Below are 72,089 nucleotides of genomic sequence, written 5' to 3' on the forward strand. Positions count from 1 at the left end.
TTAGACTTAACAAATAAAGAACACAGAAATCAAACAATCATATAATGCACCACAATCATAGAAAACACACTCACAAACAAATATGTGCAAACAAGTATGATGCATATCTGTCTTATAGCTAATGAGCTCATTTGTTGGTTATATAGCCAAACCCGATATGTCCAGTAGCTAATCCGGACACTGTCTCTCTGTTGCGCATTAATACCATTAGAGGGAATACGTGCCTTGTCACCATTAGAAGAATTATGTGCCTTGTCACCATTAGAGGGATTATGTGCCCTGTCACCATTAAAGGGAATAGGTGCCCTGTCACCCTTACAACAAGAGAAAAAACACAGACATACTTGTCATCAATCAATCTCAACCATGTCTCATTTATCATATTCGTTCTATTTCATAATCAAACTCATTTTTCATCATTTTTCTTTCTCATCTCTTTCCCAAAGCAAGTGGACAACACCACTGCCTCATACTCGAAGTCTCAACTATTAACCAAATTCAATTTTATTTTTAAATCCATTTCTCAATATCATTCTCGTATTCCTCGAGCTAACTTCAAAACCGTTTCCGAATTTAAACTCTTTTCAAAAGACAAAGAAAAACCATTTATTAGTTAAATTCCTTGACAAAGCCTTTAGACTTTATGGAAGCGACAACCAATCTCATTTCAAAACCAAATCATTTAAACTCAAACATAATTCATTCTTTTATTAAATAAATCAAAATCAATTAAAACAATTCTTCAATCCAAATTAACTAAAAATAAAACTTCTCAAAATTCTTCTAAACATTTCAGCAGCACCTTCCCTAAAACTCAAACCTTGCCACCCTTCTTGGGTCCCATCCAGACCATTTCCAACAACAAAATCATTTTCAATAAATCAAAACGATTTTCAATTTCAAAATATTTATAAAATCAAACCAATTAAAAATCAAACTGCTTACAAAGTCAAACCATTTTCATATCTTAAATCATATCTGATTCTTAGAATCATTTTCGATAAATCAAACAAACTAATTCCAATATTCTCAAGTCATCTTATCATAATCCAGAAACCAAATTCAAGAAACCAGTCCAACAACGACCAACTCAACAAACTAAAACAACAAATCAAAATAACCAGCTTCCTCAATAATTCAATAAACTAATAAGATAAACAATCACATCCATCCAAATAGTTCAATTCAATTTATAAGACTCACGTAATAATAAAAATATATTTTTTATACTATTATCGACTTATAACAACTCTTGAAAGTAAAATGAATTTAAAAAAATGCCCCTACCTCGATCGCGACTTAACTACGCGACAAAGCCCTTAAAACTCTGATTTCGCAGCAACGACGTCAAATCCGACTATACCCGTAGTAGTCACAGCCTCTAAATACAGCACGCAACAACCATAGCTCAACTCTAACAGATCAACGTCACATAAAACTTAATAATCTATAACAGAACAGTGACAAAGAGGAGTTTTCAGAGCAAAAAGGCTTACTGAACCACTAGGAAGGAAGGACAAGGATAGTAGCACCTCCGGCGGTGCTTCTCGGTGACCATGGCGCCATTCTCCAGCAGCCAGGCGCGGCGGTGCGGCCTTTTCCTCATTCGGCGGGTATCCCTACTCACTGTTCGCGTTCTGCTTGTCCGTGAAGGCAACTCTCCTCGTGGCTCCCTTATCGACAACATGACAGCTTTTAGCGGTGCACAACAGCTCGCCAGCGGCGATTCACGGTGAGGGAGATGGCGAAATGGCGAGGCGACAAGGAAATCTCACCATGTTCGGGCTTTCTATCTCTCCTAAACTCTGCGCGTCTCTCTCTCTTCCCTTCGTCGGCGACGCGACGGGCGCGATGGTAAAATAATTCTTGCCTTTATTTTTCAAACTTGTTCATTACATAATCTACCAAAAATAATAGTGTTGATAGAATCGTAGTTAGTATCCCTTAGGTATGAAAAATAATAAACAGAAGAAGTTCTATGTCTGAGGTACGAATTTTCTAGATGATAAATAATTGTAACAATTCACTATTAATCTTTATACATATATATATATATATATATATATATATATATATATATATATATATATATATGTACACTAATTATACACGGTAATAATTAACAAATATTTTCAATAGAGATACTTGCTACAATTAGGTAAAATTTATGCCATTGTATTTTATTAACCTTTATGATTAATTCAATAGAGATACTTACTCAATATATATGTTATTGACATTAATTATATGCCAATTATGGTAGATACTAATAATATCTAATAGTATCGTATTTAATTTACTAAATAATTTTTATACTTTATTAAGTCTTTTAATTTTCAAATTTTGTGTTAGCTTGAACTATAACATAAATTCATGTGGATTTATTTTTGGCCAAAATATCAAAAGAGTCGCATAAGAAGAGGATAAGGTTAAAAAACAAATTTGACAAAATCTAAAAAAATATCTTATTATCTAAACAATTTTGCAACTAAGATGAATTCATAGTTGAGTTGGAATTAAGTTGTCACTTAATGTATACTAAAAAAATAAAAAATATTGTTACATTAATTGGGAACTAATAACAAACAAGGTTTCTTAACAAATGGCACACATAGTTAGAAAGCCCACCAAAATAGGCATCTAACATTGAAAATTCAACAAAATTGGCATTAGATTCTGCTATAAAAGCAGTAGACATACAAAAATTTCATGTCAATAGAAATTCACCTTCCATTGTTTTTTCAAATATCAAAAATTGAATCTCCAACAAGGTACTTGTCTTTTTGACATGTTATGTGAATTTCAACTTCATATGTCTTATTCGAGCTCCACATGGTTTAATATTTTCTTTGTCTTCCTTAACATGGTTTCCTAGTTTATAAACATATGATTGATATTTCCAAAGATTAACATATAAACATATGATTGATGATCATATAAATATGACGATTTGCAGGAAAACATGAAGTTTATACCTGAAGTGTTATTACTATCATTAACAATTATACTGTTGCAATCAAGCATCATATTTGCACGACAATATGAGAATTCAAATCATATCAAGACGGCTACTTTTTATAGTGAGCAATTTGTATTGGAACCAGGAAAGGTTACGATAACAGATTTATTCGATATTGAGTTTCCAAGAGGACACATCGGAATCAAGAATTTTCAAGCCGAGTTAGTTGATGAACATCGGAATTCTTTGCCATTATATGAAGCTTACCTGCACCATTATTTTGTTTTAAGATATTTTGAAAATGTCACCATGTCACGTCAGGCTAATCAAAGTCAGCCCATATACGGTAAGTATTTTAGAAGAAACGATGGAGTATGCCAGGGTAGTGTTAATTCATATTCCTGGGGGCTTGGAGTTGATGCACGAAAAACTAGCTTAGAACTACCAGATCCATTTAGAATAGAAGTAGGTACGCACCCTGAGAATGTCCCAAAGGAGTATAATGAAGAGAAATGGTTATTCGATATCATGGTTATTGACACACGTGGTACAGAAGACAAAAACGGTTGCACCGAATGCAGATGTGACCATTATAATGTCAAAAGTGAAGACTTTGTAAGCAAAACCGGTATTGATGGAAAACCAATGTCTGGTGATTATAAAGGAGGAATTTTTTGTTGTGAAAAGACTTCTCAATGCAAATTACAAAAAGGATATAATAACAAACAACCGAGAAAAGCTTCCCTTAAATATACAGTAACATGGGTAGATTGGGATCAATACCAAGTGCCTATTAAGTTTTACATACTTGATGTTACAGATCAAGTGACATATAATGGCTCCGAACCAATTCATAATTGTATGGTAAGTGACAAGTATATTTCATTTCAATTGAATGCTAAAATGCATGATTCGTGTATTTCACATGGTGACATAATTTATCATAGCTAATTAGATTAGCCAAAAATTACTTTTTATAAAATGAAGTGAGTATTAATCTCTTTTTAGTTATATAATAAATGATCGATAACAACTTTTTAATTTGTTGCAGGTAGAGTATTCTATCACTCCACAAAATACTGACATTGGGCATTATCATATTAAAAAGACAAAGATCCCAATGAAAAAGGGTGGTAATCTAATCTACTCTATAGTTCATGTGCATCCAGGAATCGTTAATGCAACTTTATATGGGGAGGTAATTATCAATATTTCATATCTAGTCTTTACAACTACGTATAAATTATTTTGTTAGCTGATCATTCTATATTTGTTTATTAAGTAATATTATTTCTTAATTTTTCATCTTCTTAAGAAGTAAAATATTTTAAAATATCTTTGTCCTTATTTTTTCCTTTTCTTCAGAATGGAAAGGTATTATGTGCGGTTCAACCAACATACGGCACAGGAGAAGAGCCAGGAAATGAAAAAGGCTATGTTGTTGGAATGTCTGGTTGTTATCCAAAACCAGGCTCTATCAAGATTCAGGATGGCGAAATATTAACGGTTGAATTCATACATGAAAATAAATATAATACTGGACTTATGGGACATTTCTACGTGTATTTGGCAGAAGAATTATCATAGTTGTCAGAACCGAACCGATGATCGAACCGATCAGGTTACTGGGTCACTGGGTTACTGGGTTAACTGGTGGGTCACTGGTCGAATCGGTTAACCCGGTATAATTAAATAATTATATAAATTTTAATGATTTTTCTTTATTATAAGTACTTTTATTTTGTTTTTATAAAAATAATTATCATTTTTAAATTTTAATATTTTATCAATTAGTTTATATTTATTGTATTATTATATTATTATAGGTGAAAACTCACATGCAGTTGTTTTCATGTGAAGTTGATATTTAAAAATAGTTAGATGATTTGACAAGTTTGACTAAATATCATCTAACGATTTTCAACTATCAACTTCATATGAAGACAACTGCATGTGAGTCTTTACCTATTATTATATACTATAAGTATTTATTGAAAAATAATATTAATAGATATCATATAATCATGAATAAAATAAATTGTGATTAATAAATTTTTTGTTTATCTTTTTAATTTATATATATTTAATTAATTTTATAGTTAAATAAAATATAATTGATTTAAAAATGAGTGACTTTAAAATTAAAATAAATTGAATATAAGTAAAATAAAAGATTGCTATATGTATTATAATTTGTATATATATTGGTAACAAGCATTGCCAGCTTGGTGGTAAGAGTGTCCTTGCTGTCGAAACCCATGTCAAGCATTTTGAAAAAAAAATTTAGAAATCACAAGCCTTGACACTTGGCAGCGCTGGAGCATATGGAGAATGGTGGACTTTGTCAACCCCGTAAAATTAGCAAATAATTAGTCAATAAATTAAATATTAATAAAAAATAAAAAAAACGTGAATTTTATAGTTTAATAAGATAGAACGAATTAAAATAAGAATTTTGACACTAATTTTAAAAAAATTGGCCCAAAATTGGGCTAAACGAGCCAAACTGGTCAAATCGATCCCAAATCGAGCCCGTGGGCCCAACCAACTCATTAAATAAAATGAGTTGAAGCTCATTCTCCTCCCCATTCATGCAAACACGCTGGGTTTCAGCAAGAAAGGGGGGAGGAACACTTCCCATTTACAAACCCTCACTCAAACCTTTGATTCCAAATAACTTCTCGCTCCGAGCTCCGATCGCCGCACCGTTTAAGTTCTTAGGAATGCCAGAGGCAATTCTAGAATGCCAACACTCAGATTATAAAACTTAAAGGACTAAAATAGAAACCAAGAATCAGGGTGATTCTCTAAAGCTTTCTAAACTTAACCAATTCCTTAAATCTAACTAAAACTTAACTAGAATCCTAAATCTCACCGCCTTCCCTCCACTCCTCCATCCCCGTTGAAATTATAAAGACAAACAAACAAACAATGGCAAACACAGGGAGAATACAAGTAATACAGATAGCAAATATAACAAATAGCATATTATAATCACTTAGAAAATCCCAATTAATGCACAAGTAAGCAATTTTTTAGGACTTTAATACTCCTTTTTATCTATTTAGAAAATATATATTCTCTTTTTCTCAAGGATTAAAATAACATACACTTCAATTTATTTTGCTAAAAATACCTATTAATAACGTAAGACCCCGAATTTTCTGAAATTAAATAATAAATTATTTGTAATTTATTATGTGTATTTATGATTGTATTTTCAAAAAGTTATTTTTACAAAAAGTAATTAAATCAAAGTTATGAAACTTCGTGTTTAAAATTATCTAGGACTCATATAATTTTCATAATAATTGGGTATTTTTTTTTATTTAAATTTTAAAGTTTTAGTAGTTGAAAAATAATGAGGATTTGTTAATTTAATTTGAATAATTGATATTTAAAGTTTAATACTTTAATTTTATGAACTAAAAGAAAATTAATTAGATTATCTCTAATTTTTAATTTAAAATAGCTATTTGAAACTAATTAGTGAGTTTATAAATAAATAGTATTCTTGAATAATAATTATATTAAATTATATTTGGTTTCTAATTACAACTCTACCCGCTAATTTTATTAAAATACCTAAATTAACCCTCATCTCTTTACCCTTTTAATTTAATCCCTAACCCTAATTTTATGGATTTGGATTCTCTAAAGTTTGAATTTCACTTTAGAGAGTAAAGTGTGATCTTCTACCCTTGAATAATTTCTCTTTCATATTTATTATTGGTCCCACTTAAAAAATCAATGGTGAGAGATCACACTTTACTTTCTAAAGTGAAATTCAAACTTTAGAAGATCCAAATCCTAATTTTATTATAACACACACACACACACACTCCCTCACCATCTCTCACTCAGCCGTCACACACACGCAGAGAAGATGAATGGGAAGAAGAAGAAAGGAAGGAGAAGAGGAAAAGGGATGGCACCAACGGGGCTAGAAGCTGCCGTCGCTGTTAATGTTGAGAGAGGGAGAGGGAGAGTGAGTGAGATAGAGAGAGAGAGAGAGAGAGAGAGAGAGAGAGAGAAAGAGCAGACAAAAATGCGAGCTAGAGGAGAGGAAGTCACCGTCGCAGTGCACACCGTCGCTGGAGATCACCGCCCTCCTCTCTGATGTCGTCATCGTCGAAGGAACGACCGCGGAGAGAGACATCGCCGTGGTAGCTGGAAATTATAGAGAATGAAGAGATAGAACGAGAGAGCTACACGAGAGAAGGAACTCGCAGAAAGAAAGGGAAATGTGTGGAGCTTGTCCCCGATTCTACCAGAACTGTCGCCGCCACAAAAATTGCGAACCGGGGAGGATGAAGAGATCGTTCCTCCTGTCGCTGCTGCAATTGTCAGCGCCGCCGCTGCTGTTTCCAAAAAAGGCCACTGGAACTGGGATGGTCGCCGCTGCTGAAGCTTCCATCATTAGGAGGGGTTGTCGCTATTATCGTTGCCGTTGCCAGAGCTGTTGTTGCACCTTCTTTATTTGTCTTTGTGGTGAGATTGAACTTGTTTTACCTCTTTTCACCACAATAATTTGTTCTAATTTTGCTTAATATCCATTCTGCATTAATTCCAAATTATGTCAGATACGTTGTTGTTGGTGTGATTATTGTGGTTGCTTGAAAATCATCGAGATTGTTGCCTCTGCTGTCATTTAAGAATAAAAGGAGATTTGTCACGTTTAATTTCTGATTTTCGACTAATTGAGGTAGGAGATGTTTGTTTACAAATTCGGAATGCTTTGAAAGTTTAAATGTGCATTTAAGTTGATGAGCAATTTATGGATTGCTTATCTTTTTCAAAGTTTGATTAATTAAGCTTTGATAATTTATTATTATTTTTCGTAATCAAATAAAATTGATAATAGATTAAAAAGCGATTAAATACTCTAAAAAAAATTAATTAGTAACCATGCTTGAAGTCTTTTAGTGGGTGGACTAGGATTTGCACAAATTGTTTATTGCCATAATATGTGAAAATTTAATAACTTAATGATATACTAAGATAAAAAAAATAAATACATTGATATTAAAAATTTGATTTGTATATGTTGAGAAATTGTTTGGTATTGGAACGGTTGAAAAGGGTTTGAGAGATGTTAGATTTGGATGGAATTTATAAAGGGTGCAAAAATTCGAGAATTAGGGGAGGTACTACCAAAATTTTTAAAAGAATTTGAATAAAAATTGAATAGTAAGAATGACGAGAATCATTGTTGTTTCCATAAAGACTAGAGACTTTGTCTTGGTGTTTTAATTTGATTAATTCTAATTAAAGAGTTATGTTTTGAGTATTTTTAGCGAATTTAAAGTAATGGGATTGATTATTTAAGGTTAAACAAAAATGAGTTTTATGGTTGTGTTAATTTGTGAAATGGATTTGTAATTTAACTTATTTGATTTGATTAACAATGAGTAAAATAAGTAATTAAAGCTAACTTCAAAAAGGTTTAGATATAAAAAGTTAATTATTTATCAACCAAAGGATTTGAAAATAGGAAGAGTGAGTTTGAGGTTTTAAATGAAATTATATATAAGAATTGAGAAAAAAGAGAGTTACTTAAAGAATATGATTACAAAATTGTGATTTCAAAAAATAATGAGGTTAGTATCAAGTACCTTTAACTATATCCTAAGTTGAACTTAAGGATTATGAAAGCTTGGTTTGTTAGCCCATAAAGTAAATAATTAAAGAACGATGTGATGAGATTGAATGGGCAGATCATGTGTTTGAGTTAGATTAGGATTGTTATAAACGATTATGTTGTATGAGTTAGTTGCAACCTTGACCTTGAGTCTAGGATATCTCATTAGACGCCCCATACCCGCAAACTGGATGTAATGGCCTAAGCCTAACCCGGTGGATATTAAAGTGTGTGGAGTAGGAAGTAGAGTTGTGATATTAGTTATGAGATTAATAAAAAAAAATGAGACTCGATTAAAGGCTTACAATGAAAGGTGACACTAATATGAGAATTATAATGAAAACTTTGATTAAGTTGAAATATATGTAAGAGATTATGATTGATGATGATAATTATGCTATTGATAACAAGATTGGTAATAATGTTGAATTTGATTATGATGGTTTTGATTGATGATAACTATTAATTGGAAAGGACGTAGGTTTTGTCCCTCTTGTGTGATTTTCACTGTGATATGACTATTAATTTGGCAAGGACGTGGGTTTTGTCTCATTTTCATCACTAATGAGACACTTGCACCTGGCAAGGATAGTGGTTTTATCCTGCTTGCTCAGTGTTGTGGCGAAGATGTGGGAATAGTGTCATAGTCCTGCTCACGGATTGACAATGATGTTAAATGTCCTAGTGATAGAGGGGATTATGATGAATTATAACTTATGAAATTGGTTAAGATTGCAATTATGATTGAATATGATTATAAATGTGATATGATAACTGAATTGGTAAGGACGTGGATTTTGTCCCGCTTGCGTTGTTGATGAGGCACCTGCACCTGGCAAGGATAGTTATTTTGTCCTGCTCGCTCAGTGTTGGGGTGTGGATGTGGGGATGGTGGTTTTGTCTTGCCTACATTATCTCTAATTGCAAGATGGAAAGGCACTCTCCTTTGTTTTATATGGCAGAATCTCACAAGGGAAGGTGGTAGGACACTCTTCCTCAATTTATTTCCCCTGGTGATACCTCTAGGAGGTGGTAAGGCACACTCCCTCGATTATATTCTTTCTGGGAATGTGCAACAGAGAGATGATGTCCAGGTTAGCTACCGCATGTGTTGGGTTTAGCAGTATAACCGACATGTGAGCTCACGGCCAGTAAAACAGGCATGCATCATATGCATTTGTTTAAATTATTTGGTGTGTATTTTATTATTGTGTTGTGCTTATATATTTTATCTTATTACATGCTATGTGTTATGTGCTTTCTATGTGTTTATTTCTGTATTTTGATTGCTGGTATACGAAGGAGAAGAAGGTTGAGGCGGATTGACTTTAAGATTTTTTCTTACTAATTTTGTGTTGAATGTATAAGAAAGTGAGATTGTGGTTTATTGGGCAGAAAACACTTAGGTGAGTCTTTAAACCCTAAAGAAAATATTTAAAGATTTATTTTGATTTTCCAAAATATATATGACTAAAAAATATTTGAATATACAATTGTATATAAGTGAGTGAAAAATGGTTTTCTTGAAAATAAAGAAATAAAGAACACGAGCTTTTATAAAGATAGACTTTCTTGGGATATGTGTTGACTAGGTGTATTTGTTTCTATTACTTTTGTGTCATTCTCTTCTCCTACGGAGGACTGTGTAGTTTGGTTCTCACCCCCTACATCCAATATGTTTTTCCTCGCCCTTATTATTTTACATCTTGTAAAGAGAGATAGGAACTGTAACTATATAATATATGTTTGTATGCTATTTGTACAAATTGTTATTGTAAATAAAAAGTGCGGTCATGAATTGTGATGTATTTATGTATATTTGTATGATTTGTTTTTAAAAGGAAATAAAGCGTATAAAAAAATACATACCGATTTTTCAAAGAAAAGTTAATAAGAATTGCAGGTAAAGTATCCTACTTATTATAGTTACATATAGAATTCGTCATAATATCCACGCTATCAGAGTGGCGCAGCTGAAAGTATGACATTCTGGTGAGGAGAGTGTTACATTGAATAGTCAGATTTGTGTTTGAATAGGGACAAATTGAGTCTAAGAAGAGAGGGGCACGTATCCCCACTAGACTTTTAAAATGTTATTACTAATTATATATAAATAAATATATTTATCTCTATTGTTATATTATTGTTGTCCCAACAATAAATTATAAATTACTTTTTTTGATAATTATATAAAAAAGATTATTAAGTTTACTATGCAAAAATACACATCTTGTTAAATTTGATTGACATCAAAATTAAAAATAAAAAATAATAAGTAGTAATAATATTTTTAAAACTAACCAATTAGTTAATTACCAAACTAAAGCTTAATTTTCTAAACATAAGTAAAATTATTAATATTGTTTCTTCAAAAATTGGCTAAAATAAGAAAAAAAATTATCACTATAAGAAATTACCGGAATAGTGACTGATATTAGCGACCGATTTTCAACCAATGCTACTAAAGTAGTATCAAACGATATTGGTGGCTAAATTGGTCGCTAATAAAATCGCTCACTAACTGGCGATCGCTTTTTTTGTCGATGAGAAAATTGGTCGTTAAATAGCGACCAACTTCTCGGTCGCTAAACCGGTTGCTAATAAAATCGGTCACTGATGTCTGATCTAAAAATCTAAAATCGGTCGCTAAATCGGTCACTGTTACTAATTTTCTTATCATAGGTTTTTACTAATTATTCACAATATCTATATCGAAATATAGAAATTAAAAGAGACAAAATTCATAAATACATCAAATTTATGATCCACAATCTAAATGTACATTGATGGCTTACAATCCACAATCCAAATTCATGGTCCATGGTACATTTACTACTCATATCTTATAACACTAAGCCTGTAAATCTACATTGATCTTTTGATTTACAAAAAGTAGCACATAATATTGTGTGCAGTTAAGAAAATAAGATTCTGAAAGTAACGTGGTTAGGAGTGCTTATGGAATCAGAAAGCTTTTCACACTGCTCTAACTGGTTAAAAAAGAAAAACTAATGCAACTTGATACACCTAGAAAGAGAAACATTAAAGAAGCAATCAGATATATGACATAATAGAAAATTCTCATATTCTAAGAAAACTTCTCAAGACACCCACAATTAGTAAACATAGTGCCCTATTGAACAGTTAATAAAAGATAAAAATATTATCTATCTATTAAATAATAAAAAAATATAAAGAACTAACTTTTAGTTACCTAAGATTAACTAATTTTTTATTGTAAAAATTTGTAATTTTTAAAAAATTTAGGATTTATGATTCAAGGTTTATAATTGACAGTTTATTGTAAAACATACATGTATTTTTTATATTAGAGAATTATATTGACTTCCTTACTAGATTAAAATATTTGATAATAAAAAAATATTACATAACATTATTAATATAAAATACGACAATTTATTATCATTTTGGATTATTATATGATTTTAAAAAATAGAACCTGATTATTTCTAACACAAATTATTTTTTATATTGCATTCGTTCTGGAGATATGCAGCTCACTACGCCGGGCGCATGATAAATCGGTGGGTGGTGGGCCAAGACTTCTCGCTATAGGCGAGAAACTAACGCTAGAAGGTCGGTGAGTGCGAAAAGCCCGGGAGGAGCCACGCGTCCCAAGGTCTAGATGGATCTCTGTCATTCCTGCAAAAGGATTCCCATGAATTGTGAGAAGCATGGGACTGCGCAACGCTTTTTCTACGCATGTTGGGTGAAGCTATCCCCACTCCTAAACATTGTATAAATGATCTTCCTTCTCGCGTTCTCCGTAAATCTCAGCCTTCCTTCTCAGCGTTCTCCATAAATGAATATATTTATTTCTATTGTTATATTATTCATGCCCCAAAAAAAAGTTAAAAATAACTTTTTTGATAATTATGTAAAAAAGATTATCTAGTTTAATAAAATTAAAAATAACTGTCCCGGTTGCAAATCCTTATTTTTTTTAATTCAAAATAGGAAATTATTAAAAATTAATTATCATTCGAATTAAATTTCTTTTTTACTCCTATTGTACACATTGTACACTAATATCATTGTCTCCCCATACTTTCTCTTCTGATAAAGATTGATATCGTAATGTAACAATTACATTCAAATGAATTTATAATGAACCAGTGCTAAAATATAATGAGCATTTAACCGAATTATAACTTAGTTTGTAACGGACTTATCAGAATCAATGCCGACTTATAGTGAGCATATGACCGAATGATAGCTCGTCTTGTAACATACCTATCAGGTACAATTAACTTCAATACAACATATGCTAGAAAAAGGTAGAACAAAAGCAAAGGAAGAACCAACACCTTAATGTTAATATGTTGTAACAATAACATTCAGAGACAACAATGCATCACACACAAAGACAACACCTAAATGAATCATATAAACTCAACAAACATATTGATCCTCAGAAAACCACAACCTAACTAACTCTGCAACAAGACCTTCCCCAGCTGAACTCGACCCGGAACGATGAGGGCATCAACTATGGATACGTCCCTCTTCCCCGCAAAGGTTGCATCGTCGCGGACCACGCATCTGGAGAGCATCCATTTCGTTCAAATATTGGGTTGATTTGGGTCAACCATTACTACCTCCCTTGGGTGCAGGAATAGGGATCAACTGTGACCTAGTGTCAGCTGGCCATGTGCTCGGATCTCCAACTGGTACAAACTTAGTCCTGTAAACTCTACCAATTTCGTCCATTTCGTAGACATCGTGCACGTAAACTCGCTAATCGAGACACTGGTTTGCACAATATGCAAAAATGTGGCGACATGGAAGTTGAGTCACCTAGAAGTTTCCGGAGCTGCAAACTCTGCGCCTGAAGTCAACCGTGTATTGAACTCCATCAGGCACGTCACAAACCTCAAAAGCTTCATTGTATCTATCAAATCGATGCACCTGCATGTTCCCTTATGCTTGTAAATTTTCCTACAACTTCGCAGTGAAAAATTCAGAGAAGGAATGTCCAGCATTGATGCGCTCTTGATCTTCTATGCTCTTTCGAGTAAATAGCTCATTGAGTATATGACCCCATCGATTGGTTATCATATGACCAATACAAAGTTTATGCACTCAACCAGATTGGTTATCATATGATCCCATCGATGCCCTTCATCGAAAGCCATAACCCACTGTTGACGATCAATCCTGTCACGCCATTGAGTATATGTCTCTCCCCACTCCCGCAATCTCTGGGACTACTCGTTGTATTGTTGTTCTATCTTTGAGTGCCCTGCAACGAAATTTGTCTCAAGATGGTACAACTCATTACTAATTCAAAAAGTATATAACAAAATAAAAATCTAGAAAGACCAACTTTATTTAAAGAACATTTTTTTACCCATATTTATGATGAGGTTCTGCAAGTATGGTGCCTTGAATCTTTGTATGAAGTTCGACATAATATGCCTGATACAGAAACGATAAAATGCTCTAGGAGGAGTCCACGCTTCGTTACTTCTGGCCATTGCTATGTTGATAGAGTCGTGCCGATCAAAAATGATATCGACACCATCCCTCTTGACGACATTCCTCTGTAGATTATTTAGAAAAAAAAATGCCATGCATCTGTGGTTTCTCCTTCAACGATGACAAAAACAAGTGGCACAATATTCTGGTTCCCATTTTGGGACATAGCAACCAAAAGAGCTCCTTTATATTTTTCATACAAATGTGTGCCATCAACCTACACAAGTGATTTGTAGTGTAGGAAAGCTCTAATGTATGGATGGAAGCTCCAAAATACCCAGCTCATTATTTTGATGCCTTCGTCCACCACAGACGCATGATATGCTGGTATAGTATCTACTTGAACCATAGAATCTGGGTTTTGAGCGCACATTGCCATACACCATGCCAGCAAATACTCATATGAAACTTTCTAACCGCCAAAGATTTTTGTAATTGATTTTTGCTTTGCCAACCAAGCTTTATGATAATTTATCGTATATTTGAACTTCGATTGAACAGCTGCAATGACAAGTTGGACCTTCAAGGATGGGTCGACTTCAATACGAGGCCTAATAGCATCCGCAATTGTGTCTGAATCCAGTTTCAGATGGTCTTGAGAAATTGTCCCCATAGTACACGCATGACTTCCATTGCATTGCCTAATTTCCCAACAATACTATCGCTGAATCAAACTAGCCCGAATAAGCCAATCACAATCTCTACCATACTGCAAGCATTTCGCATAAAACGTCAAAGACTCAGACTCGTAGATCCTATAATCGACCCCTTTAAAAAGGGTGTAATTCCTAATTGCCATGACCACAGCCTCTCAGAAACTAAATTCCATTCCAACAGCAAACTCACTATCTTGCAGAAACGGAATGCCTACAAACAACGAAGAACAATTTCAAAGTTCTATAAAAGTATATGTCATAATATTTAACGTCTTAATTAAAAATAAAATTAAAATATCACTAATTTGTAGCCGTTTTAATTCAGGCCCTTACAATATCAAGCAAAATAATAAAACTTATTTGTATCTTTTTATTTAGTGCAAAACAATCTTATTAACAACTACTTTAGAGACTTGTCAAAATTTGAAATATTGAAATAATCAACATTCTTTAAAAAAAATATTTTAACCAACATTCTTTAAAAAATGATAGTCACATACTTAGCTTTGCAAACTCAGGAAATTCCAGTGCGTGCATAGCGTTGAAGTCCAGAGCACGCATGAAAGATGGCACATTAAAGGAATGTTGGCTTGCTATCGTGTTTATTAAAACATGAACTTCTGTGTCATTTGCCTCGTTCCCTTCATTGTTTCCTCCCAACATGTTATTGTTGGCTAAGAACTCTTCTTCATTGTCACTACTGTTTACTTCCCAATCCGTGTTTTACCCTTCATTTAGCAATGATTCATCTGCTTTGTCACTAACAGCCAACTGCTCGAACTCAACATACAACTCTAATGTCGGCACCTGAGCTTGACTCTGTCGATAAAAAATTAACATCTCTAGCATAGTGGCTTCGTCGGTCACATTCATTAACTGAAACTGTATTACACCACTGGAATCTAACACCGATTGTCTGTATAAAAAGTTTCTCTTTTTGAAATATCACCATATATATGTTGACATAGTCTATTTTGTAAATAAATGACATTGTACAAAGCATAATAAAAGAAGTTGGACTCCTAGGAACAAATTTCACATCTTCAGTTGTGTGTGGTATAACCTTGCCATCAAAATGCACTAATAAACTCATGTTGCCTTACAGTACTCGTACAAGAAAGTTGTTACACCACTTAAACTAAAAATGTTGGAGACATTGAAGTTAATGAAAGAAAAAGTGGAAGAATGAAAAACAAAAATCTGAAAGGAGAGAAAGAATTTCTTTCTAATATGAGTTCGGTTATCTCCTTATATAAGAGAAAACAATAAAATTTTTATTAGAATTTTTTGCTACAAAACAGTAAACTTTTGCTACCAATACTACTAAATTATTACAATTTGACATACGAGATACAAAAACTATTAAGGGTGTGTTTGGCAAACACGTTGAGGAGGAGAGAAGCCCGTTTGAGCTTCTTGAAAGCTTCACTTTGATGTTTGGCAATTTTTATCTTTGTGAACGCAGAATTGATTCTGCCTCTCAACCCACGTTTAGGAGAAGCTCAAATATTTCTTTTTTACCAACCCTACCCTTCATTTTCTTCTATAAGAATGATACTAGTAACTATTATCTTCACAGTCATTCTTTGTAGTTCTTCCTACTTCTTCATAATTTTTTAGTTCTATTTTTTCATCAAAATCGTTCAGATTTATTTCAATCACTAACAAATTGAAATTTTTTATTTTTATTTGATTTTATTCATATGAATTTTATTTACGTTTTATGGTATTTTTTTTGTTTATATGATATATGTTGTTGGTTTTATGGAATTTTTATTATTTCTTATCTGTATAATTTTTTTCTATTTTTTGATGTACTCTATTTTTGTTTTGTATTAATTTTTTTATTTTTTATTCTGAATTTGTAAAATTTGTAATTATAATTGTAATTATTATATACTACGTTTATTATCAAAACTTTGAATAATATAAATTATGATTCTATAAAAAAAGGACAAAATAAATAAAAAATTAATTATAAGTAATAATAGAGTCATAAATAATAAAAATTTATAGTCTACAATAATACTAAATTAAAGAGTACTGACGATACTAAAAAAAATTATAGAATATTTTCTTTTTGTATGACATTATAAATTTATAGTACTCTCTTTTATATTTTTATTTTTTATTGTATTTATTTTATTTATATGATAAATATTTTTTATATTATTTTTTATAGTATTCTAATTTTGCAGGTATATAAAATTGATGTCTATTTTAATAAATTTTCATCTAAAAGTGATTTTGAATAGTATAATCCAAACAACATTTATTTTATTATAATCAATTTTGATATAAAGATTACCAAACATAAATCACGTTAATCCAAACTAACTTATCATCAAAATCAATTTTACAAAATCAATTTTATGCAAACTCTGATTTGCAAACTGTAATCCAAACACATACTAAATCAACCTACTAAAGAGAGCTTCTCGTAGTTTGTGAACTACTAGCATCATATCACCTGTATAAAGTCACCTTTTTCCTAAAAAAAAATAATTTCTTCCAACTTTTCTCAACTGAGAGGTACCTTTTTATTTAAAAAAAAAATCAAAATTCATCTCGCGATTGGCGAGAAAACTTTTTATAATTTTTTAATAAATCATCTCGCTATATGCAAGATATATGAATTTTGAATTAAAACTTTTAAAAAAGATCTTCTCGCCGTCAGCGAAAAAGTTGGAACCAGACCACCGCACTAAAATACATCACCCTCCAACCTCATCTCTAGGCATAACTCCAAAAATCAATGCATATCAAAATTTTTCGGCCTATTTCTAATGCATAAATTTCATAATTTTTTTAAATGTCACTTTCATCGTTTTGTCCTACCTTTTTCTTTTTCTTTTTTGGTCTTTTGTTGTCTGAATTTTGACCTACGTATCCTACCATTTTTGACAGGACAGGTTAATATGTCCAAATTGCCAAAAACAGGCAATCGGTCGAGGCAGATCGGAGCAAATTGTGGACCAATGGTTTGATCCCCCACTAAGGAAGGTGTCGTGGGAGCAATCAGCATAGTTCAACTTCACTTTGTTAAGAAATTCATGCCATAAAAATAGTTAGAATCTCCAAATATTTACATTACAAAGAACAAAAGATGCTTGTTCAACCCATTTATTAGTTGTTGAGGAATTATTCCAAGTCAGCATCAAAGAACCCAGCATCCTTCATTTCAGAGTAATATGCGTTATCCAAAAGAAAGTCTTCCTCCTGCATCAAGTGCAAATGCAAAACCTGATTTCCGTGCACAGAAGAAAACAAAAACGAAACAGTTAATCATAAAGGGGACTTACCTGGAAAAAATCTGCCAGAAAAGTTGCATAGAGAAATGGAAGATATAGAGAGTGGTAACAAAGCACAGTGAGATCATACAACCTGCAGATGGGAGGGATATCCATCACTCAGTGCAAAAGTTACAGAGATTGACAGGGTACCTATTCTACTAGGAAAATTCAAATGATTATTGTACTCATTCTATCTCGAACATGGAGCCGACTCGACTCACTCTCCTCTATCATTGGATGGAGTGTGAGACCTATATGGCTTGAATCTCACACCCAAAAAATGGCGAAGGGGAGTGAGAGATAATTATCAGTATCCAAAGAAGAATAAGTACAAATAACAAACTCTTTCTGCTTGCAAAGAAGTTATATAGGATTACCAGTTGCCAAGACTCATGCCAAGTCCTGCTAGCCCGCAAGAAAACAGGGCAATTGCACTGAAGACAAACATTACAACAACATAGTTGTGGAAAGCTGGCCTGGCTGCAGAGGTTACAAAATTTGGAAGTTAGAATATGAATTAATGGATCCATTTAGAACATATACTTGAAAGAATTAGATGTTATACTCACGAGGCAGCTTCTCCCTCCGTTTGGAGAAATGTACAAATAAGATGAAGCCATATGCCATAGCAAGCAATAATTTATGTATTATCCACAAACTCCACTTAAGTGTATGAGTGCTTCCAACATTGCGATTGAACAATGGGACCGAAAATCCAAATACAAAAATTGTCTGGTGTGGAAGTTTTAATCAAATGAAGACCAGTCAAGAAACCATATATAAAAGGGTGGCAAAAATCTAAAGCAGTCTATGACAGGAGAAATTTTTTGTGCTTAATATGGAAGAATAAGTAGCAATGAATGGAAACTTCTTAAAACAGTGAAAGAAACATTATATTTTGTTTTACATCATGTTTGATGCTTCAAGACTATCTTTCTTGATTGTGTTCATTGTAGTATTTCCTGTTCCTTCAAATAACGTCTCATTCATGGTCATCAATCTTGCTGGTATTAACAAATATGATACAAATTAGTACTTCTCTTCTTTGAATAGTGCTAATACAAATGTGTTGGCATTCTGAGGTGGTATATATTATTTGGAAATGCGACATGTGTTAAGATCAAGGATACATTGAAAATCAAAACAATCCAAATTTATAACTGGTGTAGAGGAAAATCACATGCAACTATAAAGGAGGAAACTAATAGGACAAATTACACAAATGGAAGTATGGAACTTATGGCCGGCAGCTAAAAATTTGATTTCCAATATCTATTTTTTGCGCATTTAGATTAGGTCTCCAATGATAAAAATGGCAATGGAGCCTCGTAGGAGTTCAATTTGACATACAAAAAAAATATGCTATGCTATTGGCAAAGGATTTGTAGAAACATATGTTGCAGCAAAAGAACACAGAATGCAGGGCCTATTTAGTATACACCACCAAATCATATTTAGATACACAAAGCATAAACTCTCACTACTTGGTTTTACAACAATGAAGCATAAACTCATCATTTTCATAGCAAAACTCATTAGCCAGATACTATTTAAAATTCAGGGTTAAAAATACCATGCAACAATCTGAAAATTCAAATTGCTAATAATTTTATTGAAGTGCAAAATTGATGCATGCAGGTATGGGAAATTCTGGCAGCCATCATGTGGAGTCAATACTCCACATTTCTTTTGCAAAGTGGCGCCCAACATTTCTTTTGCACCTTAGAGATTAGGAAAGAGGAAATAATGAAGATGGTATTGAAGATAAATCCCAATAATGAAGATAAAAATATTAAAATGAATTCTTAAACAACAAAAAATTTCGGCAACCCATAAAGTTAAATGTTAAAAGAAATAAAAAAAAAATACAGTTTTATTTTACACATTAAATAAAAAAAGCATAACACATGCATTTAGTATGCTTATATGAAAGAAACAACAATCTCACCTTAAGCAGGGCATCCACAAGGACAACAATTCCCGATACAAGGAAAGTGCGTGCTAGAGTTTCCATGCTATTCATGCAGTTGTCCTTGAGTAAGAAAGCCATCAAGCTTATCTCCAAACACAGCATACCAGCTGTTGTAAATAACGACAGGAAATTCCATGCAACCTCCTTTCCAGGAGAGCACTGCCATGCCTGCTTGAGCACAGGGAAACAAAAATATTCAAATTTGAAAGAAACAGAAGTGAGAAGAAGGAACTGTACAAATCCTATTGCCAAAATGGAGCAACAAAAGTGGTTCTAAAAATTTGAGAGAAAGCACAAAAAGAAATGAGAAATCAGGAAAGATAATGGTATAGATTCTGCTTGCAGCATGCAAATCACTTTCAGCCATTGGAATCTAAGAGAAAATAGTGTCCATCACAATTTAGATTTTTGAAGGTTACATTGTCACATGGCAAGAACAAACAGGTGTGAGATCCATCTTATCTTTATTAACTCACACAGCGGGAAATTTTCCTTTCAACGACAAAATCAATATACTTGGCAAAGGAAACTAATGAGAGAAATGACCATAAAAAATATGAACAATTTAATGGGAAGAGCAATATGTAAATTTAAGTGCAAGAATTCTGCGGGTATAAATTACAAAAATATTAGCAAACAACTAACAAACAACTGCGAAAGACATACTACCGAAACCCTATTGCGTGACCAGCCAAAGGAATAAGCACATGCAGAACAAAGCATCAATAGACTCGTCACAGAAACTATACACCCATCCTAAATTTCATACCACTGAGATCCCACTCTTTTAATACTCCATCAACCGTTATCTTCACAAAAAACAGAAATGATATATCCTCCCAACTATCTTCGAAATTTCCAAACAAAGAAAGTATTGGATGTTTTCTTTCAAGGTATTGAATGCACTTAAACATCTTCTTTACATAGGAGTTCAAGGCGATTATTAAGAATGTGTTTATGATGGTATATCATTAGTTCAGTACTCCTAAAGTTACCTCAAACATCTAAAGTTGAGTAATAGCTTGCACAATTTTACTTAATTTCAACTAGAAACTATGAAACCATTGAAACTACTCAAACACCATCAGTCCCTCACAACTAGTCCATTGCTAAATTAATTGCTTCTTCCTTAGCTTCTAAGCAAAAAACCAACAGTTGCAAAATAAAAAAGTAAATATAAGAGAACAAATTATCCAAATACAACTTCCTCACTATCTTTTCTTCCATTTCCTATAATCAGCCAATTAATACGCCAAACCAAGTAATTCCGAAGCGAAAGAACAAGAGATAGATATAAAATAACAAATAAAAAAAAATCAGGAGAAGGAAGTAGGTGATGTACCTGAAAAAACGACCAAGCGAGGTTTAAGAGGGTAACGAACCAAAGGAGGGCATAATAGGAAATCACAACATATGAGCCTCCATTAGCAAGCCTCTTGAGGTTCTTCCTTGCTTGCAGGGCCAGGTACAGAACGAATAGAATCGACAAAACGACAAGGAAGCTGTCGTACCAGAAGAACCTATCGCAGTCGTCCGACCTCAGATCCGCATCAACGGCCAGGATCGAAGATGACGAAGGTGACTCAGACATCGATGAATCGACGATCCGGATCTGCGCCTCTGGGAATCTCCTCCTCCACATAGTGTCAGTGTGAGAGGAAACTAAACCTGGAGTTTCAGAGGGATTTGGAGGAAGGGAAGACGCATTGTTGTTTTCGGTTAGGTTTGATTGATGCGAAGAAAAGTGGCGGCGGCGGCGGCGGCGGAGATCTTGGTGGTGGTGGTGGTGGTGGTGATTTTGACGATGGAGTTGTGTTTTACGAGTTTTTTTAATTTGAGGAAACGGTGACGACTGACGAGACACGATCGTAGGCAGGAAGGAACGAATAAAAAAATTTCTTTTGATTGTTGTAAATTTTTTATACAATTATTTAAAAAAAAATTGTTAACAAATATTCCACAAATACTTGTGGAAAATATTAGTGTAATATTTTTATTAAAATATATATTAAATCGTTACTATTATACTTTAATATTTTTCTAACAGAGCAAGATTAAAGGTTCTTAGATTCTTAAATCCTAAGCCCCTTTTATTTTTTTGGTATACACAGTGTATCTCACTTAATCTATTGAAATCTCTTTTCTCTTTACTTCTACCCCAGAATATTCTATCTAAAATTCTTTCCTTAGTGATTCAAATAACTTTTCATTACTTTCATTCGTATTTAATAGTTTTTTTTTATATTGTGTATTTGGAAATTTTTTAAATTAAAATTAATTAATTTGATTTGTAAATCAATTTTTTTTATTATTAGAAAATAAATAAAAAGTAATTTGATTTAAAAATGTCATGGTTTTAATTTGTCTTTACATATTAGTGTAAAGAAAATAGTCTAGAGAGAGGTAGTAATAGATTGTATAATATAAGTGGAGAGTAAAGGGAAAAAAATATATAATTGGAATTGGAGAGTCTCTATTCTTTTAATTCAGAGGACTGCAAATAGTGTTGCAGATTGTATGGCTAAAGCAGCTGCTTCTGTCGCGGATATTCACTCGAATTGGAGCCAACCATGGAGTGAGCTTCAACATCTAATAGATTTAGATATGACCCTAGCCAATTAATTTGGTTTTGTCTCTTTTTTCTTTCTTTTCTATTTAGTCACCAAAAAAAAAACTCAAATTAATTTATTCTCACTTAATTTACGATACAAATATAAACATTAATTTCTAAATCAATTCAGTTTTTATTTATATGATTTATCCCAAACGTAGTAATTAATTATTCACAATTTAATTCATTTTAATTTAATTCAATTTTAAAACAATTTGTTTTAAAACACACAAGTATGTATCTTTTTATTTGTAGCAATATGCCAAGGTAACTATTGATCAAGAGTTCAATAATGTTATGGCTAATGTGAAAAAGATCAATAAAAATGTATGGGAGTATAACTGTGAGTCATTTAACTCAATCATTGTGAGTGTGCGAGAAAAGAGTATACCTACAATGCTTGAGAACCTGAAGTTTTATATCATAAAAATCATGACTACACACAAAGATGCAATAATGATATATGCTGGCAAACTAACCCCTATACAACCTATACAAGTAAATAGGCTGAAAAAAAAGAAGAAGCAAGTTAATCACTGAAAAACAGTGGGTGGATGATGATGAGCATAACCAATTTGAAGTAAAAAAGTAAAAACATAAGATGAGAATGAATACAGGGAGAGGATCTGTTCATGTAAAAAGTGGCATTTGATTGGAGTTCATTATTTTCATAGAATTATAGCAATCCAAAAAAAGAATGAGAGGTCTAAAGATTATGTTCATCACAAACTCACAATGGAGACTTATATCAGAATTTTTTTGTACCATATTAATAGTGTGTCAAGTCAGAAATATTGAAAATATCATGAAGGACAACCATGTCTCTCACCTCCATATAAGAGGCCCATTGGTAGACCAACTAAGAAGAAGACTAAGGACAGTACTGAGTAACAATCTGGTAGCCAGTACAATGCCAAATGAAAGTAGTGAAATTACATGTAAAACCTGCAAAAAGGTAAAATATACTTGTTAATTAATTGGATGTCTCATACTTGTCAATTAATTTTCTAGAAATGTTGTTTATAGTCAATTCATAATTACTTTGTTGTTTGTGTATATACTAGGTTGCACATAATAGTAGGACATGTCTAGAAAAGTCTGACCAACCAGGCAACCAGCTGCTGAGGGTTAAGATGTGGATGAGGACCAAGTTAGAGAACAAGAGACAAATTAGGAGGACACCATCACCATCAACAACTATAACAAGAAGAAGACCTATTTTTATGAGAAGAAATCCTATTCAAATGAGAAAAAGAGAAAGGATGGCAATAAATTTGAGACCACCAACCAGCTCCACACCAAATGCAGCAGTTGCACCACCACTTTCACCTCAATTTAGGATTAAGAATGCTATTGTGAGGTTGCCTAGTGGGTCTGCACCTCCGATTTTAACTAGATCTTTGAGTGTTGCAGTCCAAAATAGTGGACTTAGACCAATGATATAAGGCCCAACAGCAAGGCTTAATATTTAAGCCTAAACTTCAGCTTCATTTAGGCCACCAAGTGTGACAAGAAAAACCATAGCAACGACAACCTAGGTCACTTAGAATAGATTTATGGTATGATAAATGTGTGAGGAGTGTGTTGTATACCTAGAATTGGAGGTTATCCAATCCATTAGGGTACCTAGGATTAGGAGTTGTCCAATCTACTGACAAAAAAAATATTGATTTATAGAGTTTATGCCAATCTCATCTTTGAGGAGGAAAAAAGTTAGTTCACCTCCAATAAAGCCTTTTAACATTGACAAGTAAAATTGATAAGGGATATTCTCCAGTTGGGTGATTTTTTGTTTATAATGTGTTTTAGATATGGAGTTTAACTCTTTAACATTTGTATTTTGGATGTTTTAAGTTTGTATCCCTTATTTTGTGTTTTGGATGTTATGTTTTCATAAGAACATCTATTGTAGTTTCATGTGTTGAAATTTTGAACTTTAGCTCTTTAAGGTTTAGTGCGTAACAGATTATCTGCAACTTCTTATTAATTCTAGTTTTTTGTCAATTTACTATAAAATTTGGATATCACATTCTTTACTATTTTGCTTCCAATTTTTACTAATTTTTAAAGGCAGCACTTTGATATGTTTAGCTTGCCCATAACTCATTCACAAATCTAAAGACATCATCACTCATTCATGATAAAATGCACTGCATCTTTATTATATTTCTGTTGAACAATGCAAAAGCTCTAAATTATGTCATCTCTAAACGCCAACATATAAAAATCTACCTACTTAGCCAAATAAAAAAGATTTACAGCCACATTTAATCCAACCATAGTATAAATGAACCCCAAAAGTACCAAGACCCTCCTAAAGTGCTCATTGATTTCATTCAGCAGAGGCAGCACCATTATCATCTTTTCAATCTCCATAGCATCTCCACACTTGTTTTAGATTTTGCTTTTCTTCTTTAAATCTGCGCTGCCTACCATTTTGTTGTTTCAGAATACTCTTAAATCTCATCCAACCACTAAAAATACCGCACTGCATTTCTTTGTTCTACCCAAAGACAGTGCATTCACAGATGAGAGAAAGAACACAAGAATAGATTTATTAGAGAAAATGTATTCCACAACTTACTTTTTACATAGGCATCGCAGAAATTATTTTTCAGGATTGCTAGTAGTTTTTTATTTCAACGAGACGACAAAAGCATATTTCGTTGTAGGTTTTCGTCGCATGCTTTGATTTTCCCTCCCTCTCGAAAGCATCCATCGATGGGTAACTTCTCCCCTACAGTAAATTTGTACGAGCTCGAACCAAATTCATCTTCTTTTTTATCAGTTTGGGACAACTCATATTGCAAATTAACAATTTAAGGTTCAAGACAAAAGAATTAGAATTTTTTCCAGCTTGTATCACTGTTAAATTAATTATAAAATTCAATTTCAGTAATTAGCTAAAAAAAATTGTCATATCAACATACGATGGCTACTTCAATATCATTCTCATCAAAGATATACACCAACAAAATCAGGAATATGCTTATTAATTTTTAAAATCTTTTAAAGATCATTTTATCGATAATATTATTCAGATATTATTTTATTAACGTTACAATCTTTCAAGTACTGAATTGATATTTATCACAAACATAAACAGTCTAAACAATATTTAAGCATTAATATTGGTGTTATCCGTAGCTTGTGATCGATTAGTTACAGGGATCATTGCTCCCAAATTGTTATTTTATAAAAAGAAAAAAAATACTTAATATTTTCTTCACATACACCCCAAAATTCCACCACCTTATACGGAAGGAGTTGCATCTGAACTTGACTACTTAGCACACCCTCATTCTTAAATATATTTCAAGTAATCAAGTTATATAAGTAAATTAATTGACTTCATTAACTAGTGTAAGTGTGGAATGAAACCGACTTAATAGGTAAGAGAAAATAACAAGATATCCCTGCTGTAAACTTTTTTACACATTTTTGGTCTTGAATCTTTACATGCAACCAGTAATCAGAGCCCAAGTGTAAACTCTGACCACAACAAATGCAAAGGCTGGATCCCAAGCCAAATCATAGTCCGGATAAGTGGAGTTTTCTATAACTAGTGTTGAATATGGACATATTTATAGTTTAAATTGAGGTATTTAGAATTAAAAATTGTCCAATCCATAGGTTAGTATAATGTGAGTGGATGTGTGAATATATTTGTATGACCAATATATATATATATCCCAAATTGTTTTCGTCCAGCAGTCTAAGCTAATATAATAGTTTCCTACTCTTGTTGAGCTTAAAGTCACACTTGGTCTTGATCCTTCAACAGAAGATTTCAAATAACGAAAGTAAGAATCTAACACATCATAAACACGCTGACCACGACAAAAAAAAAAAAAAATCACACGTCATACACAGAGTAGATTCTTTAACTCTCAACAAAAGGAAGATGTTAAAAAGTTAAGTAAATTTATAGTCAACAACCGTTATTACATAAGGAATTGAATATTCCTTATTCCATTCAGACAAAGACAAGTATTTAACAAAAACAAAGGAATTTCGAAGTCTTATACAACCTTAAACTTGTAGTTGTCCAAAAAAGTGACCTATATAGTATATACTCTCTACAATATTGTCATACACTTTTCACTCTTCCATTTCATCCTCATCATCAACCTCCTCAATCTTCATCTTCTTCACGGTCTGAGCAGCAGCATCAGAAGCTGGTCTATTGGGTATCTGAATCAGAATATCTGACCTCTGGCCAGTTGTGGGGTTAACAACGCCTCCATTCTTCTCCACACGGTAGGCTAAGTCATTGCCGTTGGTACCAGCATCTATATAAACTGTTGAGTTCTCATCAATTTCTTCCCTCACAAGCATTCTTGACAACTCTGTCACCACCTTCCTCTCAAGCCACCTCCTTATTGGTCTTGCACCATACACCTACAGGTAACCAAAAAGCCATTCAGTACTACTAAATCAATATGAGAAATATCAATTTACAAATCAATATATGTTGAAATTGATGCTCACCGGATCATAGCTCTCGGCAAGTATGTAGTCGAGTGCTGCATCTGTAACTGCTAAGGCTATTCCCCTCTCAGCAAGACGAAGAGCAACATCCTTCATTTGAAGCCTTGCAACCTTCCTCAGTTGATCATGTGAGAGTGGATCAAACACCACAATCTCATCAAGTCTGTTCAACAATTCTGGCCTGAAGTGCTTCCTTACCTATGGGTTTCAAAAAGAAGATATAGAATCAGTATCATAAGTCATAGCAAGTAGAACATAAACATTTGTAAGATGTGTATTTAGGAGTGATAGGGTACCTCCTGCATTACTCTATCACGAGCAACTTGCATGGTACATTTTCCTGAAAGCCCACTTAGGAGATGTTCTGCACCGAGGTTTGAAGTCATGATGATGACGGTGTTTCTGAAGTCCACGGTGCGGCCCTGGCCGTCAGTTAACCTTCCATCATCTAGAACCTGAAGGAGAGTGTTGAACACAGATGTATGTGCCTTCTCAACCTCATCAAAGAGTACAACGCTATATGGTCGTCGCCGCACAGCTTCGGTCAACTGACCTCCTTCCTCATGTCCAACATACCTGAAAAACCAGTGAGTTTTGAATTCTTATTACTAAAAGGAGGCATGACAATCAACATGAATTCAGCAATGCACTTACCCTGGTGGTGCACCAATCAACCGCGAAACTGAGTGCTGCTCCATGTACTCAGACATGTCGATTCGGACCAGCTGATTCTCATCATCAAAGAGCTGTTCAGCAAGAGCCTTTGCAAGCTCCGTTTTACCTACACCTGTTGGACCCAAGAACAGGAATGAGCCAGTTGGTTGTTGAGGTCTCCCTAGTCCAGCTCTTGATCTCAATACAGCCTCAGCAACCGCATTAACTGCTTGATCTTGTCCCACAACTCTAGTGTGCAGCCTCTCAGCAAGGCCAATCAGCCTCTCTTTCTCATTCTGGCCGAGCCTCGTCACTGGTATGCCAGTCCAGCGGCTCACAACCTCAGCTATCTGGTCTGGTCCAACAGTTTCCGTTAACATTATGTTCTCCTCAGTGTTCCCTTCAAGCTGTTGAATCGCAGTTTCCACTTCTTGAATTGCGCCATATCGAAGGTCTGCAGCTCGTGCTAGATCATATCTTCTCTCAGCCTCTTGGAGAGCATAAAGGAGCTCCTCACGCTTCTGCTTGAGCCTTCTAATCTCATCCACCCTCTCCTTCTCTTTTCTGTACTTCATCATCAAAGGTTGGAGCTTGTCTCTTAAGTCATCAAGTTCTTTTCTCACCTGAACATAGCACATATATCAGAAGTTTAGAACCATCAGGAATACAAATATGAAACGATTAACTCAACAATGCAGCAAAACCAATACTCACTTCAACAAGACGAGCTTTGCTAGCTTTGTCCTTCTCTTTCTCAAGGGCATGAAGTTCAACTTCGAGCTGCATTCTCTTCCTTTCAAGGTTATCAATTTCCTCAGGTTGGCTATCAAGTTGAACTCTCACATTTGCGCAAGCCTCATCAACCAAATCAATAGCCTTATCAGGAAGATGACGCCCTAAACAAGCATAGACATTGTAAGCATATAGCACCGAAAAAAACATAATCCAAATCAGAAACAATTCGAAACTGAAATAACAATAATAAGCATACCCGTGATGTATCTACTAGACAATTGAGCTGCCACAACCAGCGCACGATCCTGAATCCTAACACCATGATGACCTTCGTATCGCTCTTTTAGGCCACGAAGAATGCTAATAGTGTCTGGCACGCTGGGTTCAGCCACATAGACTTGCTGGAATCTTCTTTCGAATGCTGCATCCTTCTCCACATACTTCCTGTACTCCTCAAGAGTGGTGGCACCAATGCACCTTAGTTGGCCACGAGCAAGCATTGGTTTGAAGAGGTTTGCAGCGTCCATTGACCCTTCAGTTCTACCAGCCCCAAGAACAAGATGAATCTCATCAATGAAGAGAATAACCTTCCCCTGAGCCTCCTCCACTTCTTTCAAAACAGCCTTCAATCTCTCCTCAAATTCTCCCCTATACTTTGCACCGGCAACCAACGCCCCCATATCCAATGCAATCAGCCTGACATCAGCAAGATTGCTAGGAACATCACCCCTCACTATCCTCTGAGCCAATCCTTCCACCACAGCAGTTTTCCCAACTCCAGGCTCACCAATGAGAACCGGGTTGTTCTTCGTCCTCCGGGATAAAATCCTCACAACCCTTCTTATCTCCTCGTCACGGCCAATGACAGGATCAAGCTTCCCAGCTTGCTCAACAAGATCCCTACCATAAGTTTTCAGTGCCTGAAATGTTGTGTCCCCTGAGGCACTCTCAACTTTCCTCCCTTCCTTCCCTCTAAGCTTCTCCACTTCAGATTTAATCCTAGCAGTGGCAAAGCCAGCTTCTTTCAACAAATCCCCAATTTGGGAATCTTCAAGAATCCCAAGTATCAAGTGATCAACTGCCAAATGAGTATCACCCCTTGATTTCTGAAGTGCCTGTGCCCTCCTTATTGCTTTGATGAGGCTGGTGCTTCCAGGAATCTCATCAGGAGGTGGTGACTGGCACGGTAGCTTCTTCAATGCCTGGTTGAATACCCTCTCGGCAGCGTGCGCCGATTCTTCGCCACCGGCACTAGAAATTGCTTGGAAGAAGATTCCAGTGGGATCGGAGATCAGTGCTGCGGCAATGTGGAGGGGAGTGAATTGTGCATGGCCAGCATTCATTGCCAGCTCATGGGCGCTGGCAAGAGCCTCATTAGTCTTGTGTGTGAACTTCTCAGGATTCATCTATAACAACCTGCACAATAAACATTGCAGGGGAATTGAGAAAAGCTAAAAACAAAAAATCTCATTGATTATTGATTACAATTACGTACTCGGAATGCAAATTACAATGTTTCAAAGGCATTTCGCTTCGCTTACTCTTTCAATTATACAATGAATTAAAAAATAAAATTAAAAAACTAAGTTATACAGCATAATTCTAAATAAAGAATTAACGAAATTTCAGTCCAGAATAAAACAAACTGCAAAACAGAGCAACCTTGAAACAGAAACAGAAGAAGAAGGAAAATCCGAAAATGACAAGCCATACATACCTTAAGCGGCGAAGATGAGGAAAGAGTATTAAGAATTAGAGAGCGCGAACGTATCTTGATCGGAAATTCGGAATGCAGGTGTTTTTGTGTTTGTGTTTGAGCTAAGAAGATATTCACAGTCGCCTTTGCGTATACAGTGTCTGGTTATGTTTGGAATTAGAAAAGAGAAAAACGAAGGATGGTTTTGGGAAGCGTTTAGCTTAGAACTTGGCTTGTTTTTCGAACAAAGTGAATCGGTGAGAGGAGGGAAGAGAAATGAGTATTTGTTGAGGCCAGAAGATGAATCGGAACGGTTCTGGACGTTTCCTAATGAAAGCGGGAGAAAGTACTAGACCCTTCCACTCAATTCTATTCGCTTCTCTTCTATTTTTCCGCTCTTCTTTTCCAACAATTCCATCAAACTCGTCATTTTTTTTTCCTTTTTGGTAAGTAATTCGTTATTCATTTACTCAATTATTATTGGTGCCCCAAAATCGGTTTTCTTCCTTGCGATTTCGTTAATTCGCTCGGTTTTTTTTTTTTTTTTTTGTTAACAGTCAAATTTATAATCACCCATTCTTTAAATTAATCTTCAAATGATTTTTTTAGTTATATTAGTCTTTGAAAGATAAAATGTAAGTCAAATTAATTTTTCTATTAGTTAGATCATAACGTGTCACGTTAAGTGTCACATGACATGATAATATAATAGGTCAATACCACGTGTCATCAGATGATTGATTGACATGTCAGATCAGTGACACCTAACATGTCACGTGTCACTTGACATGTAAGAGTTATTTAGAATTAAAATAGTTCTTAAAAATCCAAATGTAAATTATTTTCATCCCTAAAATTTTAAAAATTAATCAAATTAGTCTTTATATAATTTTTTATTTTTTTCATAATATTAAATTTAAAATATATTTTAATAGTACTAATTTTAATATTATTTTTAGACCTTAATAAACAAAATTATCTTTATATAAAATAATAAAAATAATTAAATTAGTATAAAGTTATTTTGTCATTTATATTTTAAAATTTTACTTTTTAAAATTATAATTTTTTATAGTAAATTTTTTTATTTAAACGAATTTATTAAATTATTGTTGATTATATATTAAAAAATTTAATATTTTAAATCTCATTAAATAATATAGTAGTTGTTTTAAATTTTAAATCTTTTAAATTTTTAAAATTATAATTTTTATTATTATTTAATCTATATGATAGAACTCAATAATTAAAAAATTGATTTGTCGGATCACTTGTTGAATCTTAATATTTTAATATAAAATATTTATATGGTAGAATTCAAATTATTGTTGAATCTTAATAACTAGTATATAACTAGTATATACTAAAAGTTTTAATATTTTGGATTTCACTAAATAAATATAGTAGTTATTTTAAATATTTTAATCTTGCCCAGTACTCTCACGTATGCCGAAGGTGCATGCGTACGTGACACTATTAAACGTTGAATTCGCACGTACACGGAAGTGTCTTGCGTACATGAGCCAATGCTTCTGTCCGTGTACTTTCGTACGCGACTATGGTCTGTGTACGCGACTCTGCCAAATTTTGAACTCATGCGTACGCGGAAGGCATGCATACACATGACCATCCTGTTTTACTGAAAATGAATTTTTAAGTTCTCAACCATTCTTTTAGTATTCTAAACCTTTGTAAACCCTATTATGAGTCTAGAGCCAGTGTAATAGAGGATAGAGGAATTAGGAATGAGATCTAATGAGGCGAGACAATGAAGTGGAGAAAGATAGATTAAATGTAATGAGAGATATGATGAGGATGATTATGATAATGCTAAAAGATTATGATTGATTTTGATTGTGGATGATTAGTATGATTAAGATAATGAGAGATAACGATGATTGAGTTTGAGTATTATTTTGAATGAAGTGAAATGATATTGAGGGTGAATTTGATAAAGAAATTGAATATGATTGAGACATACCTGCCTGGGTAGATGCAGTGGCGTTGTTCCACTTGCTCCGGGTTAGGGTTTGAGCTCCCGGAATAGATGCAAGGGTGTAGTTCGCCCCACTTGCTCCCGATTGAGAATGATACCTCTGGGGTAGAAGCAGGGATTGTGGTTTTGTTCCGCTTGCTCCTAGTTGATGTTTGAGATCTTGGGATAGACGCAAGAATTGTGGTTTTGTCCCGCTTGTTCCCAGTTGATGTTTAAACTTTTGTGGTAGACGCAAGGATTGTAGTTTTATCTCGCTTGCTCCCAGTTGGAATGTTGACCATCCATCACAAGATGTAGCCGAACACTTAGACCTTCTCGGATGTTCTCCCATGATATTGATATATGATTCTGAGCTCAGGGATGCGCGCACACAGGGACTGTCCAAGGTTCGCTATCGAACATGTTAGGCTTGGCTGTATAACCGACAAATGATATCATCAGTGTCACTTGACGCTGAGGGTTGTTCTATTTTGAGTTTGGAGAGTTGTGAAGACAATGATAAAGGTGAATTAGACTAGAATCCCTCATGATAGTTGCCTAATTACGGCTTAGTGAGAATCTAGGATGGAAAGACTGATGTATGGGAGATTAAGATTGCTTAGAGAGTTCATGTTACCTTATATCGTATTTTGTTTGGCATTTTTACCGTATTGGGAACCCACGGGTCAGGGGTTCTCATTCCGTATATATTCCTTGTTTTTCATATGCAAGTCCTAGTGCTCTGCAATGAGCTGGAGTTTGTCTGGAAGACGGCAATGTTTATTTTGAATTCTGTTTTGTATTTTGTTTAGAATCTCTCCCCCTTATTTTCGAAGACTTTAATCATGTATATGTATATATTTTCTTCTGAAACCTTGCCTATAGAGGCTTTGATGTATTTTGGGAGAGATAAGATCTATTATCAACTGTTTTATTATGCTATAATCCTAGCCGACCTAAACTTCGCAGGTCGTGACTAGTGGCTATCATACATATGTTTATGTATATATTCTGTCTTTACCATATTCTTCCTTTAAGTTTCCATTTTACCTTGCTCTTCTGAACGCCCTATTCTTCCGTACATGTGTGTTTGCGCTCATGATTTCCTTTTATTCATCTTCAGGCTTCTCGTTTAAATTTTTTTTTTCTAACTATATATGTATTCTAACTCCACCTTGAGTTGTACCACCTTATTATCATTGACTTACTCGAGTATAAGAATTTGAATGTTAGGGTGTTACACATCTTCCACACACCATCATTGAGAAAGAGATCATGAATCTTATTTATGTAATACCCCGTTATCCTAAGCCTTACCTCTAGCTGTAAAGCAAATGATAACAAAGTGCCACGACAGTTCTAAAGCTTATAATATATAATATATATCCAATAATTCATATAAATAGAAGCCCGATGAAGGAATAAAGCTCAAAATCGTATAAAGCGGAATTACAAAATGTGAAGTGTTCACACACGATGACTAAATGCATAGGTACGAACAGAACAAGACATAATATATATAAAACCTTGTAGATAGCTTTAGGATACACAAGGTAATAATTAAAGTAAACAACATATAGATATATATATATATATATATATATATATATATATATATATATAAGTATGATATACAAAAAGAGGACTAGTCATAGCCTGCGGAGTTTAGGACGGCTAGTCAAACTGAATACAACATAGTTTTGAAGTTTAAAACAACAACAACCTATCTCTCAAAGTTTTCAGGAATAAAGCCTCTATGGAAACAAAGTTAAATATACAAAAGGTGAGAGAATACTACAACAAAAGTAATGTAGAATAAAATCTAAGAAAGATCAGTCTCCACTTTGTCACTATGTCTGCAAACTCACCATGGTGGGTTGCGACCTGCATCTGAAAAACAATAATATATGGTATGAGAATTGGAGGTTCTCAGTATGATAACAGTACCCAATGTATAAGATGTAAGGTCCCAGGATGCCAAAGGCAATCCTAGAACTTCACATCAAACAAAGATTCAAGCTTAACGAGATAATTAAATTAAACCATAAACCATAAATAGAGTTATCTAAACATAGGAGATTTCTAACTAATACCAATCACACCGCTGTATCCCATAACCTTCACCATCCTAACCTCCGTGCAATCCCATCGCCACCGCCTTCCAATCCTCCTAAACGCCAGACAATCACAAGTATATGCAAACAAGTAATACACAGGTAATATTCAAGTATAGTAAGTAATTCAAGGAGCAAGTAGGCATATTATACATTTAGGCAAACTGCAAGTAATCAAAGCAAACAAGCACATAAGAGATGCATATGATGAATGCATGTCCTATTATATTGGCTGTGATATCACATGTCGGTTATAGTGCCAAACCCGACACAAAATCCAGTCGGCAACTCCCGGATTAGTCTCTCTGTTGCGAAAACTCAGGAGGAATAATTCCAATGGATGAGTGCCCTACCACCTTCTCCTTTTAGAGGGAAACATTCCAGGGAGAGTGTCCTACCACCTTCCTCTAGATGCCGCATGATTCCGTGGGTTAGTACCCTACCACCTTGCAACCAGAGAGAAATATGAGTAGAAAGCCTAGCTTCAAACCTCACATCTCAACGTAGGCGGGAGACTGCCACAGACCCTACGCCGACACCACTACCTCGACAAGCGGGAGACTGCCACAGCCCTTGCCAGAGGTGCATAGCGACTTACCAAAACAATGCATGTCACGTGAGCGAGAGACTGCCACAGTCCCTACGACAGAGAACAATGCATGTCACAATCACATAGTCCATCTTAAAGGCCACTGCTTATAGCACACTTCCGTTCATACTCATTCCATTAACCATAATCATTCAATTTCAAGTTCCAATCTCATCATCTATCACCAATATCTCAAGTTCATCATCAATCCGGCTCCCCCGTTAGTTCACAAGACAAATCCATCCAACTGGCATACCAAGCCTAAGTTATCGTCTTCTAAACTCATACATAAATTACCAATTTAGCTCACTAACCTATCTCTATTAGTTTTAAGGTAGAATTACTAGTTAGCAATTTAAACAGTATATAAAGAAGTTTGGAAGGCTAGAGAACCCTTAAAAGCAGAAGAAAAACCATTTTTCAGCAAAACAAGGGTTGTGCATACGCACGCCAAGTAAAACAGCGTCTGTGCGTACGCACGCCCCTCTGTGCATATGCACACAACAAGTTTTGGACCATACCGCGTATGCAAGAATGCTTGGTAGAGGCGCACGTCCGCGTATGGGGGTGCCCACGTACGCATGCACCTCAGTTTGCAGAAAAATGTCAAGTTGCAAAATTTTCAATTTTAAACACCAAACTTTATACATTCATAACTTCCTCTACAAAGTTCTGTTTTTCTCAAATTTTATATCATTTTAAAGCTCTTGAAATCATCTTTAATTTAAGATTAAAACCAATCAATTTTGAAAACTGAGGCTCAAGTTATGATCTGCCAAAGTTGAACAAAAATCAAGTTTTACACAAAACATCAAAGTTCTCTAATTTTCAAATTCCATAACCAAAACAAACCAAAACATACCCAAACATCATAAAACACTGCCACACACTATACCTTATGTTACACCCCGTTACCCTAAGCCTTACCTCTAACCATAAAGCAAAGGATAACAAGGTGCCACGACAGTTCTAAAGCTTATAGTACATAATATTTATATATATATTTCCAAGAATTTATATAACTAAAATCCCGATGAAGGAATAAAGCTCAAATTCGCATAATGCGGAATTACATACGTGAAGCTTTCGCACACGGTAACTAAACGCATTTGGCACGAAAGGATACAAAACATAACATATACAACCTTACAATAAAGCTCCAAGATACAAGATAGTAATTAATATATCAACAAGGTGTATATATATATATATATATATATATATATATATATATATATATATATATATATATATACAAAAGAAGACTAACCACTACTTGCAAAGTTTAGGCCGACTAGCTCAAACAGACTATGACAGAGCTTTGAAGTTTAAAACAGCTTATACAACCTATCTCTCAGTTTAGAAATAAAGCTTCTAAGGTAACAAAGATAAATATACAAAGAGATGTGAGAGCAACTACAACAAAGTAAAATAAAAATAAACCAAGGAGGAACCATACTCCGCTCTGTCACCATATCCGCAATCTCACCGAAGTGGATTTTCAACCTGCGTCTGAAAAATAGCAACAACATATGGTATGAGAACCGGAGGTTCTCAGTATGGTAACAGTGTCCAATATGTAAGATGTAAGGTTTCGGGACGCCAGAGACAATCCTAGAACTTCACATCGCATACGGATATTCAAGCTTATACTAACAATAAATAAATAAAGAACTTAAACCATAAACCATAAACAAGGTTATCTAAACTTAGGGAGATTCTAACTAATACTAATCACACTATTGTATCCCACAGTCTTCGCCAACCTAACCTCCGTGCAATCCCATCGCCACCGCCTACCTAACCTCCTCAGCACTAGACAATCATAATTAATGCAAGCAAGTAATACATAGGTAGTAATAATAAATAACAAGTAATTCAAGAAGCAAGTAGGCACATTATACAATTAGGCAAACTCAAGTAATCAAAGCAAACAAGCACATAAGAGATGCATATGATGAATGTCTATCATATTGGCTCGTGATATCACTTGTCGGTCCATAAATGCCAACCCGACACATCCTTTCGGATGTAGCTTTTCTGCCACTCCCACGGATATAGTGCTAGGCACACTCTATTCACCCATGAATATAGTGTCGGGCACACTCGTATGCGAAACCCAAGGATATAGTGCCTGGCACACTCTTGCAGCAGAAAAGATTATCAATTATAATTCATTCTCAAGGATATAGTGCCCTGCACACCATCATGCTTAACCCAAGGATATAGTGCCTGGCACACTTTCCACATTCAACAAGATCATCATTCTTTTTTGAGTTCTCATCGTACTTAACCCAAGAATATAGTGCCTGGCATACTGTCCACATTCAACAAGTCCATCGACCTCTAATCATCACCAGTCATCACCATTTTTCGTCTCACATCACTTTTAAGTATCAATTCTCAACATTCCAAGCCTGGCACACTTTCCTCCAATAACCATCAAGCTCATAATGACCATCATCAGTTCTTAATTCCATTCCGAACTCACTAGTTCCTCAGTTTCTCAATTCGTTGTCAGCAACCACCAAGTTCACTACTCTTCCTTCTCTCTCAACCAAACTCATCCTCAGTACACCAGAAACCTAAACCTCTGTTTGCTAACTTTTTAAAGTAATATCAAATTAAACCTCCTAAGATTTTTCCCATGTTTTATTGCCCGAAAATAATCCCAAGAGTTTTAAAATGGTGCCACAGAAGCTTACAATTTTGTTGAGAAGGTGCAATAGTTGAAAACAAAGTTTAAGTTTGAAAAACAGGGCCTGTGCGTACACACAGCGGTGTGCGTACACACGCTCAGGAAGTTTTCAAGTGTGTGCGTACGCATAGAGGTGTGCGTATGCATAGAGGTGTGCGTACGCACAGGTAGTAAAAATTTTAACTCTGTTCATCCGCACAAGGTGTGCGAACGCCCTCAACATAGTGCACCTTCCAACGTATGCGTGCGCACAGGTTGTAATACTTTGTTGGTTATGTGCGCGCACAGGTTGTGCTAGCGCTGTCAACCGCAAGCCTTCCCCAGTGTGTGCGTACGCACAAGACTGTGCATGCGCACAGGTTCAAAAAATCACAGGGGTGTGCGTGCGCACACACCATTAATCACAAAATTCTGCAACTTTGTTGAATTTCAGATTTTGACACCAAACTTCGAATGATCATAACTTCCTCTACAAAAATTCAATCTTTACAAACTTTATATCAATTTGAAGATTTTTCATTGAACTTTAATTATAAATAAATTTTAACAAATTTGGAAAAGTGAGGCACAAGTTATGATCTGTCAAAGTTCACTAAAAACCAATTTCTTTTCACCAAAAACCTCAAACCTCAATTTTAACCAACTCTCAATTCAAAACCAAAATCAAAGCCTACTCAACACAATAACAAATTCACTCATGAATCCATAACAATCGTTTCTCAACCATATCCACTATTCAATCATCCAAACCATTTAATATCTAAATCTATCAACTCCTTCAACACTCATCAATCCAAGCATCAATTTATCATCATCCCATCTTCATAATCCACATCATTTATTAACAATCTCAACACTCACCTTCAATTACCAACAACATCAACCATGTTAACAAACCTTCATCAACAATACTAAATCACACATTCATCATCAACTTTCTTAATCATTAAATACAAACAATCTTCATCAATTTCATATATTCCTCATGCAACATTAACTAAAAATCAACACCATTCAATACCATCACCAACCACAAGATTCAAAACCCACAATCATCATCATAATATATCATCACACATCATAATCATCAATATCCTTCAACAAGCATCATAAACATATATCATACATTCCAACATTCCCTTTTAATTCTCATCATCATACAACATAATTTCATAATTAATTAGCCATACACCAACATCATTCATTCCTATCTTATGGTCCACTAGCCTAGGTTTCCAGAAACATTACATATTACATAAAAGAAACCAAAACCATACCTTGGCCGATTCCCAATATGCGCAAACACCAAAAGCGTGGTTCCAACAAGCTTCCATCAAGCTCCAAACCACCAAAGCCAAGCCAAAAGCCACAACCAACTCCAAAAACAAGCTTCATACATACAACATAATCATACATTAACAACTAAAGCTCACACTACACTAACCACAAGGATATAGAGGTTTTTTACCTTATCAAACGGTGATTGGGGCAAAGCCTGACAATTACCCGCTACCAGAGATCACATAAACAAGCAAAACCACAAAACCTACTCAAAAACCATAACCCAAAAATGCAGAAATCTAGGGCTGGAAACTAGGGATTCAGACACAAGTTCTTACCAGATTTTCTTAGATAGAAAGGAAGAGCTCATCAAGAGCTTCGCGTGGCTGCAAACAGCTTGTCAATCGGAGTTCCGTAGCTCAAGTTATGGCTCCCGGAAGATGGAGGTGAATAGTAAAACCCCATTCCTCTCTTCTCTCTTCTCATCAGCGCCTCCCCACTCTCATTGGGGTAAAATGAGCTGAAAGCTCATTAAAGGGTGCATATATATGTTGAGCTTGGGCCTGGTCCCTATTAGCGTTTTTGGTTCGTTTGGCCCACTTTGGGCCCAAACCTTTAAGATTAGTGCCCGGTTTTAATTCTAAATTATTTTTATCTTTTCAAAACAATAAATCAATTTTTTAAAAATCTTATTTTTCAAAATATGCGGTACTAAACAGACTAGAGTCGGTACTGCTGGCTTAAGCGCCAATACTCATTTTTACAAAAACTTTTCGTAAATGATACATTTTCCAACTCAGAAAAATTCATTGAAATCAAATTTCACCTTTAAATTTTCAAATTAAAACTTCTAAATTTTGAATCTATTCCGGACACTTAAAAATTATTATTTTATTAAAAACGATTTTGCCGGTTCTTACACCTTACCATTCCATTGTACTTCCATCACTTCCACACCTAATTCACTCAACCTTTCCACCATAAATCAACACAAATCCATAATTCCCAACTCAAGATCTCAATCATCAACAATTTGCACAATTTACTCATCATAAACATCATTCATCATATCTCACCATAAATCCTTATAATTATCATTATTCAATCTCAATCTCCATAATCAACAGCATTCACTAACAACAATATCATAATTCATCAATCACCATAATCATAAACAACACCAATACTCATCATATTATCATCATAATTCATATATTACACATTCCAACACTCCATATCATCTTCCTAATCATCATACATAAATTCACATATAATTAATCTTACACCAACATCATTCAAACCTATCTTAGAGTCCACTAGCCTAAGTGTCACAAAATATTATATATTACATAAAGAAAACCGAAATCATACCTTGGCAGATTCCCGCAATACACCAAACACCAAAACGAATCCACCAAGCTCGATCCAAAAGCCTCAAACCAACTCCAACAAACACCAAAACTCAATCTAACATCATACAACATACCAACATCAAACCTAAGGTTTACAAAAATAACTAAACACAAGGGTTTAGTGAGATCTTACCTTACCCAACGAGATTAGAGGTAAAATCCAACAATATTCCAATGCTAGATCACTCCTAAACAATCAAAACCATAAAAATCTCAATCTAATAAAGCCACAACTCGAATTTGTCAAAGAACAGAAAACTGGAGCTTGGGATTCGAGTTTCTCACCACTTTGTTTTGATAGAAATGAAGTGCTCGGCAAGAGCTTCGCGTGACCACAAACGACTCGTCAATCGGAGCTCCGTAGCTCAAGTTATGACCACAAACCCTAAACCCTCACCTCCACTCTTCTCACTTTAGCAGCGCCCCTTTCTTGTTTTAGGGCTAGAAATGAGTTGAAATCCTCATTAGTTGTGTTTATATATGTTGGGTTTGGGCCCAACTTGAGCCTGGTTCAACTCGTTAGCATTTTAGGTCCGTTTGGCCCACTTTGGGCCAAAATCTTTAAGATTAGTGCCCGATTTTGAATTCTAAATTATTTTTGTCCTTTCAAAATAATAAATTCAATTTTCTAAATATTATTTTTCTCAACACATGGTACCGGTCTGACTAGAGCCGGTACTGCTGGCTTAAGTGCCGGTACGCATTTTTACAAAGATTTTCCATAAAAGATACATTTTCCCACTCAGAAAAATTCATTGAATTCAAATTTCACATTTTTAGTTTCAAAAGATTATTTCTATATTTTCAAACCTATTCTGGGCAGTTAAAAATTATTATTTTATTAAAGCAATTTTACATGAAAACTCCGGTTCTTACAATTTATCTTCCGCCGCACAATTGTCTGGACATGGAAGAAGCTGGTGTTTCTGTCTCCAAACTTCACCCACTATTCTCTGGATTTTTGAAACCAAAGAAGTTCCTCTAGCACAAGAGTGTTATTATAATCTTCAATCAACTATTGTTCCTTTTGACGCATGAAACAAACTTCCCTCTCTTCCAAAGGCTTCTAAAGATAATTAATTTGATGCTCCAATTCATATTTCCTAACAAAGATGTTACCAAACACGGTAAAATTAAATTCAAAAGAATTCTTTTACACCTCCAAAAACTTGCCTGGCACCCCTCTAAAGCCAGACCACTAAGATTTTTTCACAGTATCTTGGTAACCAGGGTAAGTAGCATAAGCCGCCAAAAAACGAAAAGGTATGTTCCTTTTTGGCTGCGAGTGCCCTTTACAGAGCACTAAGATAGGACAGTTACCAGACTACAGTCTATTCAGTATTTTTGCATAGACCTCAGAAAAAAGAGATAACCATCCACTGTAAATACAAACCCAATCAAGCCTTTTCACCACCTCAATATTATTTTTCACTCCTCCTGTATCAAGAAAAACGTCTCCCAATAGTCTTCAAGTCAAATAGAGCACTATCCCTTAAAGAATTGGCAAACTGATCAGCACGTCTACTCAAAAAATGACAACCCTTAGCTTCATGAGAGAAAAGAACCTCATTAAAATCACCGAGGACAATCCAAGGCCCTTGAAAAGACGAAGAGTGAGCTACCAAGTAATCCCAAAGAAGACTTCTAGTATTAAGCTGAGGACTACCATAGATACCACTACACCTCCAAGCAAATATTCAAGCTGAACTTCGATTGTGACACACTGAAGTATCCACCAAATTGCAGCAAGTACCTTGCATTGAAGAAAGAAACCAGATACCACCCTTATGCCTAACTGCCTTGCTATACCCACAGGATAGTAATCGAGTCTTTCCCAAAACAGTTTTAAATGTTGAAAGGGAGAATGAGTCTCAATCATAATAAAAAAATGTCTAAATTTTCTAACAGGCTACATACAATTCACTCGGGCTAAGTTATTAGAAGCCCCCCTGATATTCCAAACTAAGATATTTAAGTTATTCATTAAATAAAATTGATAAGAGAATATCAAGAAAAAGTGAAATTAACTTGCACCACCAACCTCAGTAGAAGACTTGTCCCCTGGAACGGAATAACTCGGGGCCTCCATGCATTACTGTCTTCTGCTTCATTGATGATGCACATTTATCCCAAGCCACAGTCGACGAGATCAGCAGTGTCGCAATGCTCTCCATACCTCCTTGCACCCGCTCCTTTTCAGACGTTGATGCAATGCCAAACTCCCGGGCCCTACTCATAGGACCAGTGGCAGCGCTACTCTCTTCTCTGGCTAAATCACGATTGGACTCTCAAGGACCAGAGCAACCCCCGCCACGCCTCCAATTGGCAAGTTCTGCAAGGATGTCGAACGCGGACGTTTCCTTATGGAGAGCCTTCTCGGTGCTGGCATATGGGTAGATAATGGCACACGTTGCTGGGTTGCCTCATGCCCGATCTGGACTCCCTACTCCCTGGATCATCGTGAAAGCTAAGGTTTGGGCCTCTGGTGGCCACCCGACCCAGAACATGTTTGATTGAAATCTTGGGCCTTCATTGTTAAATTGTGGTCTGTAACACCCTTACTATCAAAATGTCACGCTTTCGGTTGCGCCACTCTGATAGCGAGAAGTATTATGACGACTTCATATACTTAATAATAAAATAGGAGCCTTTGACTTGAAACTGTATCGCTGATTTCTCTGAAAAACCGAAAAAATGCTTTATCTTGAAAACAAACAAGCATATACATATATACAAAACTTCTTATATAAGTAGCTTATAAATATAATATACATAAAAAACATACAAACTCCTATCCCTCTTACAAGATTATAACAATATAGGCGAGGGAAATAATTAACATGTGTATACAAACAGAAATAACATATCTAAGAACTTAGCAAAAACTCCGCAAGCTTCCTCATCGGTCCTGAAAAGAGATTTCTGTGGAGGGGTGAGAACATCGTCCTTGAAAATTTTCTCAGTAGAGGGTTTAAGAATTGTCATAAGAAAATACGTATAAAGAGAAAAATTGATTTCAAGGCAGTGAATATCATTCGTCCTATGAATCTTTTAAAAACCAACGGCTAATCATCCAAAACCTTTTCAAAAACCAATATTTAGTTATCCAGAAATCCAAAACCTTTCTTATAAGAAAATCTTAATGAGTTGCCTAGACTGTATGAATGACCAATCTGTTCAAAGTATAGGTTCATTAAATCTATGTTGAACTAGCTTGATTTTTCATACTTTACTAAAGCATCAATCAGAAACCAGCCACGACCTCCAGCCCAAACAACTCAATCAAATCATCATATCAGGAAAACAACCCTCAACTTTACCACCACTAGCATGAGGGATCTTTTAGTTGCACACACATACAATACAAATAAAGAAATCACAGATAGGATACAAATACAGCAAGTAGGGCAAATAGCAGATAAGCATAGTTAAACAAATAGGCAAACCAAAACAATGCACACTCAAGTAAAACATGCAAATGCATATTATGTATGTCTATCCTATGGCTGATGATATCATCTGTTAGTTATATAGCCAACCTGACATGTCCTAGTAGCTAACCTTGGACAGAAACACCCCATCACGGAACAAGTGGGCCTGAGTCACAACCCCCTTGCTACTACCTGCTTAACCCAGAACAAGTGGAATAAACCAGTACTACTGCTATTACCCAGGCGGGTGTTTAAAGACTCAACAAGGAGCAAGTGGAATAATCCACTACTGCTGCTACTACCCAGGCATCACAATCACTGACCCAGAGCAAGTGGGATGAACCACTACTGCTGCTACTGCCTAGGATCTCATTCACTGATATGGAGAAAGTAGGACGAACCACAATCCTTGCTACTGCCCAGGATCTCAATCAAATTGAATTTCATTTTGAAATTCATTCTTAACATCATTCAATTCATTCAAAATCATACTTTGAAATCAAACCTCATCATCCGTCCCATTGCATTCATCAATAATTCAAACTCAAAACACAGTGCATTCTTTTCAAATAAATCAAACTCAAAATGTAATCATTTCCTTAATAACTCAAAATCAAATCAAATATTCCTTAAATCCAAATCTTTCTAAATAACCACTTCAAACAAAACCTCCAATTTTATAAAAATTTTTCAATCACCTCCTCTAAAACTCAGACACTACCATTCTTTTCAGGTCCTATCCAAACACTCTTCAAACCCTTTTTAACCATTTCTAAATAGCAAATCATTTTCAATAACCAAATCAATTCCAAATATCATCTCCTTTTCATAAATTAAACCTTTGCCAAATATCAAATTCTTTCCAAATTTGTTTTCAACCAAACTTCGATATCAAATCAGGTTTAATATCAAACCAAATTTTAATATTAAATCTTTTCAAAAATCAACTCATTTCAAAGATTAAACAGAATTCCAATTTAAATATCTTCTAGTAAATCAAGGAAAAACCAATTTAACAACATCAATAAACTAATCAGAATTTTCATCTTTCTCAATTGATTAATAAATCACTTAAACAAACATTCTCATTCATACAAAATAACTCAATATAATCCATAAGACTTACAAAATCACAAAAATATATTTTTTATATTAATATCAACTTGTAACAACTTTTAAAAGTAGAATAAGTTTAAGAAAAGCACCCCTACCGCGAAAAAGTCGAACCCAAAACCAAATACGTCAAATAAACCCTCTTCTCTCGTCACGTAATTAGTGACAGCCGCAACCACATACCCAAACCACTTTCGCAGCAACCACAACAACTCTAAAAGCAACATGCAATAACCAAAACTCGACCCTATATTACCAAAACCTCAGATTCTCTAACCAAACATAACAGAATACTTATATTTTAGTGGCAAGGGTTTCAGAACAGAGATACCTACAATAACAAGGAAGAACAATTGAACTAAACGGTAGTAGCTCCAGTGGTGGCTCTATCGGTTTAGCAGTAGCAGCGGTGGGTCCCTGTCCTCTCTTCCATTCGCATTTCCTCTCCCTCAGCTTAGTTTGGCGGCGGATTCGACCACACTAGCGACAGCAAAGGCTTGCATTGAGGACGACGACGGGACTAAGGCCCCGCGATGGTGATGCGAATAGCTTCGTCTACTTTCTCTGCTTGAGATCTCAACGGCGGCAGCACTGGACAGAGGCGACGACGACGTGACTGGCAGAGACAAGCATGGACGGCGGCAATCGTGGAGGCTTGGCGACGAGGCAACGACGTGTGACGATGGCGCTGGCACGGACTCCACGAATGGCGACGATGAGGGTTCCCTCTCTCTCCCTCAACGTCGTGCTCTCTCTCTCTCCTAGGCTTGATGGCAACGGCGGCGACAAGCAACTCGACGATGATGGTGACGGCTCGACGACGGGGCGAGCTCCCCCCTCAGCCGGCAATGATCTCCCCTCCCTTTCTCTTTCTCTTCTCCGTTGCGTGGGTTAAGATTAGGTCAAATTAGGGTTTGGGTAGTTTAATAATTTTAATAAAATTAGGGGTAATTGAGTAATTAAAAACCAAATTTAATCAACCAATAATTGTATAGAAAAATATCATTTATTCATCAACTTGCAATTTATTTTCAAATAGTATTCTAATTCAATAATTAGAGATAATCTAATTAATTTCTTTTAAATTATAAAATAAAATTAAAAATCTAATTATGTAAATTAAAATATATAAAATCCTCATTATTTTTAAATTACTCAAGCTTTAAATCAATAATAAGAAAGTACTCAATTAGTATAAAAATCTCTGAAAATATATTATCAAATAAATAAAATAAATCATAAATAATTTATTATCTAATTTCTAGAAATATGGGGTCTTACATGGCCCAGTTTAAATTTTCTTTTCTTCAACACCTTATGCCAGCCCACTTCCCCCTCTCCACATGCCTCCTTGCCATCGGCCCTATTCCCATGCATGGAATCATCCCCAGATTTTGCACGCAAATTAGTGCCATTATCCTTGCCTAAATTATCAGCCGGATCAATAGTTTCCGTTCCACTTGAATTTTAAATTTTTGGATCTGACTTGTCGTCGCCCTGCGCCTCCCCCTAAATAGATTCAACCCTCTTCTCTTCCCTGGGAACCCTACCTAAGCATTGAGATTTATCATGGTCATATCTTGCACAAAATTCACAATGCAGAGTTAGACTTTCATACTTCACATCTTAAGGACACCCTCAACTATGATATTCTTGATCACCGGTAATTCTAAATTTATTTGAACACAAACACAGGAATATCCTCCCCTCTCTGCTAGTTTGGTGGCCAAATCAACTTTTACCGAGACACCTATTATAGTTGCATTACGTAGCATTGCCTGCTCCTGATAACACCAGATTGGGAGACCAAAAAACTGAATCCAAACTAATGTAGAACCGAAAGATTGTTCACTGGGTTGGAAATCAACATCCCATAATTTTATTGCGACGTAATGACCCTCGATCAACTAAGGTCCACCAAGCATGACCTTCTCACGATCCTCAACAACATCGAATTTCACTAGAAAGTACCCAAATCCTACCTCAAGCATAGTAAAACCTCCTTTGATACTTCATACTACCCTCAGCTTATGAGAAAGAGTTGTGTAACTATACTTCCTATCCAGGACCTTGACCACCAAGACTTCTCTATAAGGTTTGGCCAAAGAGGTCTTCGCCTCTGTCGTAAAGCATACACACAATGGCTGAGAATCATCCTGCTTGCCTACTACCGTCACAATACCATCCCTTGATAATGATTCGACGAGTGCAAAAGCGACCTTGTTGTACCAATGACCTTATCTCGAAAAGAGATCTTACAAACTTTCTGAAAATCACCCCGAGAAAGACCCTCCTTGTCACCGGATACACACCCATCCACACTCTCTCCCATATTTCTTTCGACGGCATGGCCGTTATCCTCCCCATATTTTCCCCTCATCCCTTCACGCCCGCTCTCTCCTTTGCTCATTTTTTTCGTTTTGGGAATTGAGGATTTTGCATTTCACTCGATTGAATTATTGAAACATAAATCAATTACAAGTAATTTGAAAAAAAACAATTATCTTTTGGACCTCTTATTTCATTGCGTTATTTGAAAAATATTTTACATACTATGCAAAAACAAAATATTTGCATGATGTAATGAAATATGTTTAATTGTTTACCTTCCGACCAAAAAAGAAAAACACCTTATGCGAAATTACAATTTCAATATTATTGTTATTATTAGGGACTATATTTGGATATTTTGTCACTCTTTAATAGATAATAACATTTTTTTACCATGTATTATTCCTAATCTGCCTTCAATTTCTATGAGTTCTTTTCCATAAAAAAAAAGAAATAACGAGGATAAATAATAATTTGTAAAATTACATGAACAATGACATTATTAAATTATTAATATTATTGTTATGCAGTTTTTCACAGGTCAAAAATGTTAAAAGAAATTAAGTTTTTTGACCAAAACAAAATATCTCAGTTAGTTCGATATTTAGATTATGCAAGCGAAATCTACTCCTCTTTTGAGTATCAGTTTTATTTGCATCAAAATCCATGCCTTTGACAATAACGAAAAAAAAAGAACTAAACTTTGCAGAAATTCAAAATGAACAATAAAACTTAAATGGCTTGAATAAAAGTAACATCAAATTACAGAAAGTAAAAATGTTTGAAAAAATAAAGAACAAATTAAAATGTAAAGACAGAAAAGGATAAAAATTGTTGAATTTAAAGGAAACGAAACTACATTGCAAAGAAGGTAAATTGCATGAAAAGAAAATATAAAAATGGTAAAGTAGAATTAAAAGACATGGAAAGAATTCTTCAAAGAAAAAGACTCTTGACTGATGTAAGTAAGTATGAGTGTTTTCTCTGAAAATATTCCAACTCTTTTTTCATATGTATCTTGTCAATTTATAAGCTAATCCGTCCAATTATCTGCTGACAGTTAGTTTTGCTAAATAACTGTTCGCACTTTTTAGTGACTGAAAGTTTGTCTTTGACACTACTGACCTTTTCTTCCACACTGCTGACCTTCGTCAAGCCTGTCTCTTCGACTTCTGCATTTGCATCAATCGATTAATAGAGGGTACCTAAATGAGTATGTAATTGGATCCAATCCAAAGTTGATTCTAATCTGTACTTGGAAGTTAATCGACAATGCAATATTTTTTTCACTTGGCAATGATTGAAGTCTAAACTTGTCGAACACTGACTTGTCAAACAGTTCAATAATATCTTTATCGAAAATATTATTTTTGGTATAACAAATGTCTCATACGTATTTATTTTTTGACTAGAAGAAAGAAAATACAATACTTAATATTATTCAATATTTTTGACGATCTCATCAACTATTTCTATAATAATTGTTCCATCATCAAATATCACCTGCTTATATTACCTTCATATTGCCCAACAAATTCAGAAGGTATGATCAACACAATACCAGCCATTTCTTCAACTCCTTCCTCGAAATACTCATCATCGACACAGTTGAATCCATTTTAGAGAGTGGAGTCTCAATTGCTTTGCCTTTTCCTTTTCCTTCAATCAGTATGGGTTTCTTTTAGAATTGTTTTATCATCCGCTGAAAAGAAAATTTGATTTAAAGGAAAATATTTTATCTGTGATCGATCAAGCTAGAAGGAACACTAGTATTAACTCGATGCAACTATCGACCACCCTGGTTACCACTAATTCAATCTCGAAAATTGGTATTTTTACAATGGCCTCGACCAAAATAACTACATCAAGCTTATTGCTATTGATATACTCTCTTTTTTATCACCATACTCTAGCCAATTCTTGATTCATCCAACCCCAATAGCCTGGGATCAATGAAATCAAGGTGAATAATTGTCATGTGGACTTTAAGAAGATTAAGCCTCTGAACGTCTTGCCTCTTTGTCTAGCTTGCTCTTCTTTGTCAAAATTGGTTTTCGATGGCTTGATTAATTTGAAACCAACCCTAAATAATTGTTTGATCAATTTTATATATTGTATAAAATTTTACAAACATTTTTACATAGTGCATGACAAAATATTATTGAAGCATCATGTCATCGTTGAAGAGTCAAGGATAATAAAACGGAAAATTATGATCCCATGTTTCAACCATGCTTTCCTATTTTCTTTCAATTTATCAAAGAAAAATTATCTTCCATATAACAAATGCCCCTAAGTATTTATTTTCGACATCTTTAAGCTAAGTGGTTGTTTGTTGAACTATTGGATCTTCTACATTTTGTTGAATATTTTCAGCCTTACTCATTTTCGACGCCTCATTGAATATTTTATGACAACATATTTCCAAATCATGGTGACTCTTTCTTATTTCTTCTCAGATTATTGTGGTAAGAGAGTTTGTCATATTTGAAGATTCGAAAATATCATGATTATTTTCTATAATTTTTTTTAATTTCCATCTTCACAAAATTTCAAAGTTGAATAGAAAGGCTTTTTCTTTTCTAAAATTTGATAAACTTTACAGAATTTCAAAGTTGAATGAAGATTTTTTTCTTTTTTCCACAATTATATCTAACAACTGCCAAGAACCGCTTCTCAAGGACTTCTTATAGACATACTTGTACAGACTTTAATAAAGTACATAATTGAGTAGGTAGCTTCCAAAGGGTTCCAACATATACTTATAACTTGATCAAAGTTCAAATTTGTCGAACATTGGTTTGTCAAAGAGTTTAACAATAACTTTCCGAAAATATTATTTTGATACAGAAAAAATTCGATTGGGCTATACATCCAAGTAATTTTTCATCCAAGTCCAACCAAGCAGGCCCAATACAAAAAAACTCAATCTTATTGAATGAACGTGTATACACGCGCCGAAACCCCCCCAATATGTTACCAATTCATATCCGCCTTGAATATGAAATAATGTTCCTTCTTCACACTCAAAACTATTACTGGAGAATTTTAAATTTCTCCCAAAATCTCTCAAACCACGTTCGTAACTGCTACTGCTAAAGAATCGCATAAAGGTTTCAAAAGGAAAAAGAAAAAACAAACAAAAACAACAACACAAACTCTACAAGGTATGAGAAAAACTATTGTTATAATGTTTATTTAATTTCTCGCAAATCTCACATTTCTCCTAGTTCAATTTAAGGTTTAGTGGATTGAGTTGCTTCATTTAGTAGATCGACTTATCCTGATTCCATTTTTTCGTAACTAGGGTATACGAATGGAAATGTGTTGTTATTTTCTTTCTCTGATATATAATTTGGTTCATCACTTACTTTAATTGACTTCATTTGCATGCAGAAATGATTTAAAATGTGATTTTCTTGCTAGTTTAATATTTATCACATTTTATTAGAATTTGGTTCATTGGAGTTGGTGATTTACATTCACTTGATTGTTAAGTGTTCACTTGAGTTCATTTGCATGCAGAAATGATTTGAAATGTGATTTTCTTGCTAATTTAATATTTTTCACATTTTATTCAAACATGTGGTGATTTGCATTCACTTGATTATTAAGTGTTCACTTGAGTTTATTTGCATGCAGAAAATGTTTTTCTTGATGATTTAATATTTATCACATTTTGTTCAAACATGAATAGAATTCGATTCATTGGAGTTGGTGATTTACATTCACTTGATTCTTAAGTGCTCACTTGAGTTCATTTGCATGAAGAAATAATTTGACATTTGATTTTTTTGTTGATTGAATATTTGTCACCTTTTATTCAAACATGAATAGAATTTGGTTCATTTGGGATCTGAGTTAGGTTCACTTGATTCAAATATGCATGTTTGTGCTTGTCGGTGTATTAACCAAATTTTTTTGTCCTTATAGCCAAAATGAAAAAGATGATGGTATCAAAAAAGGAGAAGCTGCACTATAACGTAAGTATATACACATTAAATAAACTCTATTTTTGTATTATAAATATATCATAACATACTATTTTAAAACCTTGCAAAAAACTCACGATCTCAAATTTTAAACAAAAGCAATAGCAAGGGTGTTCAAGGAAATGAGTCAAGACAAGAAAAATATTGTCGAAGAAATAGGATTCGGTGCGCTAGCACATGTCCCGAAAATGAAAGTCTCTCACAAGCTCTTGAGATAATTAATTGGTTATTATGATTATTATTATTATGGATACTTAGACACTCTCTATGGTATAATATACATAACACCTGCTAAGATAAGAGATGCGTTGGGCATAAATCAAGGCAGTAATATACTTTCCATCTTTTGCTTATTTCGGTTCATTCATTGCTTTATTTTAGGTTCATTTTTTAACTGAGCCTTTTTTACTGATTTGTTTATACTAAATTATTGTAAGAGAATGATTTCCTAAAAAGGTTGAGTACAGCAAATTGAGTGACAAAAACAAGCAGATAATTGACAGCTTCAAAGGTGCTACTTTGGCATCGTTGACAAAATCTGTGCTTGACATTAGTGTCAAAGGGGAGGAGAACTAGTAGAAATTAAAGAGGACTTTTGTTGTCTTTGTCTAGAAGTGCTTCTTGCTGCCAACGACAGTAAGCACAGCTTTCTCAATCCATAAGTCGTGTGCCCCTTATGTGGACAACATCTAACAATGGTATTGGGCAACTCATGTGCTAAGCTTCTTGAGGAAGGGGATCCAAGCCCAGAGACAAGGAAAGAAACTTTCTGTTGACGGATGCGTCTTTGTTTTGATAATAATATAGCTCCATGAATCCAAGTTTCCTCAACTGGACACACTTGACACTCCCAGGCCACCATGGGTGGCCTACTGGACACAGAGTAATCTGCTCGACCAGATTGCTAAGGAAGCAACTGATACAATGGTAAATTAAACAAAAATTTTCCTTGAAAATTCAGTTTAGATGCTTCTAAAACACTCTACTAACTAAATAAGTTTGTATCTTAGGAACTTGTGTACAGAGCAAAACTAAAGGAGAGAAAGATAGCATAAATGTTGAAAACAGTTTTTCTGATTAGGGGAAGAAGAAAAATGAGAAGAAAGAAAAAAAGAAAATTATTGTTCTGAATTCGTCTTTGGAAGAAGACAATTTTTCTGAATCTGAGTATACTTATCACCATCTCTTGTCGAAAACTATGTATTTATTTAAAGTTTTATCTTGTTATTTTAAAAAAACTTTTTGTATATGTCGCAGAAAAGAAGAAGAAAGTGAGCAAACGCCGCCAAAAAAAGAAAACAACCACAAAGGGCAGTGGTGAAAAAACAAAGCAAAATAAAGAGGCTTGTTCCGACAGATTTGGAAAGCACAAGTGAATCTGAAAACCAATAAGTTTGGGAAATGATTATTTTCAGTTCATTGCTATGTTTGTATCATGTTCATTTAGTTTAGTTTCGCTTCTATTTGCTGAAAATTGTTCATGTGTGCTTGTTAAGTTATTTACAGCTCTGATATTTGTCTTTGATATACATTCGATGTGTTTTCCTTGATGATTTACTCTATTTTACCACATATATATCTATTTAATTCAAGTTTTATCTTGTTATTTTAACAAAACTTTTTGTATGTATTGCAGAGAAGAAGAAGCAATCGAGAAAACACCGCCAAAGAAGAGGAAACCACCACAGAGGGTGGCAAAAAAAAACAAAATAAGGAAGCTTGTTCTGACGGATTCAAAAAGCAAAACTGAATCTAAAAAAGAGTAAGTTTTTGAAATGATTATTTTTGGTTCATTGGTACTTTTATTTGAGGTTCATTGATACTTATTGTATGAATTTTCAGAAGTAAACAACTAGAGGACAGGACTGCTGAAAAAAGAAAAGACATGTTGGAGCTGATAAAAGAAAAAAAGATCAAAGAAAAAAATGATGGAGTTCAAAAAACAAATGTTGTTCCAGATGACTGTCACTCAACAGATGCACAAAATAATTTATCGCAGACGTAACATTCAGTTTCTTATATAAATTACTTTTTCTTTGTTTGCTAACTTTTCCTAAAACCTCATGTAATTTCTCTGGATTTACTGAATAATATTTTTTTTTTTGCTTAGACTGCCGACTGTAAACTAAATTTGAGCAGCGAACCTATGTTACAAACTCAGACGGACTCGACGCCGTCTGTAAATGCACAGTCCAATACCCGGTAAATTTGGTTCATTTTTAAGTTTATGTTAAGTTCATTGGAATCCAAAAATAAATTTGATGTGTTTTTAATCCTCTGCTTTTAATCTTGGTTGATGATTTTAATTTGGTATATTTTTTATTAGGAAAAATACCCCTTCAACCCCGGTGAGAGTTTTTAGAAGAAAGAAACGACATCAAAAAAAGGAAAAATAGAGTTTAGAAACTCTAACTTTGTAAGTTCAAATATTTACATTGGTCTTTTAGATTTCGGTAACTTTTTTTTTAATTAATCACACGAAATTTTTGTTTAATTATCAGTAGTACAACACCTGATCCTGAACAACAAATGATTGTGGTTCGAGAAGAAACTCGGTCTCAACCTTTGGATATGTGAGTTTTTCAACTTACTTTCCTATTCTAATCAATGTGCAGCTTTCAGTTCCTATTCTGATCTTAACTTCTTCCTTGTTTACCTTTCTTAGAGTTTTTATTGCGGTGTCTCCTCCAAGTTCTCTTGTGGAAGAGATAATAAAACATCAAGAGACCTTTACCTATCTACCTTCGGAGAGTAAAACAGAATAAGCTTCAGTTAATGACTAAGTTGTACTTAAAGTTCTTTTTATTAGTTTTAATGGTATAGGATAATAATTTTGCATCATTATTAAACTCTTTTCTGTTTAATGCAACAGCCCTCCGAAAGCACAACAGCAACCGTGCAAAGAAGCTCTAGTGGCAAGGCAATCGGAAGAAGAAGCACACCTTGATGTGTAAGCTTTACTGCTTGTTCAAATCTGGACAATTTTGGTTCATTACATGGTTTATTTGAGTTCATTTGAATTCAGAAATCAATTTAATGTGTTCTTTATTGGACTCTTTTCTGTTTGTTATAGTTGCCCTCTAGAACCTGAAAACCAGGCCGGCGAAGAATCTTCCCCAAGGCAGACAGAGCCAGAACCTCCGCTAAATGTGTAGGTTTTAATTAATATCCTTTTTATTAGCTTTCATGTTATATCATAATGCTTTTTCATTATTACTTAAAATTTTCCTCTGTCATCTTGCAGTACTCCTCCTCCTTGGAAATGAAGAGACGATGCACCTTCCTTCAGCCTTGGGATAAGTCCCCCAACATCTCAACCAACTCCCCCGGCCTCTCAGCCAATAGTGACGTAGCTTGAAATACTGGCAGAGGTGGTGATGGATGCTGGGGTGACAGCAATATTGAAATGTGTTGAGCAAATAAGTGTCGAGCCAAGCTTCACAACCGCTGCAGGGTACAAAATTTCGGAGAAAGAAAAAGAAATCACAGAGGAGTTGAAGGAGAAGTGTTATCATTGGATGACACATTTAAAGGAAACCAAAGATACTACCAATGAATATGACACCATATTCTTGTTGAACCATGAAGCACATTTGGAGGGGATTAGACAACACTTCATGTCTCTCAGACTGGGACAAGATGTAGAAAACACAGTAAATTCTTCGCCTATTACATTAACATTAATGATTTTTCTAAAAGCTTTTATACCCATTTCTCTAATAAATTTTCTTCATATAGGTGGTCAATGCGATGTGTATGCTTCTGAATGACAGAAAATGTCACCAGCTTGAGGAGGAAATATACTGCGTGCCCACGGATATTATGGTAAGCCAAATTTTTTATTCCTTAAGGTAGCGTTTGGTGGAGAGACAGAGACAGAAAGACTGAGACTAAGAGACAGGGATTGAAATAAATCTCAGTATTCTATTTGGTGCAAAATGGGAGACAGGAATTGAAACAAGAATGAAACTCTAATTTAATTTTCACAAAGGGTAAAATTAGAATTAATTAATTGAAATGAAAGTATTTTAGGTATAAAATGTTATTAAAGTTTCAGTCTCCATCTCTAAAAATTTCAGTCCCCTGTGTATCTACTTTTTGGAGGTATTGAAATACTGAAATTTTAGAGACAAAGACAGAAATTTTAGTATCAGTCTCTGAACTAACAAACACGATACTGAGTTTCAGTCTCTCAGTCTCTATCTGAGTACCTCGAAACAAACGCTACCTAAGTAATTTACTGGTTCATTCTATTCATCTGTTAGTTTAGTTGAGTTCATATGCATGCAGAAATGAATCAAAAATGGGGTAAAGAATATTTTTTGTCCTTGAAGTTTGATAAAAATTTTAAAGATACCCCCAAGTTTTATTTTGTTTCAATTTTATCCTAGAAGTTTTTTATTTGCATCAAATATACTCCTGACAGCTAATTTTTTAAAAAATTAATATCGGTTCAACAACAATTTCATAAGAACAACCCTTCAACACAAGCAAATCAAGCATAACTTTCATGCATTATTGTTAGATTGGTCTTAAATTTTTTGAAAATTTAGCCGTCAAGGGTATATTTGATGCAAATCGAAAACTTTTGGGACAAAATTGAAACAAAATAAAACTTAGGGGTATTTTTGAAACTTTTGCCAAATTTTGGGGACAAAAAGTATACTTTACCCATTAAAAGTGTGTTTTTATTGCCGATTGAATGGTTATGAATTTTTATTCATATCTGAATCGAATTCAGTTCATTTGGGGATTGGATTAGGCTCACTTGACACTACTGCAAAATTGAATTAAAAATATGTTTTTCTTCCTGATTGAAAGGTTATGAATTATTATTCAAATCTAAATTGAATTCAGTTCATTTAGGGATTGGGTTAGGTTTACATCAAACTACTGCTAAGTATTCCTTAAGAAATGAATTGAAATGTGCTTTCTTGCTGATTGAATGTATGTGACTACTAGAATATAATATTGGGACTCTACGGTGAGAACTACATTGATCAAAAAACTAATAAAGCATACCAGATCAATTAATATACAAACTTCCTCCCTTTTGTTGACAGAAGAAAATTGACATCGCATTCATTTGTAAGTTGTTATTTCTAAAACATCTTTAATAATCCCGTCGTTTGCTATCATTTAGACTGAAATATTCCTTCATTTTTCTAAACTTCAGCTGTTTGCACCGGTTTGAAAGGGAGGGCATTGGTGACTGTGGATTGCCGATGTCAGGAAGAATGCATTCTATGTGCTTGATCCCGTGAAAAAAATGAAAAATGAAATACCTCAGTCAAGAATTACTCTGAACAAACTTGTTGTAAGTTATTTAAATAATACATGTTTATGTGGGCTTTGGTTTCCTTCAATTATTACTGAATTGAAGTACACTTTTTTTATCTTTTTCAGGGATTAATAGTATCCCAGATTAGGATTTATGTTGGAGCAGAATCCTTGATGGAGGATGGAGAGGGAGTTGAAGCACAGTATATCTCGATCAGCAAACAACGAACAAGGTAAAAAACTTTCTTTGCTATAGTGCTATTCTTAATATGTTTTGTTGTGTCTCCTATTAATCCTATTTTACTTATTTCTTTCTTAGTTATATTGCAAGGTATACGTGATGAAATGGTTGGAAACAATTGAACCTGAAAATATCAAAAAAGGGAAGTATAAATCTAAAAACTGAAAACAAGTACGTAATTTCCAAATTAATAGAATTTGGTTCATTTCTTATTTGAGTTGGTTTCAAATTAAGTAATTTCTTTCAATTAAATTGTGGGAAGAAATTGATGCCTTCAGGCGGGGGTATGGTCCAACCATTCTCTTCTACACGATAAATAAATTGAGAGACCAAGTGATTCAGGCGTCTGAAGTCATAAGACTCCCCAAACTATCTGCTGCCTGTCAAGCCCTTTTTATAAATTCACATTTGGGGATATAGAGATTATAGTTTCAAACACTAATTTGTTTTACTCCTTGTAAAAAACTAAACACTTCTTCTTTAATATGTGTGTGTGTGTGTGTGTGTGTGTGTGTGTGTGAATAATAATGTAAATGTTAATGGAAACTAATGTTAATGTATATATGTGAATGTTAATGGAAATCTAATGTTAATGTATATATCTCTTGGAATTGTCTGGACTGCTGTTTTGTTCCAAGTTCACAATGAATGGATTCAAGGTATTTATCAAATATCAAGAGCCCTAAAAAACACAAATGAACTGAAAATACACTAGATGAATTGAAAACTGTATATATCTATTCAATTTCAAAAACACCTAAACTGTTTGACATAACAAAAAAGTGAATATTCAATAAAGAATAACATCAATCAGAAATTAACCCTCCTATAACTTCAGTGAACCAAATTTTGCTCATACATGAATGGAAATTTATGTTAATAAAAACTAAAACTGCTATAATCCTCTCCAGGATAATTCATATCCTGTGTATCATAAAGGCTGGAACTTGACTGAATCATTGATCCACCGTCTAAAGGTTCTATTGCAAAAGACAAAATAAATCATATATTAGCAAACAAATTTTCCCCTAATCGAAAGCAAATCAATGTTGCCTCACTTGGAGCTGGCTTTTTCTCTTTCTTTGTTGCGTTTGCGATTTTTTTTTCTATGTTTGATCCCAGTCTGTTCTTGGAACAGCCTCTTGTTCTAACATGTGGTGGGCTTTGAAGGTCGTTCACATGGCTTAACATCGCTTCTTCGTGAGATAACGAACTTTTTAATTTGCTTTTTGCTTGATATTCTTTAATCTTGGCCATGGCATCATCAAAAGCCCGGTGCAAAATTCTGGTCAGCTCCTCAGATTCTGACGCAAATTTGCAAATATTGTGCGACCAAAATACCGCAAATCGTTAATCTCTTGCTTCTCAGCTCCAATATAGGCTCGACTCGGCTGCTCTTGATGTGTATGTGCCTCCTCTTTATGTTCTTGCTCCAGTGTTCCAATATATATTATGGTGCCACTTTATCTACTCTCTCAAGCTTAAAACGCTCAGAGAATGACGGCACAATATGCCCTTTGACTCGAACAGCAAGCACTGGCACTTTATTTCTCGTGATACTGCATCATAGGTAACGAATAACTTGTTGAATGTGGAGTTAGAAACCTGCTCTACGACTTCGTATGTTGTAAAACCTAGGGTGAAATGCATTGATCTTGTGATGCAATTCACCTTTTCTCTTAATTGTGCTTGAACTTCTCGTGAGTATACACATGCTGAAATTGAACCTCTATTGCTAATTTTGTTGCGCATGGTATCACGATGTGAAAATCTGCAGCAACAAATTCTCTCTCTCTCTCTCTCTCTCTCTCTCTCTATCTCTCTCTCTCTCTCTCTCTCTTTGCTCTTTGGTTGCTAGGCAATTATCGTATTGCTTCACAAATTGAATCAAGGAGCTATTACGTGTGATGAAGTTGTTAAAAAATGCGTGCATAATCTCACTCCTTTGTGTGCTTCTCATCCTGGCCCAAAAGTGGTAATCTAGATAAACTAAAATCCATAAATGACGATCTTCATATAGCTCTGCAGAATGAACCAAAAAATATAAGCTCGGATAAACCGAAAGTTATGCACATTTTAACCGAAAAAGTAATAGTATCAAATAATTCAAATTAAAACATCGGTTACCTGAGATCCACTTATTGCCTCCGACATTGTACTGTATGACAAAATCGTTCCAATTTCTATCGAATGCGTCTTTTGTGAACGAGTTCTAAACAACGTGGCTCATCTATTGTTTGATTTCTTCGTGTCGCTTGTAGCCGTTTAATTTGCCTAGGATCTTCTTCATGACGTGCCAGATGCACCATGGGTAAATTATTGTTGGCATGCACATCTCGATGGCCTTTTGCATCGATACGCATTGGTTGGTAAGAATGTCTTTTGGTGCCTTCTGTAAGAACCGCAACGAATCAACCGGTTAATTAAGTGAATTAATTGCCCAAATTAGATTTCGAAAGGTTAGAGAGAGAATTTGAGGATTTAAAGGTGATTTTTGGACTCAGTGGGTCTTTCTGAGTCAGAAAATGTGCTTTCTACGAAAAATCGTAAAAAATTGCGAACCGGCAATTGAACCGGTTGAATCGGTTCAAGTCTGCCTGGTACCGCATGAGAAAAGTGAAAACCATAAAAAACCTTAGAAAAACAATAGAAATGGAAAACCGGGCTTTAATTTTAAAGATTTGACCCGAAGTTAGGCCAAACGGGCTAAAAACGCTAACGGGTTGGACCGGGCCCAAGTTGGGCCCAAGCCCAACATATAAATACACTTAAATGAACCCATTTCAGCCACTTTCACCCTCATAACCTAAACACAACAGCAGCTGAAGTGAAGAGAGAGGTGAGAGCTTTCCACCATTGTTACTATTCACTTCAAACTTCCCAAGCTCATATCTTGAGCTACGGAGCTCCGATCGCCGCACCGTTTGCGGCTACGCGTTCCTTGTGAAGAGCTCTACAAAACCCACCCAAGAAACCCTCAAGGTAATCACGAAATCCTTCCAGTTCTGCTCTTCAAAATTTCGGGTTTTATTAGAGTTTTGGGTTAAATGGATTTTTGTGATTTTGGATGTTTAGGTTTGCTCTAATCCTTGCTTAGCTTTGGATTTGCGTTGTCAAATCTGTTGGGAAAGGTAAAAGCTCTTAAACCCTTGTGAGATTATGCTTATGTTGAACCCTAGGTTGATTTGTGGTGATTTATATGTATATAGTTTGATTATTGTGGCTTTGGGAGCTTTTGGAACTTATTTGTGCTTGTTGGAGTGGATTTGAAAGCTTGGATTGTGGTTGGAAGCTTGTTGGTGCTCATTTTGAGTTTGGGTGCATAAAGGGAATCGGCCAAGGTATGGTTTCGGTTTCCTCTATGTAGTATATAATATTCATGGACACATAGGCTAGTGACCAATAGGATAGGTTGAATTAAAATGATGGTTGGTATACTAAATATTGATGAATTGATGAATGTTGAGTTGATTGTGATGAATTATAATGATATGATGATGTTGAATGATTGTATGGATTGGGAGTTGGTTCTTATAATGATTGTAGTGTTATGATTTATGAAATGGTGGGTTTGATGGTGATTTTGATCATAAGTGTTATATATTTGATGTTGGAATTGAGAATAATGAAATGAGAAGAAAAATGTGGTGAGGTTGATGTATTATGCTATAACAGGTACATTTTGATGAAAAATGGAGCTTTGGATGGTTTGGTATGATTTGGTATGGGTATGGTGAGATAGTGTGGTAATTGTGAAGTTTGGAAAAATTGAGTTTTTGGTAAACTTTGTTTGATCATAACTTTTGCCTCGGTTTTCAAAATTGATTGAAAATTGTTTAGAATTAAAGATCTTTGAAAATTCTTCGAATCAGTATAAGGTTTGTGAAAATTAGAATTTTGTAGAGAAAGTTACAATCATTCAAAGTTGATGTTAAAAACCTAGTTTTGAGTATTAGAACGTGGGATATAAATTAAAGGCTCTAGTACATGATCTTAAGGTAAATTAGAAAACGGAGGTCTAAGTTTCTGGCATGCTGAGAATGGTTTGATGTTAGGTGAAGGATGATTGGTATGTGAGATGAGAAATGATGGACTTTTGGTATTTGGAAACTGAGTTATAAAAGGGACAATGGTTGAGATGAGTCGGGGACTCGGATTGATGTGATGGATTTATGTATGCTGAAAATACTTTTGAAAACCACTGAAATAATATTTTTACATGATATTTTGAGACGCTATGCGCCTGGCAGGGACGGTGGTTAATCCCGCCTGTCAAGGTAGCGGCGGCGGCGTAAGGACGGTGGTTAATCCCACTTACGTTGAGATGTGAGGTCTGAGGCAAGAATATCCCGCTCGCATCCCTTCGGATTTATAGGGCGAGCAGGCGCCGGTACCTGGACAGTGATCCGGGCACTATATCTCGGGGGTTCCCATATGAGAAATCCGAAGGGCGACGTCTCCATGGAGATGTGTCGGGTTGGCAGTTGAACCGACAATGTGATATCACAGCCAGTAGGGCAGGCATTCATCATATGCATTTCCTATCTGCTTGTATGCTTTGTCTACTTGTAATGGTTTGCCTAATTGAATAACATGCTTACTTGCTATCTGAATTATTTGCCATATATGTTACTACTTGTGCTTTACTTGCTTTGAACATTATCTGTGTTTTTTGCTAGGATTGAGGAGGTTCGGAAGGCGGTGGCGATGGGATCGCATGGAGGATCGGTTGGTGAAGGCTGTGGGACAGCGGTGTTTGGTTAGAATAGAAATCCCTTAAGATAGATAACCTGGTTTATTTAAGTCAAGTTGGTATGTTATACTTAAATGTTTTATAATGCTTTAAGTTGAATCTTGTGATGGATATGAAGCTTAGGATTGCCTTTGGCGTCCCGGGGTCTTATATCCTATATCACTGGGAACTGTTACCATACTGAGAACCTCCAGTTCTCATACCATATTGTTGTTGTGTTTTTCAGATGCAGGTCGCAACCCACCTCGGTGAGTTGCTTTGGTTGGTGACAGGAGCGGAGAATCTTGGATCATTTTGGAGTTCTTTTTGGTTTATTTTGTTTATACATCTCTCCTTTTGTATTTTGTTTTGCCTAGAGGCATGTATTTGAGAGAACAAAACTTGTATAAGCTATTTTCACTGTATGGTTGTGTATATCAGTATATGGCTAGCCGACTTAAACTCCGCGAGTTGTGACTAGTTCCCTATGATATTATATACTTATCTTTTGTTATATCTTCTCTGTTTCTTATGCCTTAAGCTAGTAGCTCCGTTAGTACGTTTGTGCTTCAAAATTCTGTTTTTGAGCTATATCTTTCATCGGGCTTCTAGATTATGCTATTCTTTCCATATATATATATTATGTATGAATTTAGAATTGTCGTAATCTCTGATTAACCTTGGCTTTACGACGCGAGGTAAGGCTTAGGCTAATTAGGGTGTTACATTTAGTGGTATCAGAGCGGTTCGTCCTCGTGAGCCTGAGGGATGGACCGATTGTGCTTCATTGCATACTCTGTGTGTCTTTTCTTTGATGCTATTAGGTTATCTATTTGATATATGCATAGCATGCTTGTTTGTGAGTGCCTGTTTGGGTTAATTGAAGCACTAGACTTTTGATATTGAGACTGATCACCTTGATATCTATTGTTTGGTGTGGACAGGAATCCTACATGGCTACTCGCGGGCGAGGTCGAACGCGTACACAAGGCAGTAGGAATGAGCAACCAGCTGACAATCACGCCGAATTCATGGCGGTGATGGCGAATCTCGCTAACACCATGGAAGCTAATGCTGCTGCGACTCTGCAAGCAGTGCAAAGATTGGGCCAACCAACTAGGAATGGCAACGGAAATGGGAATGGCGAAGGGAATACCAATGATAATGCTGAAGGTAACGGCGATAACACAGGAGGAGTTCCGATGACCCTGGCGACATTCCTCAAGGTTCATCCGCCAATTTTCCGAGGATCCACAGATCCTATTGAAGCGGACCACTGGTTCCAGGCTATAGAGCGTGCTTTACAGGCGCAGCATGTTCCTCTCAATCAATATGTAGAGTTTGCCGCTTATCAGCTAGCGGGAGAGGCCCAGCCCTGGTGGCAAGCTGAGTGTCGTTTGCTACAGCTTCAGAACGCCGACATTTCATGGGAGGTGTTCCAAATGGCTTTCTATAAGAAATACTTTCCTGAGTCTGCAAGGGAAGCAAAGGAGATGGAGCTAATGCAGCTGAAGCAAGGTTCCATGTCTGTGGCAGAGTACACCAACAAGTTCGAAGAGCTTTGTAGGTTTTCTCGGGTATGTCAGGGTGACCCGGAGACTTTCGAGAGCTGGAGGTGCATTAAGTACCAAAGGGGCTTGAAGGACAACATTATGACTGCTGTGGCTCCTATGGAGATCCGTGTCTTCTCTGACTTGGTGAACAAAGCAAGGGTAGTGGAGGAGTATGCTAAGACAGTGGCGGCATCTAAGGACACTCATGGAGGGAGCTCTAGTCGTGGGCGTGGCAAGTATTTTCATCCTAGAGGACAAAGCTTCAAAAGAGGGGGATATACTCCTCAAGGCCAAGGGGGCTTCAGAAAGAACAATCAGAATCAGTTTCAGTATGCTAAAGGAAGAGGAAATCAGAGTAAGAGTTATCCGGATTTAGCTTGTGATCGTTGTGGACGTTTTCACCCTTATGACTCATGTAAGATTGGTTTAGGTGGTTGCTTCAAGTGTGGGTTACCTGGCCACATTGCGAGGGATTGCCCTCGTGGGAGGAATCAGAATGCGGGCCAGAGTCAGCATCAAGGTCGAGTCTTTGCTGTGAATGCCAAGGATGCTTCCAAGGCGGATCCTTTGATGAAAGGTATATGTCTAATTGGTGATAAATCCTCAGTTGCATTATATGATACTGGAGCTTCGCATTCGTTTATTTCATTTGCTAAAGTTGAGGAATTAGGCTTGAAAGTATCAGAGTTACCTTTTGATCTACATGTACATACTCCGCATCAAACAATTATGACTAGGTCAAGCTGTAGACAAGTAGGTTTCAAGCTTGAGGGTAGAAACTTTGTACACGATTTGATCTGTTTACCAATGGTGGGGCTGGAGATGATTTTAGGGTTTGATTGGTTGTCGAAGAACCGAATTTTGTTGGATTGCTTTGAACGGACAATTCGGTTTATGCCGGAAGGAGAAAATGGAGCAGTGGTAGCTACAGGGTATTACCTGAACTCTGTAATGGTGCATTATAGTGGGGAGGAGTGTTAGGGTTATATTCTGTTGGCTGCCAATGCGTTGGGCGATGCCCAGAACATAGATCAAATTCCGGTGGTTAGAGATTTTCCAGAAGTGTTCCCGGAAGATATCCCTGAGTTCCCACCTCAAAGGAAAATTGAGTTTGCGATTGAATTGGTGCCGGGAGCTGGACCAGTATCGATTGCACCGTATAGAATGGCTCCTATAGAGCTGGCAGAGCTAAAGACTCAGTTGGAAGAGCTTCTGAATAAGAGGTTCATTCGACCAAGTGTATCACCGTGGGGAGCACCAGTTTTATTGGTGAAGAAGAAAGATGGAGGGATACGTTTGTGTGTGGATTACCGACAGTTAAATAAAGTGACAGTGAAGAACAAGTACCCGCTGCCAAGGATAGATGACTTGATGGATCAATTGCAAGGAGCTGGAGTGTTTTCCAAGATTGATTTGAGATCCGGTTACCACCAGATAAGAGTGAAGGAAGATGATATCTCTAAGACTGCGTTTAGGACACGCTATGGACACTACGAGTTTGCGGTAATGTCCTTTGGGTTAACGAATGCACCTGCTGTTTTCATGGATTACATGAACAGAGTGTTTCTTCCCTTTCTGGACAAATTTGTGGTGGTTTTCATAGATGACATCTTAGTTTACTCTAAGACGGTAAAGGAGCATGAGGAACACTTGAGGATTGTACTGCAAATCTTAAAGGAGCGGAAGTTATACGCTAAGTTGTCAAAGTGCGAGTTCTGGAAGGAGGAAGTAAAGTTCTTAGGCCACGTGGTGAGTAAGGGAGGAATAGATGTAGATCCTTCTAAAGTAGAAACGGTGATGGAATGGGAAAGACCGACGACTGTGACGGAAGTCAGAAGCTTTTTGGGTTTAGCCGGATATTACCGGAGATTTATCGAAGGATTTTCCCGGATTGCGCTACCAATGACAAAGTTGACAAGGAAAGAAGTGTCGTTCGAGTGGACGTCGGAGTGCGAAGAAAGTTTTCAAACGTTAAAGCAGAGATTAACTTCAGCACCTGTTCTAATCCTACCGGAACCGCGTGAACCGTTTGAGGTATATTGTGATGCTTCTTTGAAGGGTTTGGGTTGCGTGTTGATGCAACACCGGAATGTGGTGGCTTACGCATCGCGTCAGCTGAGACCGCATGAGGTGAATTACCCCACTCATGACTTGGAATTAGCGGCAATTGTGTTTGCATTGAAGATTTGGAGACACCACTTATACGGAGTAAGGTTTAGCGTCTTTTCTGATCATAAGAGTCTCAATTACATCTTTGATCAGAAAGAGCTAAATATGCGCCAGAGAAGGTGGATGGAGTTGCTTAAAGATTATGATTTCGAGTTGAGTTATCACCCTGGAAAGGCGAACGTGGTAGCAGACGCTTTGAGTCGGAAATCTTTAACAATTGCTTGGATGAGAATCAAAGAAGAAGAACTAGTGGATAAGTTTGTAGATCTTAAGCTGGATATTAGTGAAGTTGCCGGAAGAGCTTGTTTGAATCAGTTACAAATTTCAAGCACGTTTAAATCAGAAATACAAAGGGCTCAGCAAGATGAGCAGAAGTTTCAGCAATTGTTTCAACTAGTTGGTGATAAGAGACGCGAAGAATTCACTAAGGATGATGAAGGGTTATGGAGATATAAGGGAAGGATTTGCATACCAGATGTTGGGAGTTTGAGGCAAGACTTGCTGTTGGAGGCTCACAACAGTGGGTTTTCTATTCATCCCGGGAGCACGAAGATGTATTATGACTTGAAGAAGATGTTCTGGTGGCCGGGGATGAAGAGTGATATAGCTACAGTGGTATCCAAATGTTTGACCTGCCAAAAAGTGAAGATAGAGCATCAAAAACCGTCAGGAATGCTACAACCACTTGAGATTCCTCAGTGGACGTGGGAAGGAATTGCAATGGATTTTGTTACCGGTTTACCGAGGACTAGGTCGGGGTTTGATGCGATTTGGGTGATCGTAGATCGCTTAACCAAATCCGCTCATTTTCTGCCTATCCGACTAAACTGTTCTATGGAGGAGTTGGCAAGATTATACATCAAGGAGATAGTGAGGTTGCATGGTGTGCCGTCAAGCATAGTATCGGACCGTGATCCCCGATTCACATCAAGGTTTTGGGGAGCTTTCCAAAGAGCTTTCGGTACAAAGCTATGTCTTAGTACGGCGTATCATCCACAAACAGATGGACAATCGGAAAGGACTATTCAAACGTTGGAAGATATGCTGAGAGCATGTGTGTTGGATCAACCCGGGAGTTGGGATCGTTACATGCCATTGGTGGAGTTCGCATATAACAACAGCTTTCATGCAAGCATTGGGATGGCTCCGTATGAGGCTTTGTATGGACGGAAGTGTCAATCTCCACTTTGTTGGTATGAATGTGGAGAAGTAAGTGTTTTGGGTCCAGATTTGATAGCAGAGACTACTGAGAACATTAAGAAGATTCGTGCAAGGATTTTAACTGCCCAAAGTCGACAGAAGAGTTATGCGGATTAGAGAAGGAAACCCTTAGAGTTTGAAGTGGGAGAACATGTATTCCTTAGGGTTACACCGACAACTGGGATTGGAAGAGCAATCAAGACCAAGAAGTTGAACCCAAGATATATAGGACCGTTTGAGGTTTTGAAGAGATTCGGGCCGGTGGCGTATCAAGTAGCTTTGCCACCTCATCTGTCTAACTTGCATGACGTATTCCACGTGTCACAACTCCGTAAATACACGTCGGATGCGGCTCATGTGTTGGAGCCTGAATCGATCAAGTTGAAAGAGAACTTGACTCTCCAAGTGATACCAGTGAGGATCGATGACACTAGTGTGAAGAAGCTGTGAGGAAAGGATGTCCCATTGGTTAAAGTTGCTTGGGAGCGAGCAGGAGTAGAAGAGCACACTTGGGAATTGGAGTCTGAGATGCGAAAGGATTATCCCGAGCTTTTCTCAGGTGATTCAAATTTTGAGGGCAAAATTTCTTATTTGGTGGGGAGAATGTAAGAACCGCAACGAATCAACCGGTTAATTAAGTGAATTAATTGCCCAAATTAGATTCCGAAAGGTTAGAGAGAGAATTTGAGGATTTAAAGGTGATTTTTGGACTCAGTGGGTCTTTCTGAGTCAGAAAATGTGCTTTCTATGAAAAACCGTAAAAAATTGCGAACCGGCAATTGAACCGGTTGAATCGGTTCAAGTCTGCCTGGTACCGCACGAGAAAAGTGAAAACCATCAAAAACCTTAGAAAAATATTAGAAATGGAAAACCGGGCTTTAATTTTAAAGATTTGGCCCGAAGTTAGGCCAAACGGGCTAAAAACGCTAACGGGTTGGACCGGGCCCAAGTTGGGCCCAAGCCCAACATATAAATACACTTAAATGAACCCATTTCAGCCACTTTCACCCTCATAACCTAAACACAACAGCAGCTGAAGTGAAGAGAGAGGTGAGAGCTTTCCACCATTGTTACTATTCACTTCAAACTTCCCAAGCTCATATCTTGAGCTACGGAGCTCCGATCGCCGCACCGTTTGCGGCTACGCGTTCCTTGTGAAGAGCTCTACAAAACTCACCCAAGAAACCCTCAAGGTAATCACGAAATCCTTCCAGTTCTGCTCTTCAAAATTTCGGGTTTTATTAGAGTTTTGGGTTAAATGGGTTTTTGTGATTTTGGATGTTTAGGTTTGCTCTAATCCTTGCTTAGCTTTGGATTTGCGTTGTCAAATCTGTTGGGAAAGGTAAAAGCTCTTAAACCCTTGTGAGATTATGCTTATGTTGAACCCTAGGTTGATTTGTGGTGATTTATATGTATATAGTTTGATTATTGTGGCTTTGGGAGTTTTTGGAACTTATTTGTACTTGTTGGAGTGGATTTGAAAGCTTGGATTGTGGTTGGAAGCTTGTTGGTGCTCATTTTGAGTTTGGGTGCATAAAGGGAATCGGCCAAGGTATGGTTTCGGTTTCCTCTATGTAGTATATAATATTCATGGACACATAGGCTAGTGACCAATAGGATAGGTTGAATTAAAATGATGGTTGGTATACTAAATATTGATGAATTGATGAATGTTGAGTTGATTGTGATGAATTATAATGATATGATGATGTTGAATGATTGTATGGATTGGGAGTTGGTTCTTATAATGATTGTAGTGTTATGATTTATGAAATGGTGGGTTTGATGGTGATTTTGATCATAAGTGTTATATATTTGATGTTGGAATTGAGAATAGTGAAATGAGAAGAAAAATGTGGTGAGGTTGATGTATTATGCTATAACAGGTACATTTTGATGAAAAATGGAGCTTTGGATGGTTTGGTATGATTTGGTATGGGTATGGTGAGATAGTGTGGTAATTGTGAAGTTTGGAAAAATTGAGTTTTTGGTAAACTTTGTTTGATCATAACTTTTGCCTCGGTTTTCAAAATTGATTGAAAATTGTTTAGAATTAAAGATCTTTGAAAATTCTTCGAATCAGTATAAGGTTTGTGAAAATTAGAATTTTGTAGAGAAAGTTACGATCATTCAAAGTTGATGTTAAAAACCTAGTTTTGAGTATTAGAACGTGGGATATAAATTAAAGGCTCTAGTACATGATCTTAAGGTAAATTAGAAAACGGAGGTCTAAGTTTCTGGCGTGCTGAGAATGGTTTGATGTTAGGTGAAGGATGATTGGTATGTGAGATGAGAAATGATGGACTTTTGGTATTTGGAAACTGAGTTATAAAAGGGACCATGGTTGAGATGAGTCGGGGACTCGGATTGATGTGATGGATTTATGTATGCTGAAAATACTTTTGAAAACCACTGAAATAATATTTTTACATGATATTTTGAGACGCTATGCGCCTGGCAGGGACGGTGGTTAATCCCGCCTGTCGAGGTAGCGGCGGCAGCGTAAGGACGGTGGTTAATCCCGCTTACGTTGAGATGTGAGGTCTGAGGCAAGAATATCCCGCTCGCATCCCTTCGGATTTATAGGGCGAGCAGGCGCCGGTACCTGGACAGTGATCCGGGCACTATATCTCGGGGGTTCCCATATGAGAAATCCGAAGGGCGACGTCTCCATGGAGATGTGTCGGGTTGGCAGTTGAACCGACAATGTGATATCACAGCCAGTAGGGCAGGCATTCATCATATGCATTTCCTATCTGCTTGTATGCTTTGTCTATTTGTAATGGTTTGCCTAATTGAATAACATGCTTACTTGCTATCTGAATTATTTGCCATATATGTTACTACTTGTGCTTTACTTGCTTTGAACATTATCTGTGTTTTCTGCTGGGATTGAGGAGGTTCGGAAGGCGGTGGCGATGGGATCGCATGGAGGATCGGTTGGTGAAGGCTGTGGGACAGCGGTGTTTGGTTAGAATAGAAATCCCTTAAGATAGATAACCTGGTTTATTTAAGTCAAGTTGGTATGTTATACTTAAATGTTTTATAATGCTTTAAGTTGAATCTTGTGATGGATATGAAGCTTAGTGGTGCACGAAATTGCAATCACACTTTTGCAATCCCGCACAACTAACCAGCAAGTGTACTGGGTCGTCCAAGTAATACCTTGCGTGAGCAAGGGTCGATCCCACAGAGATTGTCGGCTTGAAGCAAGCTATGGTTATCTTGTAATTCTTAGTCAGGATATCAGAAATTATCAGGATTGATTGTGAAAAGCAAAAGAACATGAAATGATTACTTGTTTTGCAGTAATGGAGAATAGGTTGAGGTTTGGAGATGCTCCATCTTCTGAATCTCTGCTTTCCTACTGTCTTCTTCTTCAAACACGCAAGTCTCCTTCCATGGCAAGCTGTATGTAGGGTTTCACCGTTGTCAATGGCTACCTCCCATCCTCTCATTGGAACGATTCCTAATGCCCTGTCACGGCACGGCATTCCATCTGTCGGTTCTCAATCAGGCCGGAATAGAATCCAGTGATTCTTTTGCGTCTGTCACTAACGCCCCGCCTTCAGGAGTTTGAAGCCCGTCACAGTCATTCAGTCATTGAATCCTACTCAGAATACCACAGACAAGGTTTAGACCTTCCGGATTCTCTTGAATGCCGCCATCAGTCTAGCTTATACCACGAAGATTCCGGTTAAAGAATCCAAGAGATAACTACTTAATCTAAGGTAGAACGGAGGTGGTTGTCAGGCACGCGTTCATAGTTGAGAATGATGATGATTGTCACGGATCATCACATTCATCCGGATTAAGAACAAGTATTATCTTAGAATGGAAGCAAGCATGATTGAATGAGAAACAGTAGTAATTGCATTAATCCATTAAGACACAGCAGAGCTCCTCACCCCCAACCATGGGGTTTAGAGATTCATGCTGTAGAAAGTACACAAAGAAGGGTGTAAAATGTCATGAGGTCATAAGGTACAAGATAAATCTCTAAAAGTTGTTTAAATAGTAAACTAGTAACCTAGGGTGTACAGAAATGAGTAAATGACGTAAAAATCCACTTCTGGGTCCACTTGGTGTGTGCTTGGGCTGAGCAATGAAGCAATTTCGTGTAGAGACCTTTTCTGGAGTTAAACGCCAGCTTTCATGCCAGTTTGGGCGTTTAACTCCAAGTTTTATGCCAGTTCCGGCGTTTAACGCTGGAATTTCTGAGGCTGTTTTGCCACGCCGGTTTGGGCCATCAAATCTTGGGCAAAGTATGGACTATCATATATTGCTGGAAAGCCCAGGATGTCTACTTTCCAACGCCGTTGAGAGCGCGCCAATTGGGCTTCTGTAGCTCCAGAAAATCCACTTCGAGTGCAGGGAGGTCAGAATCCAACAGCATCTGCAGTCCTTTTTGGTCTCGGAATCAGATTTTTGCTCAGGACCCTAAATTTCAGCCAGAAAATACCTGAAATCACAGAAAAACACACAAACTCATAGTGAAATCCAGAAAGTGAATTTTAGCTAAAAACTAATAAAAATATACTAAAAACTAACTAAATCATACTAAAAACATACTAAAACAATGCCAAAAAGCGTACAAATTATCCGCTCATCACAACACCAAACTTAAATTGTTGCTTGTCCTCAAGCAACTGAAAATCAAATAAGATAAAAAGAAGAGAATATACTATAGACTCCAAATTATCAATGAAACTAAGCTCCAAATTAGATGAGCGGGACTAGTAGCTTTTTGCCTCCGAACAGTTTTGGCATCTCATTTTATCCTTTGAAATTCAGAATGATTGGCTTCTTTAGGAACTCCGAATCCAGATAGTGTTATTGATTCTCCTAGTTAAGTATGATGATTCTTGAACACAGCTACTTATTGAGTCTTGGCCGTGGCCCAAAGCACTCTGTCTTCCAGTATTACCACCGGATACATACATGCCACAGACACATAATTGGGTGAACCTTTTCAGATTGTGACTCAGCTTTGCTGAAGTCCCCAATTAGAGGTGTCCAAGGTTCTTAAGCACACTCTTGTTGCCTTGGATCACAACTTTATTTCTTTTCTTTTTCTTTTTCTTTCTTTCTTTCTCTCTCTCTTTTTTTTTTCGGAAAATTTTTTTTTTCGGAAATTTTTTTTTTTTGTATCCACTGCTTTTTCTTGCTTCAAGAATCAATCTAATTATTTTTAGATCCTCAATAACAGTTCTCTTTTTCTTTCTTCTTTCAAGAGCCAACAACTTTTAACATTCATGAACCACAAATTCAAAAGACATATGCACTGTTTAAGCATACATTCAGAAAACAACAAGTATTGTCACCACATCAAACTAATTAAGCTAGTTTTAAAGATTAATTTGAAATCCTGTACTTCTTGTTCTTTTGTGATAAAAACAGTTTTCATTTAAGAAAGGTGATGGATTCATGTTCATAGCTTTAAGGCATAGACACTAAGACACTAATGATCATAAGACACAAACATGGATAAACATAAAGCACTAAAATTCGAAAAACAGGAAAATAAAGAACAAGGAGATTAAAGAACGGGTCCACCTCAGTGATGGCGGCTTGTTCTTCCTCTTGAAGGTCTTATGGAGTGCTTGAGCTCCTCAATGTCTCTTCCTTGTCTTTGTTGCTTATCTCTCATGATTCTTTGGTCTTCTCTAATTTCATGGAGGAGGATGGCATGTTCTTGGTGCTCCACCCTTAGTTGTCCCAAATTCTCCTAGGGAGGTGTTCAGTTGCTCCCAATAGTCTTGTGGAGGAAA

General features: G+C 35.8%; 4 protein-coding genes and 1 long non-coding RNA gene across 6 annotated transcripts; 3 read left to right on the top strand and 2 right to left on the bottom strand.

Moving 5' to 3' along the window:
- The first annotated feature begins 1,749 nt into the window (after nt 1-1,749).
- LOC112772900 (uncharacterized) lies at nt 1,750-5,073 on the top strand. The gene is made up of 5 exons (XM_072234308.1): nt 1,750-1,854; nt 2,957-3,823; nt 4,011-4,157; nt 4,325-4,465; nt 5,059-5,073. The coding sequence occupies exons 1-5, from the start codon at nt 1,750-1,752 to the stop codon at nt 5,071-5,073; spliced, it is 1,275 nt and encodes a 424-aa protein (XP_072090409.1).
- Nucleotides 5,074-17,793: 12,720 nt separating this feature from the next.
- LOC112709691 (protein CANDIDATE G-PROTEIN COUPLED RECEPTOR 2) lies at nt 17,794-22,220 on the bottom strand. The gene is made up of 6 exons (XM_025761596.3): nt 21,363-22,220; nt 19,997-20,188; nt 18,618-18,780; nt 18,426-18,528; nt 18,058-18,139; nt 17,794-17,974 (listed from the first exon to the last, which is right to left on the bottom strand). The coding sequence occupies exons 1-6, from the start codon at nt 21,660-21,662 to the stop codon at nt 17,897-17,899; spliced, it is 918 nt and encodes a 305-aa protein (XP_025617381.1). The 5' UTR covers nt 21,663-22,220; the 3' UTR covers nt 17,794-17,896.
- A 4,316-nt stretch (nt 22,221-26,536) lies between these two features.
- On the bottom strand, nt 26,537-30,679 carry LOC112709701 (chaperone protein ClpB1). The gene is made up of 7 exons (XM_025761608.3): nt 30,229-30,679; nt 28,768-29,927; nt 28,491-28,672; nt 27,777-28,399; nt 27,419-27,698; nt 27,123-27,320; nt 26,537-27,032 (listed from the first exon to the last, which is right to left on the bottom strand). Exons 2-7 carry the CDS (start codon nt 29,915-29,917, stop codon nt 26,733-26,735), a joined length of 2,733 nt encoding a protein of 910 aa, XP_025617393.1. The 5' UTR covers nt 29,918-29,927; nt 30,229-30,679; the 3' UTR covers nt 26,537-26,732.
- A 28,774-nt stretch (nt 30,680-59,453) lies between these two features.
- On the top strand, nt 59,454-61,845 carry LOC112709709 (uncharacterized). 2 transcript variants are annotated; one of them, XR_003811757.2, is made up of 4 exons: nt 59,454-59,646; nt 59,740-59,795; nt 59,874-60,005; nt 61,644-61,845. It is a non-coding gene; the product is annotated as an uncharacterized lncRNA (long non-coding RNA). The 2 variants fall into 2 exon arrangements; XR_011880683.1 differs by lacking the exon at nt 61,644-61,845 and adding an exon at nt 61,344-61,575.
- A 582-nt stretch (nt 61,846-62,427) lies between these two features.
- Nucleotides 62,428-66,233, top strand: LOC140183851 (uncharacterized). The gene is made up of 7 exons (XM_072233396.1): nt 62,428-62,829; nt 62,983-63,526; nt 63,608-63,870; nt 63,973-64,106; nt 64,509-64,983; nt 65,293-65,733; nt 66,099-66,233. Exons 1-7 carry the CDS (start codon nt 62,428-62,430, stop codon nt 66,231-66,233), a joined length of 2,394 nt encoding a protein of 797 aa, XP_072089497.1.
- The last annotated feature ends 5,856 nt before the right edge of the window (nt 66,234-72,089 follow it).

The sequence above is a fragment of the Arachis hypogaea genome, chromosome 1 (genome assembly GCF_003086295.3).
Source record: "Arachis hypogaea cultivar Tifrunner chromosome 1, arahy.Tifrunner.gnm2.J5K5, whole genome shotgun sequence".
NCBI lineage: Eukaryota > Viridiplantae > Streptophyta > Magnoliopsida > Fabales > Fabaceae > Arachis > Arachis hypogaea.

Coding starts and splice junctions, on each gene's coding strand:
- LOC112772900 (XM_072234308.1), top strand. CDS start 1,750: ATGGCGAGGCGACAAGGAAATCTCACCATGTTCGGGCTTTCTATCTCT. Junction 1,855..2,956: donor GCGACGCGACGGGCGCGATG/GTAAAATAATTC, acceptor GACGATTTGCAG/GAAAACATGAAGTTTATACC. Junction 4,158..4,324: donor ATGCAACTTTATATGGGGAG/GTAATTATCAAT, acceptor CCTTTTCTTCAG/AATGGAAAGGTATTATGTGC.
- LOC112709701 (XM_025761608.3), bottom strand. CDS start 29,917: ATGAATCCTGAGAAGTTCACACACAAGACTAATGAGGCTCTTGCCAGC. Junction 27,699..27,776: donor TTGATTGGTGCACCACCAGG/GTAAGTGCATTG, acceptor CTGGTTTTTCAG/GTATGTTGGACATGAGGAAG. Junction 27,321..27,418: donor GTGATAGAGTAATGCAGGAG/GTACCCTATCAC, acceptor TGAAACCCATAG/GTAAGGAAGCACTTCAGGCC.
- LOC140183851 (XM_072233396.1), top strand. CDS start 62,428: ATGGCGGTGATGGCGAATCTCGCTAACACCATGGAAGCTAATGCTGCT. Junction 62,830..62,982: donor ACGCCGACATTTCATGGGAG/GTGTTCCAAATG, acceptor CGGGTATGTCAG/GGTGACCCGGAGACTTTCGA. Junction 64,107..64,508: donor GGACCAGTATCGATTGCACC/GTATAGAATGGC, acceptor TTACATGAACAG/AGTGTTTCTTCCCTTTCTGG.
- LOC112709691 (XM_025761596.3), bottom strand. CDS start 21,662: ATGTGGAGGAGGAGATTCCCAGAGGCGCAGATCCGGATCGTCGATTCA. Junction 18,529..18,617: donor ACGGAGGGAGAAGCTGCCTC/GTGAGTATAACA, acceptor TAACCTCTGCAG/CCAGGCCAGCTTTCCACAAC. Junction 17,975..18,057: donor TTCTGGCAGATTTTTTCCAG/GTAAGTCCCCTT, acceptor CACTTGATGCAG/GAGGAAGACTTTCTTTTGGA.